Raw genomic sequence first — 72,089 nt, forward strand, 5'->3', positions numbered from 1 at the left:
TGTGTAATTGGAATCTTCTGTTGATGAAACGAAGGGAGGCATCTAGTTTAGTGCCCCTTTCTTTAACCCGACAATGCCAGCACACCTGACAGGAGTGGAAAAAGAAGGCATGAAAGGTAGCAGACAGGCTTTAAATACTCCAGTGAAGCAGATCTGGAGAAAAAGAAGCCAGACTGCAATCACTGTAGTGGCTGTTAACATCAAGAGCAACCTGATGACTCCTGGGCTCCTCTGGTCCCCACTAAAGAAGAGTTTTGCCTAATAATCACCTTCTACACCTGTCATTACAAAGGAAGAAAAAGGAAAATACCACTTTGAACATCAGAACAGTTATGTTGCTTAAGAATTATTGACTGGCATTTTTATTTATTGTGAAATGCTCAGGACATTAGAAAATAATCCCTAGTTACTAGAATAATTACAACTGGCCTTGCAAAGTGCTGCATCTCTTGGCACTCTGGTTTAATTTTCCTTGTAAGACATTTTGTCTCGCACTGCAGGATATGGCTTCTCTAACGCCGACAGGAGCAGCAGCGCTTGTGAGGCTTTGCTGGGGGCTGTGGCTGAGCCGCCGTTCTTGCAGTTGGAGGCATAAGCAGAGAAATAGTTCATCCTGTAAAGCTCTGCTTGGCTCTTGCAGCAACCGAGCTTGCTCATCAGCAGAAAGAAATCCCTTCGAAATGCTTTGGTGAAAATTGCGTAGAGAAATGGGTTTGCACAGGAGTTGACAGGGTAAAACAAGACCAGCAGGATCTTGGAGTTGGTCACTGTGATGAGAGGAACTTTAAAGGCAGCGGATATGGCAAAAAAGGAGATGGGGGCCATGCAGGTAAAGTCCGTGAATATCAGTATTGCCATTCTCTTGGCCACTTTGGTATCTTTATTGGCAGCTACCAGCTCTGGGTTCTGAACAGCGATGTAAATCTTAATGTAGCAAGCGCAAATGACAATGAAGGCAACAACATTCAGCACCAAGATCAGCAGTATGTAGGCTTGGGAAAGACCCGTCTCAATATCCATGGGCAAACAAATGCTGACCTTCATGTAACTGCTGACCCCTAAGAGAGGCAGCACTGCTATCACAATGGAGAATATCCAGCCCCCGAGCATGATGGGCATGGCGTGCCGCAGCCGCAGCTTCCGATCCAGCTGCATGGCGTAGGTGATGGTGTGCCACCGTTCCACGGTGATCACCGTGAGCGTGTACACCGACAGCTCGCTGGCAAACACCGTGAAGAAGCCGGCGGTGCTGCAGCCGCTGCCCGTCTGCCAGTCTATGGCGTGGTTGTAGTACTGACCGCTCGTCTGGGCGTCCACAGAGGCGATGAGCAGCAGGTAAAGTCCCATGCAGAAGTCGGCGAAGGAGAGGTTGCACATGAGGAAGCGAGGAACAGTGAGCTTATAATGGCTGGTTATGAGAACGAGGAGGACGGTGAAGTTACCGGCAATGGCAAGGATGTTTATAAACCAGATCAGGACCCTGAGAAAGCTGTATCCCAGGATGTCCTCGCAGGGATTAAATGCATCTGGTTCTGGAGTGCATGTGAATACTTTCGGCTGGCAAAAGTCATACTCAAAGTCAAAGCCGGTCATTTCGCCGTCTTCGAAAATGGCTGAGTAACTGTAAGGAGAGTTTTCTTCATCTGTGAAGGAATGTATGTTCTTTCCTGCTGACCACAGCAATGTGTTGTTAGAATCGTATCTGTAACCATCAAAAAAACACAACCCCCCCGAATAGAAGTGAATTATTTGTTTCATGCTGCTCGCAGTCTTTTGTAAAATACAACAGATAACAGTTGTTTTAAAACAGTGACTTCCTACACGTGTTTCTACAGAGTGTTTACAAATAATGAAGCCTTGTAAGGATGCTTTGTGTTTGGGTAGCAGCCTTGGAGAGCAGCAGAGGTCACAGTCATACCCATGGGAATGCTTTCTTATACAACTCACTTATTTGTAAGTACTTTATTGTGATTGCTTTGTAAGTGAGCCATCGTTCTCATGCTGTCAGTTGACTGTAGTCCAAACTACAGTTACACTTGAATTGATGGATTACAGGTTTGAAGCATATAGGTTTATCAGACAGTTATAGAAGCCACACTAAAATAACCTAAGATAACTGTGTGCAGTTACCTCCCTTAGGAAAGGCACTTAGCAAATGAATTCCTGAGACTATGTATGACTTGGGAAGTACTGAGGGATTTGATATTTGCAGTATTATAAAGCAAGGAGCAGAAGTGCATGTTAACTAAATAATTTTGATGGCTAGGAATTTATTAAATCTAGTCTGGACCCAGTGCCTAATTATAAACGTTTTAGGTGTTCAAAATAGACCTCCTTAATCTCTGGGTCATCAAGAGTGTGGTGATAAGGCCACCAAAGAAGAAATACTTTAAACGAAACACTGTCTTTTATGGCATTTCCCTGCCATAAAAGGTACCTATTTCACAACTTCCCAGTCATCCTGACTGTGAGTGTTTGGTGGGCAAACACTCAGTCAGCAGCGTGAGACATGGAAAGCATCTCTGAGGGACAACTCTAGAGAAAACTGGTAGCTTTGGGTTAACTTAAATACATGCTTATGCTTCCACATCTACTGAAGTATGTACATTAAATGATAGTTCTGGAGCAGGGTCTTAACTGGCAAATGAAGCAGAGCTGCTTTTCAGCTATTCCTGTTGAGCAAATAACTTCCAAATCTTGTCATCCTAACTCTTCGTATAAGAAAAACTGGCCAATGTCTTGCAATTACTTGCCTTGTTTAAACTGGAAGAGCAGGGAATACATTTGATTCTATTTATTAATAAAAAATGATTGTGATTTTCTGAGAGGCAGTGTAAACATGCTGCCATGAGCAAGCAGCTTTTTTTTTTTTTTTTTTTTTTAATAATAAGAACTTAGGACTTTCAGATGATTTCTGCTGTGGTTCTGCAGCCATTCAGACCATGAACCATGAGCTTACTTCCATCTGCTTAATATAATTAAGAATTGCTGGGATTGGGATTTACCAAAGCAAAAAGCTTCAGGACCCAATAGGCTGGGCAGACTGTTTAATGCACAGGAGGAGTGCAACAGATGCCATTCCAAAGCAAACAGATAGATAAAACCAAATGGCAAGTGTAGGAGGCCTCACCAACCAGCAAACAAGATAATGTCCAATGAAGTCATTACTCCAATGAATCAATCACATTTCAGCTGTATTTAGCAACTGAAATTTTGTGACCATAACCTTGTTTTTTCTAGACTTTACAATGCTTTGACGCCACATCAGGGCTGCTGGGAAGTCCCAAGGTCTCCCATTTAGCTGTAGAGGGGTGAATAATAGCAAATCCTTAAACTTCTCCCTTGAATACTGGGTTAGAGCCTGTGTAATCCAGCATGGTCAACACCACAGTTTTGATATTAGCCCTTCTCATTGTCACACTGAACACTCTCAGACAAAACTCTTATGATATGAAAAGACATGTTTAGACCGAGTAAACCACTGGCATGGGGTCATCACACTTCTAACTCAGGGACTCTATTTCTACCATGGAAAACTACTGATATACAGACTTCTAATTAGCCTTTCTATAGGCAAAAATAAAAATATTAACAGTAGCAGCTCTTATTTGAATCACACTAACAACTGCAATTATCTCAGGGCACGGAAAGTCTCCATGTAGGCCATTCACTTTTAAAAATATTTAATAACTGTTTTGAAAGCCTTTCAAGAATTCAGAAGAGAAACTGGAGTGAGTAAAGCTCATGATATCATGAAGGGTTTTTTTCCCTTTTCTTTTGAGCATCAAAATCACAAATCTTGGTTTAATGATAGTAAAATTACCACTGTGCAACTTGTAAGGGTGACTGAATTGGCAGCCAAAGACATGCTGTTTAAGAAAAACTCATGAACAGCAGCAGAGGGAAGTCTGTATTTGCTACTTCCAGCATCTGTATGCAGAGAGGTACTCACAGTATTTCGTTAGTTGGTTTCCTCATGGTATTTTCACACTCTTTGGAGAAGTTGTCAAAAATGGAAAGGAATGAATTTTGTCTGCAAGAAGGATGAAAAGAAAGTTAAGTTTCAAGCTGAATTTTGGCCAAAATCCTGTCTTCTCTGCAAGTGATCTTCACAGATATGTAAGGCAAATTAGAGTTTGGTGTCATGGCAGCACGAATATTCACGTAGACATCTGGAAGAAGAAAGGAGAAGGCTTCAAATACTGTGACAATAGGCAGGACCAAATGGAGGGCTGTAAGGATGGTCTTTCAGCTTGTTTGTTGTTTATGATGTATTCTTTTACAGTGAAATAACTCAAGCTGAAATTAAAAGGTATGTGTTGAAATATTGTATTGAAGTGGGCCAGATTTTCCACCAGTATGAATGGTAGCAGTCACACTGGCTTTTAGAGAAGTGACTGTTAACAGCTGGCCCAACACAGAATCACAGAATGGGCCTAGTTGGAAGGGACCACAGTGACTCTCCTGGTCCAACCTCCCTGCTCAAGCAGGGTCATCCTAGAACACATGGCACAGGATTGCATCTAGACAGTTCTTGAACCATTTCCAGTGAGGGAGACTCCACACCCTCTCTGGTCAATCTGTTCCAGTGCATGGTGCCCTGCATAGGAAAGAAGTTCTTCCTCATATTCAGGTGGAACTTCCTGTGCATCAGTTTCTGCCTGTTGCCTCTTGTTCTATTGCTCACCACCACTGGGAAGAGCCTGGCTCCATCCTCTTGACATCCTCCCTTCAGATACTTATAGACATTGAGAGGGTTGCCTCTGAGCTGTCTCTTCTTTAGGCTGAACAGGCCCAGCTCCCTCAGTCTTTCCTGGTAACAGAGATGTCCTTAATCATCCTTTTCACCCTCTGCTGGACCCACTCCAGGAGCTCCATGTACCCCCTGTACCGAAGAGCCCAGAACCGGACACAGCACTCCAGATGCACCTACTAGGGCTGAGTAGAGGGGCAGGATCACCCGCCTTGTCCTGCTGGCAATGCTTTTTCTAATGCACCTCAGGATCCCATTGGCCTCCTTGGCCACAAGGACACACTGCTGGCTCATAGACAGCCTGTTGTCCCTCAGAACCCCCGGGTCCTTCTCTGCAGAGCTGCTTTTCAGTAGGTCAGCCCCAGCCCCAAGCATGGGGTTATTCTTCCACAGGTGAATATTTTAAAAACTGTCTGGGATCTGGATGTAGACTTTAATGTTTGAAGTAAAGCAGTTTGAAAAGAACAAGTTGAAAGACGACATATTTGGCAAAATCTCTGATTTTGGGGCTTTGAAAGTATGGGCCAGGTACTCTATCAGTATGAATGAAAATGGCTTTGTCTCACCTCACTGCTGCAACAGCAGTAGAAAGAACCAGCAAAAACACTAAGCTCATTTGTGTACTCTTAAGAGAATCAGACACCTGGAAACTTATAGGACGTTCTATGTATAATGAGAGAAATAAGATACCAATCTAAGACCCTGCGTGATGGTTATAACAACAGGATGGCAACAGAAATGATTTTTTTCTTTTAATTTCTTGAAGACAGGGTGCACCTGCTTCCTCCTCTCCCCCTGCCACATATAAGCAAGTATAAGAAAGTCTAGGGAACTGAATGCTACCTTCCACCTCCCTTACATGGCTCAGGGAATAAGTACACCACAATTGAACCTCACAAATCTCAAAAATATTTAGTCTGAGGACTTTATTCTCCTATCTTGGCACCATATTTCACCGATTAGAGAGTGCAGTCTATAGGTGCTATATATATATTTTTGGGACATGGGGAGTAAGAACTGGTGGGTTGACTGTATGTAGAGTACATGGCAACAAGAAGGAGGTACAAGGAGATAGAAACAGGCTGCAGCTCTGTGACCATGATTATACAAAACCACACAGATTCTTCCCTGTGTAACCTGGCAAGGTCTTGGGAGGTCTCAGTCTCCAAGCCCTTGTGCTTGTGGGTGACTTTAACCTGCCGGATATCTGCTGGGAGCTTCATACTGCAGAGAAGAGGCAGTCAAGGAGGTTCCTGGAGTGTATAGAGGATAATTTCCTTCATCAACTGGTAAATGAGCCTACCAGGGGTAAGGCCCTGCTAGACCTACTGTTTACAAACAGAGAGGGGCTGGTGGATGATGTAGTGGTTGGAGGCCGCCTGGGGCATAGTGACCACGAAATAATAGAATTTTCAATCCTCAGGGATGTAAGGAGAGCCATCATTAAAACCTCTACTCTGGACTTCCGGAGGGCAGATTTTGGCCTATTCAAAAAACTAATTCAGGGCATACCCTGGGAAACAACCCTTAAAGGCAAGGGGGTCCAGGAGGGATGGACATGCTTCAAACAGGCAATTTTGAGCGCACAGGAACAGGCTATTCCAGTGTGCCGAAAGGCCAGCCGGAGGGGAAGACGGCCGGCTTGGTTAAATAGGGAGGTTCTGAAAGAAATCAGGGATAAAAAGAAAGTTTACAGACTGTGGAAAAAAGGGCTGGCTACTTATGAAGAATTTACGAAGAGAGCTAGGTCATGCAGGAAAAAAATTAGGGAAAGAAAAGTGGAATTTGAAGTTAATTTGGCTAATTCAGTTAGGGATAACAAAAAGTCCTTTTATAAATACATTAATAGCAAAAGGAGGGGCAAGGAAAACCTCAATTCTCTGTTGGACTTGGAGGGAAATATAGTTAACAAAGATGAGGAGAAGGCTGAGGTACTTAACACCTACTTTGCCTCAGTTTTTAGCAGTAAGACAGGTGGCCCTCAGGACAACTGGCCTCTAGAGCAGACAGACAGAGACAGAGAGCTGAATAGCCCTCCTGTATTCCAGGAGGATGTAGTTAGCGACTTACTGAGCCAGCTGGATCCTAACAAGTCTATAGGACCAGACGGGATCCATCCCAGGGTGATGAGGGAGCTGGCAGAAGAGCTTGCCAAACCGCTCTCCATCATCTTCCAACAGTCCTGGCTCTCTGGGAAGGTCCCAGATGATTGGAGGTTGGCGAATGTCACCCCAATCCACAAAAAAGGCTGCAAGCAGGACCCTGGCAACTACAGGCCTGTCAGCCTGACCTCAGTGCCTGGCAGGGTTATGGAGCAGATCATCCTGAGTGCAATCACACAGCGCCTTCAGGATGGACAAGGGATTAGACCCAGCCAGCATGGGTTTAGGAGGGGCAGGTCCTGTCTGACCAACCTGATCTCTTTTTACGATCAGGTGACCCGCCTGGTGGATGAGGGGAAGGCTGTGGATGTGGTCTATCTGGACTTCAGCAAGGCCTTTGACACTGCCTCCCATAATATACTCCTGGAAAAGCTGGTAGCCCATGGCTTGGACAAGTGTACCCTCTCCTGGATTAGGAGCTGGCTGGAGGGTCGGGCCCAGAGAGTGCTGGTGAATGGAGCTGCATCCAGCTGGCAGCCGGTCACCAGTGGCGTTCCCCAGGGGTCTGTGTTGGGTCCAGTCCTGTTTAACATCTTTATTGATGATTTAGATGAGGGGATTGAGTCCATCATCAGCAAATTTGCTGATGACACCAAATTGGGAGGGAGTGTCGATCAGCTGGAAGGCAGGAGGGCTCTGCAGAGGGATCTGGATAGACTTGAGAGATGGGCTGATTCCAATGGGATGAAGTTCAATAAAGCCAAGTGCCGGGTCCTGCACTTTGGCCACAACAACCCCCTGCAGCGCTACAGGCTGGGCACAGAGTGGCTGGAAAGCAGCCAGGCAGAAAGGGACCTGGGGGTACTAATTGACAGGAAGCTCAACATGAGCCAACAGTGTGCCCAGGTGGCCAAGAAGGCCAATGGGATCTTGTCCTGTATCAAAAATAGCGTGGCCAGCAGGAGCAGGGAAGTGATCCTTCCCCTGTACTCTGCGTTGGTGAGGCCACACCTTGAGTATTGTGTTCAGTTCTGGGCCCCTCAGTTCAGAAAGGATATTGAGGTGCTGGAGCGGGTCCAGAGAAGAGCAACAAGGCTGGTGAAGGGACTGGAGCATAAGTCCTATGGGGAGAGGCTGAGGGAGCTGGGGTTGTTTAGCCTGGAGAAGAGGAGGCTCAGAGGTGACCTCATCACCATCTATAACTACCTGAAGGGAAGTTCTAGCCGGGTGGGGGTTGGTCTCTTCTCTCAGGCACTCAGCAATAGGACAAGGGGGCACGGGCTTAAGCTCCGCCAGGGGAAATTTAAGTTGGATATCAGGAGAAAATTCTTTACAGAGAGAGTAATCAGGCATTGGAATGGGCTGCCCAGAGAGGTGGTGGATTCACCATCCCTGGAGATTTTTAAACGCAGATTGGACGTGGCACTGAGTGCCATGATCTAGTAAATGGACTGGATTTGGACCAAGGGTTGGACTCGATGATCTCGGAGGTCTTTTCCAACCCAATCGATTCTATGATTCTATGATTCTGTTGTCATCAATAGATGACAAGGAAAAACAGACAGAGATAGGCCTCTTATTCCTTTGTAGTAGCTGGTCATATAGGAGATAACAGCCTCTTGCTTGTACAGGGTTTTTCCAGCAGGCAGTGCTGTGCAGACAGGTAATGCATTAGCACTGCTCTGAACCCTGCTGATGCCACAGGGAGGGGAGCAGTCGTTTCCTGATGTGCATGGAGTTTCCCTGCCCCCACTTCACTAAGAAAGCAGTCACTTAATATAAGAAAGTGACTTTCTATAGCACCCCAGTTCTTACAGAGCATGGTCATGTTGCAAAATCAGGTACCCAAAAATTCATCAGAAATGTAGTTTTCTTTATCAGAACTTTTTTTTCTTTCTGTCCAAGAGTTGCTTCTGCATTTATTACACTCAGAGTCTTGATCTTGGACTGAATCAGAGTTCAGTAGCAACGGAAACCCTTGACAGTAGAATCTTTGCTCTATTCTTGCAGAATCAAGGACCCCTTAGTAAAATGAGGTAGGCAGAATAAGCATAGCATCACCCCTAATTTTAGCCTAAAGAATTGTATTCCACTCTGCCCTTGCAAGACAGTTCTGAAGTGAAGGCATGCAAGTGACACAGATCAGGCTGCTCACAACTGACTGCTCAGTACGTTTTTTCTGTAGCATTCGTTTGAGACAGATGAGAAACAAGGCATCCTCACAGCTCAAACTAAATTGATTTGGGGTAGCTTTGGCTACCAACAGAGGGTTGGTTTCTTTGAAACATAAATGCTGAAAAATTAGCTCCAGTTGTCTCAGATTGGCTGTTTCAAATTAGCTGATGCAAAGCTCTCTCTGTGCCATGATTTCCAATTGTGGGGAGAACAATACTGTCTAGTATCTGAAATGATTGGAACTAAACCAAGTAATATCTTTCTATAGACTTGTGTCAGGCCCTAATTTTAGTGGGTAATTGGAAGCCTGCCTTTTCTACTATGTCATCATATCACCTGTATTAATTAAGCTACATAGCTAAAGGCTACAGGGTTTCTTTTTTTTTTTTTCTTAAGGCAACATACTGTTGATCAAGATCTACCTTCTGCATGCCAGTAGGCTTTTTAATTGAGATACCAAGAAAAATATTTAAGCTTTAAGCAAACTTAGACTAATGTTCCTGCTGGCAGATCCAGGGCACAGGATGGGATCCATTTCTGCTCTAAAATAAACGGACATCATTTTCCTGGCTTTAGCAGAGATCTGTTGTTTCATGCAAGGCCCTGCTACACACCACAGCTTCGCTGCTACTGGAATAAAGATAATCAAACCTTGTGAGCTGAATAAAGAAGAATTGGCATTTTGGAGCTTCTGAAGTACCGCAGTACAATAATGTGCTATTTGGACTTACTTTTCTGTCCTCAGATTTCGAAAAGCACAGCAGTGGCTGGGATATGTTAGAACAGCTTCCAGGAGACTGCTGAATTTATCCAGTGGTGGCAGTCTCTTTAACGAGTAAGATGATGTTGCATTTAAGACTTGAATGGCCTCAAGCCCGTAACTAGGCAGGGACTCCAGCGCTGTTGAAGAAATATCCCTGTGGAACAAAGAGAGCATTCTCTTTTCTTTTCACACCTATAAAAATGCCACCAAAGCACCAAATGACAGTAGGCAACAGCAACTCAACTTTTCACAAAGGTCTAAATCTACAAAGCCGCTTCAGCACCTGATACCCAGTTCAGAAACACGATCGGTGAAACTACAGAGCAGTGGGGTAAGAGTATGCCTGTGGCTCAGGAGCCCCCAGCGAGGCAAGGAGCTCACTTTGTCCTGGAAAAACTGAAGCCCACCGCTCCAGGTGCTGTGCCCTGACCTCTCTCTTGAAATTCACTGTGCGTGGAGTGAGGGATGGCTCTTTAAGCCAGACACAGAGAGAGGAAAGTGGGAAAATGTGACTCTCCAGCCAGCTAACAGGTAGGACACCCTCCTGGCTCTCTGCTTGGCTCTGAAGGGCTGTTCTAGGTGTTTTAATTAAACGGCTACCAATTAAAGCCCCAAAAGAATCCATCATTCTTGCCAACACAAACTTAAGCAGCTTGGGTTGGAGTAACTTCAGAGGGGCTCTTTGTGTGAGGAAAGGCCATCAACAGGAATAAGGATTTTCAGAGTCAGGCCATTAAACAAGGGAAAAAAGGCTACAGTTGTGAAAATGATATTAGTAATGCTGTGTACCGTAAAGTACCAATGAAAGGAACAAAAAAGGCACGTGCAGCACTGAGTGCTATTTACAGAACAACATGCTGTGTTTTACTGCATGGAGTTACAGCCAGTGCAGCCCTCCAATAAGTACTTGATTAATAAATCATGAGGATGATAATAATGTGTTTTATTCAGCACAACCTTATAGCATGCAATCAGCTAGTTCACTTTTATAACTAAATTCTAAAATAATGCATTGTAAAAAATATCCATGCTACTGAAGAACAAGTTACCTTGCAATGTTAGAATATAAGACACAGGAAAAGGATCACGAGAATCTGACACAAATAAAGCAAAGCCCAAAATATCTAAGAGGTGGAGGTCAATCCCAACAGTAGAAATGGCTGATGGGTGTCTGTCATAGAGCAAACCGAGCCTTTTGCCCTGTAATTTCATGGCATCTCATTGACATGTTTTCACTTCATAAACAGAGGGTAAGAGATCAAATCTCTTTCCAGACTCAAAGCTTGTGTTTGTTGTGATGTCACAGCCCATGTGGCACAGCACAGTTCCCATGGGACACTCAGGTAACAGAGTGGATACTTACAGGACATCTGGCCCTGTGGCCCCTCTCAAAGCATCGTTGTGTATCCGCCTGAGGTTCTTATTGTCCTTCAGAATTCTGTGGATTCAAACATGAACTCTCTTTACATCTGTTTTTTAAAATATCCCTTTTTTGGTTTTCCTTCTCACACCTATTTCAATTCCTTCTCCCATCACATAGGTGGTTTTTGCAATACCTGTCTGGGGAGTACTTGTAATTCCCATGTGACCTCTCCCTCTGCTGATGCCATCAGATTGTTATCATCTACAGTTAAACCTGATAAATTCCAAATTTTCCTCACTTAAAGTAGGGACGACCAGGCTAGTTCTTTCATTGTGGTGGCAGTGTACAAAAATGCAGCAAAAGTTTTGCCCAAAACAAGAGGCTAGTCCCAGAGCATGTGAGAGGGATTTAAAAACTATTGATGTTTCCAGACATAAACTGTAGGTTCCTCAGTTTTGGCTGTGGTTTCAAGTTTTCCACTGTTACTGCTAAATTTCAGAATTTATGAAATTTTATTAAAAATTATGAGCTTTTCTCATAAAAACTGCTATACTCTAAGGGATGGTGTTTCAGACAAAGCAGTAAGAGCTGCAGGATTAACACTGAAAGATGTATTTTTCTCATGAGTATTGGGAAATACAAGACACAGTCAGTTAAGCTGAAGGAAGACCCTTTGACTGTGTTTGAATTATTATTTACTGAACTGTTTATTACTGAGGAGGGAAAACATACTCACAGTTGATTCAGCTTTGTCCCATTGAAGGCATGGCTGTGGATATCTTCAAATCCATTTTTATACAATTTGCTGGGGATTAAAAAAAGTGTGTAAGGAAAAAGGATTTGGTAAAGGCGAGATTATGGTATGTATTGCAAGTTTAAAACCTTAATGCTGCATTCATTTTAATGTTTAGAGGGTTTGCTTATAAAGAACAAAGGTAACTATAGCACAACTTACGCTGACTCTAAGAAAGTTGCAGTTTAAATTCCCTAAGCACCTTCCTGTTTAGCTGCTGAAGAGAACTTCTGCTGATGTTCAGATCCTCTCCCCTCTGAGGGGTTTGTCTGTGCCTACCTGCGGCTGAGATCCAGAAATAAGACATTACTCCAGGTAAGCTGTTTCTGGCACACAGACAACAATCTGGAGACAGAAGACCTGGATTTTGTGGTATCAGCAAGTGCAAATCCAGGGCTAGAGAAGTGTCAGGTGGAAAGCAACTCTAAAGCCTGGAGGGTGCTGCTGGATTTTAGATCCTCTGTGGACACACAAATCTTCCAGCAGCCCAAGAGGCAGCTTTGTAGAGAGGCAGGGGCAAGTTGTGCATCATCCAGCAGTCAGTGAGTTACCAGCTTCTCCAAAGTGCTGCTGCCAGGCTTGATTTGTGCAGTGGAAACCTTGCTGTCCCTTGCACTGCACAGGGACCCTTGATGCCTTTCTTTGTTCTTGATTCCCCACCCTGGGGCCAGATACTTAAAGGCTGGGCTCTCCTACACCTGAAGTCCAGCTCTTTTCCTTCACTGGGAGATCTAACCTATGGGTCTATCAATATGCATTTGTGATATTAAGTTCATGTTTCCAATACAAATTCAATATAGTCACTTGTATATAAATATTTTTTATTTATTATTAAGTCATAATAGAAAACTTGGCACAATTTATAAATTAAACAACATTTCTGTTATTGCTTTTCCACCTGCTTTTGGGAGAGCACAAAGTGGGCCTATGGAGCCTGCTCCCAAGAATAACTGAAGTGTGTGGAGCACCTGGCTACATTTGATAGGAGAAGGCACCTAAGCACACTGCTGAAATTAGTGATTCCCTTAAAAGCCACAACTGTATGTAGGATCGATTTCCCCATCCACATGAAACATTAACTATTGAAAAGGCTAATTTAGCTATTTGTAGTGCAAAGTATTACTGCAGGCTGACTTTATACCTTCATAGATTACTTGTGTTTCACCAGACCATGCTGTAACAAGAGGAATTACTTCAGCTAATTACAGCTAACTGCATGGGGTGGAGTTAACATGTAGCTCTACAATTAGGAAACCGCTGCTAAGACAATTCTTTTCTTCTTCTGATGAGCTCCTTATCACAAAAGGATGGGAGAAAAAAAATGATTGTTGGCTCTTCCCTGTCTTAGACTCACTCCCACTTAATACACTTTAGGGTTACAGTAAAAACTTTAAGCACCTTTCTCCATCTCTTTTATGTTCATTTTCCTGCACCATTAGCAGAATCATAATTTTGCTGAAGTTATTTTGAGAACTTGTTGGGAGGAAAGAGGGTCATAAGATGAAATGATGCACTAATCTAAGCAATTGCTCCTCTTTAGCATCGTGTAGGAGCAGCATTCAGTCACATTTATGCCCACTTCCTCTATTGGTTTCAGAAGGTATTGGTCAATACATAAAATCTGTGTTGAAATTACTGTCATGCTGACACATCAGCTTGATGAAGAGCCTGGTCCACCAACTGCAGTTCTTGCTGGTGTGCACAGCTCATTTGCAGGTGCAAATATTCGTGGAATTTTGTGCAGGGCTTTTGGTACGTGCTTGTCTCAAGGCAAAGCTCCCATTTTGGATGTGTACTGCAGTCTGGTCCACAAAGGTGCTTTACTGGGCTCCACACTGGTCTTTGTGGTTACAGCACGAAGTAGGTGGCCTGCTGCTGCCCTCTATTGCTCAGCGGGTCCTTCCTTGGGAGACCCAAATTTTGGCCACATCCTGAAAAGAGGCTCAGTCTGTGATTTTTTCCTATTTCAACACGACTTTATGGAAGTTTTTGTGAGGACAAGGGCACTGTGAAATTCATACATGGTTTGTGCTGTGCTGGCAGAGGACATCTCACCTTGGCTTTCTGCTGCTTTCTGTGTTCCTCAGGTGGGGCATCTCACAGCATCAAACCCACCCATCTCACAAGTAGCTGTAGCAATGGTTGGCTAAAAGGAAAGTCTTGGGTGTGGAGAGTTATAGGAATCAATGTAAGCTGAGTCAAAAAAATCAGGGTAAGAAGCAGCATCAGTACTTTGAACCAATTTTTTTTCTCTCTCTGTCCCTCTTCTTCAGAGGGATCCCGTGCAGCTGAAGCTCAGCAGTATTAAATCAGCTCTCTCAGTCTGCTTGGCCCCTGAAAACACTATTTCATGAAACTGCACCCCTGAGGGAAGAAGAGAGACTTTGGCCTCCAGTGCAGCTTTTGGAGTTTATATCCTGTTGACGGTATTTTTAAAAGCAACATTGCATCAAAGATGAAGATTTAGATCCCTTGTTCTATTTTCTTTCCTATGTGAAGTTATCTTCTGCATAAAACTTCGTTCTTCAGCTTGAAGAAGACCTCTATGTTTCTTAAGCATTTCAAATTTAACTCACAATAGAGATATATATTTTATGGGGCTTAATGTCAAAATTTTTATGAAGTCAACTTGCTTTTCTCAAGAGAAGTGTTATCCTCGCAGAAGGAACTGGAGCTAGGATTATTTTACTCACAGTGTCAGTGATTCATTGTTCATCCCCTGGAAAGCATTTTGTGGTATAATTGTCATACGCAAGTTATCACAGAGCTCCCTTTGGAAGAAAGAAAAAGAGGTATTTTTGTCAGCAATCCAGGAAGAAGATGGAAAAGACTCACAGCTGGGCTAGGTTGTGTCTCTACTTACAAAATAAAATGAGCTTCCAATGAGAAGATCTGTGTCAGGTCTGGGAATTGTCTTATTCCAGTGTTACAAATGCTCCTAGAGAAAAGCATAATTCCTGTTTATAGGAGAAAATATTACCAGAGTGGATGCAACAAGAAGTTGACCTAGTAGGTTTGAGTGTAACAGTGCATTAAAAGGTGACAAATATAATTTTTAATTAGGTTTCAAATGTGTTAGTAAGACCTACAAAAATTAAGTTTTGCAGAATTCTCAAGCAGTGCCCTGGAGAAGCACTTTCTCTCTACATTAAACACGAGAAACAGATTTGAGTTACCCCTTTTATATAGTGCCCTGTCAGTCTGAAAGCTTTATTCTAGAAATAAGCACTTACCAGAACTACTTTGCAGACTTCTGTTTTGTCCATCACTGCCCTGCCCTGCCCTGGCTTACTTTATTTTCTTGCCTATTGAAAGATATCACTATTGGTTAACTATACATTAAAGCTATTGTAAATGATGTATGTACTTCTAGTATACTATAATGCATGAAAAGCTTCTTTCTTCCTTACAGTCCTTTAAGTGATTTGTCTGCTTCAGAGAAAAGAATAAATAAAGCAAAAAGCAAAGGAATACAACTCTTTCTTACAAGTATTTTAGCCTTGAAAGATTTCTGAATGCTCCGTGCTCAATGTGCAGCAGATTTTTCGTGTTCAGGATCAATCTGTAATAAGGGAAAAATATTTCAGTGCTATAATCATTATAGATTTGGGAGGGTACTGAATTTTGCTTGTGATTTGCTTTCTCAGAAAACAGTCTGCAAATATGCTACTGGGTGCATTTTGAAGCACTGTTGGTAGTAAAAATGGCCCATAATTGTCGGGCAGTCAAAAAAAGACAGTGCCTGAATTCTTGCAGTTCACTGAGCTGAGATGATCTGGTTTGGATATCCTGGTCACTGGTGGAAGTGGACCATGGACTTCCTTAGAGCAGTTGTTCATAGTACCAGGTGCCTGCATGGATCTGCAGAAACTGGCAGCTGGAGTGAAGTGTATGAGAAATCCTGTTTGCCAGTGGCCGCTCAAAAACCAGGCAGATCTCTTTATCAAGGAGCACTTTCTGCACCTACGTTATCTGGTAAATCTATGTTTGCCTAAAGTCCAGTAACTATAGTTCAACTCCCTCCCTATGCATGACTTACAAAATTCAAAGGTTTTAGCACATGAAATTGCAAGAAAAGTTGGAAGTTCAAGAATGCCATTGAACCCACCTACCCAGAGCACTCATTGAATTTTGACTTGAGTGCAGCTTGGGACATCAAGCCCTTGCAATGTGAGGCTTGTAGAGCATTTGAGATTCAAAGAGGTTTTGTTGTTAGCCTCCTGAAGCTCTTTAATGGTCTTCCTTAGCTTTTTAGTCTTGGATGACAGACATATGTCAAGCTATCCATAAACTGTAGGTGAATGCATGGGGTCAGATCTTTTATTCCTTCCCTAAACCCACCATTGATTCTAGTGGAAGTTGGACCCAACCAGAGGTGGACAAATATGTATCTCTTGCTTATGTGAGTAACTGGCTTTGGTGACGTTCACATACAAGATTAAAAAAAAAAAAATGAAAAAAAAGAGATGGATTTGTCCCCAGTTACACAATTTTAAGCCACTCACTGGTCATGCTGTGCGAAAAAGGCAGTAATGAGATATTGAATCAGATTTATAGTTTCCAATTTCACTAAATATTTCAGAGCATTCTCCTAGTCATTGCTTTTAACTCTCTCTCTCATATGCCTGTGCTATGCAGGTCAAGTTTAAAATCAGTACATGTTCTGTTTGAGTAATATTTTAGTGCTCGAAAGAAGAGCTATGCATACTAAGCAGCTGAATTTAAATACTGTAGGACTTTGAAAACAGCATCTTCAAAAAGAAAGATTTTTCTCATCTGTTGCCATCTCGAATTGTTTCCCTGCTTAGAAAGCTTGACAATTCCAGTAGAAGTAGACATAGAGCTGCACTCCTGTCATCGAGCTCACTGAAAGCAGAGGGTTTTCCGGGCATGGATGTCTTTGCATGCTTTAGATCTCCAAGGCCAGGCCTTACAGAGCGCTCCCTATTTTATATGGTACTTTGGAGAGAAATGTTTCTCATCATAGATCTCAACTAAAGCCAACCAAAGTAATAGAGACAGATTTGGTCCAAGAATACTTCTCTGCAGACTGTTTACTCCTTGATGATCCTAAATCAGGACATGGATGCCTTTTTTTAACTGATGCTTACATTTCAGACAAGGTGGGAAGGCTGTCAAATGCACTCGCTTCTATTCTCTCCAGGGAGTCGCTCTGAGAGATTTCACTACAATGAAAACGGGAGACACAAAGCAACATATTAACAGAAAAGCCACCAGCAATGGGCTTTCCACTCTATTTGCTTTTTTTATACACAGTTGCTCAACCCCTCTTGTTTGGCAGCAGTGCCTCCACTCAGACATCGTGGGAGCCCATGCCAGTGGGGTTTGAGACAGACCAACATTTTGCTGCCTTGGCAAAAGGGAATGCCAACCCTTTGGAATAAGTGTCTCTGTAACAGCCAATCTCCATTTTCTCAGTAAATTGTAGGTAAGGTAGAGACTAAGGGCCAGAACTAATGTAAATAGAGTGAGCCCAAGCCTGTCAGCCTTTGGTCCTGCTTAGTGAATTTATTTCTGTGGGCAGCGATATAGATAATGTTCACGGTGCTCATATGCTATTATCAAGTCAGAATTATGGTCATCTAATCCACAGATGTAGAAATGCATAAATATGGATTCAGCACATTTTATGAGTAATTTTTGGATTTGAATGCCATTTTCATTACGTGCATGCAAACTGAAAGGAAGTGACTCTTTTTCATCATTACAGTGACCAACATGACTGTTTTTGTCAGCACTCTTGGATTTTGATGTACAGATGCTCCTATTCCCCATTTGTATTCAAGAGTAACCAATACTGAACACAGAGAAAAACAATCCACTTATTAAATGCTTGTTAAATGTCTGTTAGATTAAGATTTGTGGGGCTATGCAAAATTGAGCCTGAAAGTAAGTAGTACATATTGATGCATATATATGGGAAAGATTTTCAAAACAGTGTTTTTCTTGACAGAATTGACTAGAAGGGCACACAAAGCAAACCTAAGATTATACACTGTCAAGAAAAAAATGTTTTCTGAACAACTGGAATGCATCTACAAAATCAGTCAGTATTGTCACAGTTCTAAGAGTTAGCTTATTTCAATTACAATTATGAGAAAACAACTTCTTTTGCTGTTGATATAAAACTCCTTCAATCAGAATGAGTTCTGTATTTCACTTGTAGGGGCAAAGGAGGATGCACACTAGAAATCATATAGTAAATATGTTCGTATTTCTTACAGAAATATTAATGATTTTTTTCATCATCAAATTCAGTGAGAATGTTATTTTTGGTATTGCACTAGTTACTTATAAATGAAAGATGGATGTAGAATAAGTGGCTTGCTGGGCATCTGGTCCTCAGAGACTACAGGCTGAGAGGGAGCAAGTTCTGCCTGCTCACAGAACTTGAAGAACTTGGGTTTGGCGTCTGAAACTTGTGTCTTCCATAATATCCCCCCATCTGCCACTGGTTTTCCATTTACATATATTGGAATGACTTATGGCAGTGAGAATAATTTATCATCTCATTTGCAGGGGGTGATGTGCTGCCAAACAGATGATTTAGAGGTTTGTAATTTAAAAATATGCATTCTAAAAAGCAATACTAATTCAATACTAAATTCAATAAAATTATGAAGTGTTCTATAGATTTACTTCATAAAAAATACATTGATTTCTACGCTGTTCATTTGGACAGATTCATTAAAGGGACACAAAGAAATCAAATTAAATTTTCTTTGTGGAAGGGAAAGTGTCAATGAACAAGCCATTCTCTGAGGAGAATAGAACATGCATACATTTTGGGAAAGTTTAGCCTCAAGTCATACAGGTAGGAGAAATTTTGTAGGTTTAATTTGGTCTCCTGCGTGAAAATGGTAAAGTTCTCATTAATCATTCAGATGCAAGTGGATGCAACAATACAGTGCCACTGGATTCTACTACAACACTGTATTGCAGGGGAATACATGCAGCAGAGAAGTGCAAAAAGTGCACCTCGAAAAGAAAGCAGCAGCATTTGTACTGCTGCTTAGGTTCTGGGGGAGGTCATTCCCCTGTTCTTCATTGCATTGGTGTGTCATCAACTTTGTTCTTTATAGGCCATTCCATGAAGACAAAATAAAAAATAATAAATAAGGGAGTCTCAAACATGCCATCTTTCAGCTGGGGTAACAACAGAAAAAGGGGCAAGAGGGGTAACACGAGCCTTATGTCTGAGTCCTTGATGTTAAATAGATACAAAGCCAAGGGTCGGGAAGCAACAGAGACTCAGTGTGTAAAATTACAGCACTTGCAAACTGAAAGATCAAAGAAAAAGTGCAGTTCTGCTGATGCTCTGCCAAGCTTATATTTCACTGCAAAATGCCAAAGAAGTATCTTATTTGGGTATTATATAATGCCAAAGCTATCATTGCAGTGGTAATGTTTGATGATAGAAATCTATTCCCTCTGCTAATCAAAAGCTCCTCTCACCACTTATTAAGCTGTATCCAGTTCTCTCCGACAAGATTAATATTTCATTATGTGATCTGTTAAACAATTGTCAAAAATCCCACCTTTCCAAAGGACCTTTTATATAACATTTATAAGAACTAAACGCTATGTTTATCCTTCTCCAGTGGTTTGTTTTTTTTTTTCATCAATAGTATGTTTTCATCACATGTTTTCATATTATTATAAAAGAATGTTGTTTGGGATGGGGGTTTATGATAGAATTTTTAGCAAGAAATTAAGGAAAAACTTACGGAAAATATTGACAACTTACATGATGAAGGCATCCCTAAGTCCTTCAAAGGCATGTGATGGGATTACTTTTACAGGGAGATGAGTGAAGGATCTGAAATAAAGAAGAGACGGAGGAAAGGATTGTAAGGCATGGGGTTTCCTTGTTTATAGATTGTACCATTAGGGTAGGGAGAAAACCAATAAAGCATAATGCCACTTCATTTTTCCTGCAGTTCTCTTTACCTCTGGGGCCTGATCCATTTGTCATTGATCTCAGTTAAATGGAATTCAAAGGATATTGGGTCAGTTCCTCAACAGCATAAATTTGAGACTAATCACCATCAAATCAATAATAATCATAACCTACTAAGGAAATTTATAGCCTGATGAAAATGGGCTGCTACGTTCACAGTCAAAGGAAGCAATAGGCTATTTAAGGTTAGATCCTCAGAAGTGGGTTTCATGTAAAGTTTTCTCTATAAAACAGTATCTTTGCATTTGCTGGACCATGTTCTCTGCCCAGCAGTATCTCTGTAATGTTGCAGCATGGCATCCTGAATTCTCTGGCAAAGCTCTGGCTGTGTACAACGTGCAGAAGAGCTCCAAATGAGGCCTGATACAGTGTATTTTTTAATTTTTTTAATAAATTGTGTCAGTGTGGTTAGTTAATTCAAAGCGAGTGAATACTTTTCTTTTTAATTTTTAGTTACTCTGACTAGGAAGTTAATAATGATGTGGGAGACAGATTTGCATTTTACCACCCTAGTCCACATCTGAAACACAGTACTTCTACCAGCCAATTTATCTAGCAATGACCACACTTTCCCTGATAATGGCCATAGGAAAATATTTAACGTATTTCAAGATGTTATCTCTGTGCAAACAGATAATTGTTCCATTTTGCATTATAATTACAAATATCTAGTCAGAGACATTTGTTTCCCATCCTTAAAAATCCCCCACAAAGCTTTTTGACTGAAATGTTTCCGTGCTATTCATATAATTTGCTTTTTTTGTTGTTCTTGTCATAATCCTTTATATGAAGACATATGTTTACGTTGATCACTGTTTATGTTAAATGTTTATAGTTTTATATATGTATGTATGTATTTTTTTTATATGTACATATATGTCATACCCACACATTATAATGGCAGGCTGTCACACTCACATATGTCTGAGGGTTACAAATCTAGATGCACTAATGAGCCTGGCACTCACTTCCCACCTATGTTCCAAACAGTCTGTATGATTTCAGGCAAATAATTTAGTTCCCTTGCACCTTGTCTTCTTGTCAGTAAACTGGGAATAACAATGCTTCCCTACCTAAAAGGAGTGTTGTAAGGATATATATGTTTTTCACACTATTGTGATTGGGTCTAGATTGATGCTGGCATGTTTTGTTGTGTGTGAGATTTGGTTAAATCAGAAATGAAACTGTCATGCAGCTTGAAGAAGGTATTTTTCCGTGAAGGGAGAGACAGGTAGAGATAACCTGCAGTACGCTTGACACTCTGAGCTGAAAGGAAAAGAACTTCAGGAAGAAGTAAAAAGTAGAAGCTGAGAAATTCCTGCTCTATAACCCTGGCAGCAGGAAGCTCTCATAACTGCTCCATCAGCTCAGGCTCCTTGGAAAACAAAGCATACCTTTTGTGAAACTGCTTGCAAATGTATTATCATTTAAAAAAGAAATAGAAATGTGACTGAAAGTGCAAAAAATAAAAGCAAGCCTTGGCTTTTAATTACATCAGCCCATGAGCCTCCTACCTCCCTGTGATGTGCTGGTGAGCAGTGTGCTGGTTGTAACAGTGCATGGCTCGGGAGTGACCTGCTTCCCCAGAGTGCCAGTCCCCCTCCCTGCCTGCAGAAAACCTCTGGCAACAGTGATATGAGCTTAGCCACCTCAGCCATGTGGTTTAATTTAAGTGGGACGACCCAGCCCTTTTAATATGTAATGTAGGTTAAACTGCATGATGGCACTTAATCCATTCCGTATTTCAATTTCACTGGTTTTCATTTTTTAATTCTTGTGATTTCACCTTGATAGCTGAAACTATCTGCATTGACATTACCTCATCCCATTAAGCATCTCACAAAACAGAGCAGTAAGAGCTCTTTAGAAAATATTCATGGGGCAGTCTATCCCAAGGAAGCAGTGGCATAAAATCACTCTTGTAAATTTTTTGCTTCTGGGATATAGCAGAGGCAACTTGATTCAACCTGACAACAATTTTTATCCGCTAAAAGATAAGCCTCTGCTCCTGTGCCACCACATAGGCTCAAGCTCCAAGAGAAGCTTTTGAGAGCCCTAGATGCCCCAAAAGCTCAGGACTATTTCCAGTCCTGTTGAGCAGGAATCAAAGCCCAAGCCCACTCACACCACTGGAGGAAATCTCTGTGTTACAAAACTGGCCTTTTGCAAAAAGTGTTTAGTTGAACTGACAATAAATAATAATAAAAATAATTAAAAAACCTCACAAGTCCAATAGCAATAGGTATGAGTGACTTATTGTAGCTGGGTTGGCTGCTATATTTTAGTGTCTCCATTTTATAGGATTACTTGTATTTTTAATGCTCGAAAGGTGAACGCATAGGGTAGACTTGTTGGCAAGCATTTTATTTTGTGGTGACCTTAGACTTAACTTGGGAGGATTGTGAACACTGATTGAAACCACAGCTGGAAATGCACTGTTTTCCTAGGATTTTCATCAGCTTCTGGGGGGCAGTGTAAAGGGTTGGCATTGATTTTTAAAGCCCTGTATATTGGGCATTACCTACCTGAAATGCGAACTATGATATTGAATATATCACACAACCACTCAAAGAGTACCTTCTATGAGGTGATGATGGGTGACACAATACCTCCTATGAAAGACACTTTGGCCCTGAAACTGAATTCTTTTGACAATCCCAAAGAGCCAAATATGCCCCCAGTGCAGACATGGTAGAACTGCTGAGTTCTTTAGGCTTTTGCTACAAGTTTTGAATTTGATGTCTCGTAATTTGGTGCCTAATCATGTGCCATTCACCCTACTGCAGAAGCTCTGCATAGAGGGGCACACACAGGTACAGGAAAGTGAACATCACTATGAAAGGAAGTTTTTGAAGGGGCAAAAAGGTCTTAGGTATCCAATGCCCATTGCTGTAGAGCTGGAGTTGGGTGCCTTTCCACCTAAACTTTGCTTAAAAACCCAAAAGTACATATGAGATTTCAAAAGAAGGAAAATCTTATTTTGTTTCAAAATGTAATGGTGTATTAAAGATTATTTTTCTGCTGAGACTAAGAAGACGCATAGCAGCTATAGCCAAAATGGCATACAAAGGTGTCTGAATAATGGAAGTTCTATAGTGTTTGTGTAATGTCCAAATTAAAAACAGGAGCTTGAGAAAAGTAGGGTCAATTCAGAACTGTATAAAACAAATAATTCTGCAACCTGACAGAATTCTAATAATTTTGAAAGCCCTTTACAGCAATAATATGACATGGCAAGAAAAACCTGGGTAAAGAAAAATAGCTGAAATTTCCCTACAGGACATATACTTGGAATATAACAAATTATCAGAAGTACACTTGGAAGCACAGCTCATTACAGCACCAGGGCTTGAATTGCTCAGATGTAACTGGAGTTACATACTGGAGTTTATTTTCTTTACTGACCATACCTTTAAGAAGGACTTTTCTAAGGCCTGGTTTCTGTGTTACAGTTGCACCAGTGAAAGAACATGGGCACCCCAAGAACTGTGCTGGGAACAACCTGCAATAGCATTTTTTTCCAAAATTACTAGTGCACTTGCAAGCACCAAAGTGCACCCAGGGACATGTGACTATAAGGGGACAAAATCAACGTTCTCTTGTTTTGTCTCTCATACACAGAGCTGTGCAAGGGGAGAAGAGAGCTAGAAAGATTGGTAAAGTATAGAAAGAGAGGGAGTCAGTACTAACAAAGCTCAAAAAGCTGTATGAATAAGAGAGAGGGGAAGACAACAGCTAAATGGACACTAGCATGAAAATCAAAGGAAGAGATGAAAGGAAAGTAAAAGAGGTTGAACAAGAACTAAAAAAAAGAGCAAGAATACATGTACACCTGTAGGGTTAGTGACTACATTCACCTTTACAGCTTTGTAATTGCATGATGAACATAAGCTTTCTGTTAAAAAAAAAACCCAAATACAAAGAAATGGATATTTAATAATATAGTTTCAGGTTCAATATAAATCAGGTTAGATGTCACTTGGAAGTAGAAGGAGCTGGGTATGTCCATGAATGCAGACTGAAAGACGGTGATTTTTTTTTACCAAGTGTAAATATTTTCTTTGTAGGAGTATTGAGCAGAATTCTGGTTGAACTGTTTTCTGACTATAAAGTTGTTTTCTACAGCCAGCCTAATAGCTGGAATTTGTGTACAATCATCACGATTAAACGTGATTTTAAAGGTTGAAAGGAAAAAATTCTTCTCTTCTTTTTTATCCATTCCCTAGCCCTGTGGCTCTCGGTGAAACATAACTGGCAGCAGCCATAAACCCATTATCTGTCTTAACCTGATCACTGAGGTTGAGATGTGGTTTCTTCTTGGGGTGGCAGATGGAAAAAGGAGAAATAAAAGAGTAAACCAAAAAGGAAAATAAAATCATGTAAGTTTAGAGATTTTGATAACCTCTCTGGGCTGTGACCTGCATTGCCCTAATAAACATGTGAAATCCCTGCAAAAACTATCCTCCCTATTTGTTTCTGCTGCTGCAGGCAGTGGATTTGATCGATCCACTGCTGACTCTGCATGTGGTACAAATACTGGTGAAGAAAAGTGCTTGTTGTAATAACTATGGAAAGTGTATCCAGCTTCTACTAGGGGCTCTGCTTTCTCTGACACTAAGGTAACACAGGGAAATACAAATACAGGAAAACAAACTCAGGACAGAGATTTTTCTAAAATCTCTGACTTTGGAGGAATGGTTCACATGGCTCTGGATTAACACAATTTAGCTTTTCTTCCTCCTATCAACTCTTGAGCTAGGGAGAAAGGAAAGAGGAGATCAGGGCTAGTATCATCCCTGGGGAATTTCAAGAGCACGTTAAATTTACAAACAAATCAGATGAAAATGGAAAACACAGGCTTTGTTACCAAAAGGGGCACAATAAGAAAACTGCAGCTCAGTTAATCCACAGATAACCAATGGATCCTAGAAATGGCAACTGTCCTATCTGCTGCTCCTCTAATCCCATATTTTGACGCCATGATTGTTTAGATCAGTGCTGTAATTGAACCCATAAACAACAAAACAACACTTGAATACCTACAATTATTTGGTGTGGTCTATTAGACCATGAGCTTGGAGTATGGTGTGGGAGCAGGGAAAGGGAATGCCCGTGATTCCTTGTTGCTATAATGTAATACTAATTCCCAGAGAAGAATTAGGTAGAAAGATATGATGGACCACTCTGCAGGGATCAAAATAGCTGTCAAGACTCAGAGCAGCTTTTTAACTAACAGAGAGGGAAAAGAAATTAGTCAATAACTTGTCACTGAGCTGGACCTCAAAAAGAGGCAACGAGCACAGTGAGGAGGATTTTCATGCTTCAGTATAGGCAGGACAATTAATTGCACAAACTTTGGGAGAAGAGGTTGCAAGAAGTCCAACAGATTTGTGAAAGAAAAAACAAACCCCAGAACTGATGGAAGGTTTAAGACCTCTCAACCTTTTAATCAGATTTCTTAAAAGATAACCACGCCACTACAAAGCGCTGATTTTGAAATAGGAAAGGCAGCTTATGCCTCCTGCCACAGCGGGAGAACACAGAAAGCCCTGATACCCGCACCCCTTCCCTCTGTCACTGAGGGCAGTGGAGAGCGGGACATTTTGCCCACCGGGAAGAGGTCCCGAGAGGACGTGCGTCTCCTTCCTAAGGGGGGGGGGAACCCAAACTCCGCGTCTGGGTTTCGTTTGAAAGTTTGACAGTTTGAAAACTTCAGTCCCAAGCTCCCCACCTCCGCGGGGTGAGGGATGCTCCAAGCATCCCGCACGCCCGGCGGGAAAGGCACCGCTGTCCCTCCCGGTCCCCCCGCGGGTCCCGCGGTACTTACGCGCGGGCGGGCGCGGGCAGCGCCCCCTGCGGCGGGGTTGGGCAGCGCAGCGCGCCCTGGCTGCAGGCGCAGCGGGACGGGCAGAGCCCGCCCGCCGCGGGCAGCGGGAGCAGCGCCAGCGGGAGCACCGGGAGCAGCAGCAGCAGCAGCGGCGGCGGCGGCAGCAGCGCGGGCACCATGGCCGGCTGCCGCTCCTCTCTCGCCTCTGCCCGCCCGCAGCCCGCGGGACGCGCCCGCCGCCCCCGCCCTTCTCCCGCCCCCCGCCCCGGGGCGGGATCGCTGCCCTCCACCCTCCCTCCACCCCGGCCCCCAGGGCTGCCCGGGGAGCATCCTGCGGTGGCGTGTGCTTGCCGGTGAAGTTGGCAGCGAAGCCTACAGGTGGCCGGCAGAAGGTTTCCTCGGATTTTCAGAAGTTCTGTTTCCCGTTCCTACAGGAATGCTCCTCAACGCTCCCTATTCCTAGTGTGAAAGCTGGTGGTGTGGAGCTGTGGGCCCTGGAAACACTCATTCGTCTGGCTGTTAACTGCTTTGAGAGTTTGTGTCTGGGGGAATATGTGTTCCAGCTCCCTTAACGGGGGTAAATGCTTATTGTGCAGATATAGCAGCCTCATTAGAGGATGGAAATTGCTGGGATACAAATGTCCATGTCGAACGCTCTCTTAAGGTTCCGTGCACTGTCACTGTATTGCTGATGAAGGATTGTAATTTGCCTACTGAATGATGAGACAGGCATTTCAGAGTGTGTAACTTGTTACTTTATGATCAATTATACCCTTTGTGTGAAAGCAGTAATCATATTCTAAAGACTATTTATCTTCACAAAGGTCCATTCATTTTGTAAGGGACTGTTTTCATGTAACTATAATTATTGCTGTTGTTGTTGTTATTATTGTTTATTACTACAACTATAGCTTCTAGAAGCCATGGTTAGAAATACAGACCTTTTTTATGGTGAGTGATGGAGCAAGCCACCAAAAAAGATAATTGCGCTCCAGAATAGGCTTTGTAAAACAAGTATAAAGGTATGGGTATATCATCAAAAGCTATCCCTTTCTTCAAGTGTACCCAGGAAAAAATCAGAGTTGAGGGAATGGCACAACAAAACATGGGATTTGCTTGACACAATACTTCCAGCTGTTGCTTTAAAATCATGGTATCAAATAATATAGCCTTATACACCTTTCGTTCATTAGGAATAAGATGTCAGACAGGATTGAGGCATGAGACGTGTGTGACCCAGGGGCATCCCAGTATTCTCAGCAAGTACTGAGTGCTGGAGAGAGTTATCTGGTGTTAAGCAACTCCTCTGGACTGGCCTCAATAGCGTGACCTGTGTCCATCTGGATCAGGAACTGGAACTGAATCTTGCACAGGAGGGTAGGGTGGCAAAGCCCTGCTTTGTTGTCCCTTTCATGAGCCCTACCATCCACCCAACCTTCTTCCTTCAGCATCATCTGCTCCACTTTAACTGATAGTGATGTGGGCTTTTATTCTGACCTCGCAATGGTTATGAGGTGTGCTCCGTCACTTTATTCCGCTATGCTTGGGATACCCTTTTATCCACCAGTATATCACTGTTAATCTGATGGACGGTCTAATTCCAGCTAGCATGTGACTTTATATTGATCTGTTCTCCTCCTCTCCACCTCCTCATCACCTTTCAAATCAAGGAAAGTGATGGGGTTGTGAAACTGAGGGACCAACTGAACCATGTCAGCCGATAAATGTGTGATAACATCGTGCCCTTGTGAGGACCTGCGATTTCCTAGAAATCTGTCCATACGGTACTGCTGACCCTTTTCCGACACTCACTTACTGTTGAGCAGTAACAGGTTTCTGGGATCCTGCAACTTGGTTTCCTACAGGAGGAGCAATCAGTGAGGAAAAGTCTGGTTATATTTTTGCATTATTTCCATGTGCTTGTATACATTGATTTGGGAAGGAAACAGTCAGAGGGCAAGCAGGAAAGTCCCTTCTCCAGAATTCTTTTGCCAAGTCGCTAGTTCCCAAGGAGCAACTTGGTTTCTGAATTGTCTGCATGTGTACTTGATGTCAAGAAGCAAACTCCCTGCTGCCAGATAGCTTGTCTGTCCACAAGGTTGCCTATACTCCCAAAATCAGGCAAAACGGTGCATTGTCAAAAAAAAAAAAGAAAAAGAAAAAGAAAAAGAAAATTTCTTTGACAAGACATCTTGGAAGAGCATGGGGAGCAGCACTGCTGAGTGACACCTGCTGTCACTCTTTTCCTGGCAGGTGTCATGGGTTGCCCACATTATCTGCAACATTTGTGGGTTTGCAGGATTTCACTGATGCTCAGATGCCTTTGAGGATATTTTTAACAAGGGTGTTAGAGCAGTGCGTGGTGTTTGAGGACGTGACTACTTTTCTCAGCACAGTCCGTGCCAGGAGCACAGGAGTGGTGGCACTGCTCTGCCTGTGTCATGTTTGGGAGACATGGTGCTGTGAACAGCCCCTGTGGCCTTTGGGGCCATCATAACAGGTTGTGATGGTGAATTGTAGGGACAGAGTGAACTAGCTAAGATCTAGCCATTTTGGGTAAAGGGGGTTTTCTAGGCAGTGGTGGTTGCAGGGCATCATTCAGCCTGCCCTGTGTGCTGCAGTCGTATGAGAGCCGGCTAGCTCAAGCTTTTTTGGGTACAAGCTGCAGTCTAGTCTACACAGCACAGGCATTTATCTTTCCTCCCCTGAATGACTTTTGCCTTGAGCATTTTGACCTCTAAGAAACGTGCCAGTAGCTGTGAGGTGTTTTGTGACTTAAGACTCCCTGAGGGCTGAATTTGTGTGGATATAAAGACATATCAGATCTCTGAGCCTCCCCTTCCCTCTTTCAGCAAGTTTGGCACAGCATCGCAATTGGCCATGAAATTATAAATCAGTTTGTTATTTACGCATTTTTATGCTCATGTGTGTACAGAGTATATATATCTTGTGATCGAGTGCAAAAGCCATTTAATGATCTGTAACAATCATACACCCTTAATTGCATTCAGCCCATTGATTTGTATTCAGCCCATTAATTCATCTAAGGTCACGGGGAATCTTGTACACATAGGGAGAAGAAAATTTAACAACCTTCCTCTCCTGCCGAGTGTCCCTATCTCTAAACCCCGTGCCCCCTTAAATTTAGAAATGTTAGCCATATATAAAAAAATGTTTTGATGCCCTATCATCAAATTAGAATTATAAGCAAAAAAACCTGTATTTCTGATGGAAACACACAATTATTAGTCATGCTGTCTTGCACATCTGGTCCTGAGTTAATATCTATCCAAACTGAAGCAGTAATTATCCATAAGTAGAGGCATATAAACACATGGTGTTTAACCTAAATTAACAGATTCAGGAGTAACTGCAGCTCATACATGGAGGAACCTTATATGGCTTTGTAACTGCACATACAAAGAGTCTTATACCTACATTCATACCTCGCTATATAATCATGATGAATGGCAACACATATATTTAACACTTCGGGGAACCATCTCTGCCCTGTCAGTACTTAAGCAGGAGCTTAACTTTGATGGGTTAAAGTTTCACTGAAGTCACAGGGAATCAAAGATATGCCTGATGTTACTCTTCTGCTCAAGTGCTGGCAGAGGCAGGGATTACTTTACACGTGTTGGAGTGCTTTCCTGAATCCTTGCCTCAAGGCCGCTGTGCAGAAGTGTACGTGAGCCCTTCTGCACACAGAAATGGCAGGAGTGATAACAGCTGCCGGGGCTGCAGCTGTGGGTTGTAGGTTTGCTCTGCACAGGCGAAAAATGCAAACAGGAAAACCCCGCAGTCCTTACTCTGTTGGATCTTCCACTGATCTGAAATGTGGGGTTGATGGAGCAAGGACTGAGAGATCTGGCTTGGAGGAGCTGGTACAAGGTTTCTCATTCAGGGCTGCAACCTGGTGACCTGCTTTCCTTTAGGATAACTCAGAACCTGCAGTCATTGTAGTCCCAGTTTAGGCCAGTTCTAATTTACTATCTTTCCTTCTCTTTCCCCATTTATTAACCTTAACATGCCTTTTTACAGTTCCTCAGAGAAGCAGTGCCAGTGGAATACTCATGTGTAGAAAAAAATTGCTTTTGAGATACAGAACACAGCTAATTACGGTGCTACAATTAGCTGAATGCCCTTAACAGAGTCCAAGGGGGGAAATCATGCTGAGGCATCTGCTGTAACATATGCTTTTCTAGTTTCCAGAAGATAACAGTGGGCATGTACACTGCCATGGATTGTGCTTTCTGCCTGAAGAGCAGAGCAGCCCGCAGATGCTCCAGGATTTCTTCCACCCGAACTCCGTAAGAAATGTCTGATGCTGCATACATCTGTCATGAGGAATTATGCTTTTTTTTGGCTTCAGACTCCTTCATGCAGACAGACTTACAATGATGCACTGGAAATTCAGATCCCATCGTTCCCGAGTGCACACTTCATCCTAAGGGTAGGTGTCATACCAAGGGCAGACCAGAAGTGTCAGGCAGTGTGGCATCACAGGAGTTTGTGCTCAGCTCTGAGGTGTTTCTCATTGTTCACTGAATTACCACATAAACCAGATGAACTGCTGCTTTCTGAGTGAGGTTTTTTTTCACTGTGGTATTGGAAAGATGAAGTGCTTTTCTGTGTACTGTTTAGTGAACTAAATCTAAAGTGGCTCATTATTTTCTATCCTATAAATTAACTTAGCCTTGTCCAAAACATCCCAGAATAGTTGATATAGCCCTGCTAGTATACTGTTCAACATGCTGAGCTCTGTTAATTACAGCTGAATTAGAGATTGATCCACCTTAGTCAAGTACTGCTTCAGATTTACCACAAACCTTCAGCTCCTTTCCATTGCTTTATTTTTTTATCATCACATTTTTAACATTTCACTGTCTTTTGCCTTAACCAATCCCAGAACTCCAAAAAGAAATGCATTTGTAAAGACACTCTTAAAAATATGTCACTATAGTTGCAAAGCAGCAAGTAGTAAGTAACTTTGGACCACATCCATCCTCCTGTGTACTGATTCATAGGAGAGTTTGTTTAAGGAAAGTGTGTCTCTGTTATTTAGCCAATTACTTAATGATCAATTCTTCCTTCCCGGTTCATCTGGCAGCCTTACACTATGATCTGTGGCAGGTGCTGACAAAAAAAAAATAATTAAATTTTTGGGAAGGGCTTTGGCCAGGTCATATAAACCTGTGATTTACCTCCTGCAAGGCCTGAAGAAAGGCCGCTGAGAGGGAAGGAAGCCTGTGGCTCCTCCATAAGCAGTTGGAAAAGACTCTGGCTCTGGTCGGGTCTCTGTACATTTCTAACTGTGCCCCAGCACTTTACTGTGTGTGCTTTCAATGAAGTGCTAGAGCTGTTAGTTCTTCATGAATGTGATGTCATATGGTTACTGCTCGTGCCTTTATGAATTAGAGGACTGTGACCATCTTGTGAGCATTTACATCCTTATGTGGGGGCTGTGAGTGCAATGGGGAGTTAACCCTGGGGTCTCAGCCATGGCACCAGTGCTGCAGTGGAGGGCAAGTTAGGGGAGCCAAGGGAGTGAGATTTTTCTCACTTGGGCCATAGTACTAGTTCACTGACTGATCCACCAGTTAAGTCTTATTTGTAACTCTGTGTGAGCGCACACTTGCAGGTGTGAAGTGAGGCTAGTGGGGCACCTCGTTTGCAGGAATGTCTGAGTGCCTGAAAGGGGCACAGAACTGAAAAGGCAGGCTGTGAATTTATACATGTAAAGTTACACAGCAAAGCCTAAAGGCTGGGTAAGCTTTGAAGTAGGATGAGTTGTAAGCTTTATTCACTAGATGACAAAACCCCTGGTCTTTGATCCAGTAATCCGTATGTCAGTTGGATGATAAATCCAATAATTAAGTGGAGTGTAGTTTTTCTCTCCCCCTTCCGAAGACTTTCTTTCACATTCTTATTTATTTTTTGTCTGTTATCTCAAAATGTCAAAAGAGGGTGGTACAGCCATTTGCAATCAGGTCTGAGCCATTCACAATGAGGTCTGAGCCTGATTCCACTGTCATTTTTAGTATGTATTACGCACTGATTTAAAGACTATTTTAAAATAAATTAAAGCCATCATGAGAAATGCAGGAAGCCCTGCATTTCTGAATTGTGTTTGATGCTTACCTCATTGAATTCAGGAAGAAGGGATTATTAAAGACATAAAAGCTGTCTCTGTATCAAGAGCTTAAAAACACTCGAAGGGAAACAAAATCTGTTGTGCTTGTCTGCTGTAATTTAAGAGCTAAATTCTGCTCACGTTTATAATGGCATAAATTTGAATTTGATTGAACTGTGGATTAACATTGCTGCAAATGAGACCAAAATGTGACTTCTGAGGTTCATAAGGTAAGAAGCAGTTTTGCACCCAATCTTGTTAATTTTTTCTATGTGTATGCTCTTACCAACTCTGTGCTGTGGCATGTCACCCTGGACAAAAATACCCGTGGCACATTTGATCTCTTTTTAGTGGTCCTAGTCAGAATGGGTGTGCTTTATTCTAACAGTAGTTGTGGCCAGATTAGTAAAATTCCACTGAGTTTCTACCCTTTGCCATTTCCATGATATTTGGATACTGCATGAGAAAAAAATGGCATGCTGCCTAGATCCTGAGATTTTTGGTTCAAGTATTTCATGGACTTTTGGGTTCAAAAGGGCTGCAATTACGCTGAGCTTCACTTGCTACATAATGCAGGCCAGCCTGTGTGATTCTGACAATGCAGAGATGGATAGGGGAGAGTCTAAAAGACTGACTGTAGTAATTTCAATAATTAAATATTGGCTTAATAGTTAATACAAGTTCATTACATAAAAATAATAGCTCACAATCTGTTGATAAAAAATCATAACTGCCCATACTATATTGATTTAGAAGATACTAATTTTTTAGTAAATATTATGAAGTGGTTTGGAAAGTAGTTAATATTTGTTTTTTCTGAGGGTTCATTAAAGTAGATGTTCTTGAATTAGACAAATATATGTCGTTTTAGAAGGGGAAATTATTCCAAGTCTTACTGTTCATTTCAAAAAGAAATAGTGCTAGCCATCTTCAACATGTTCACTTTCTTACCTCTTCCACTGACACCCAATAGGGTTACATTATTTCAAGGCCAATATTTCCAAGGGTGATCCTCTCCAAGGGTGCAGGACGTTGTGTAATTGACCATCAGCCAGAAAATGCATTAATAATGATAAAGCATGGGAGAATGATTTCTGCTTGCCCTCATACGACTTACAAAGTATACAGCTTTTCTTTTTTTTTCCCAAGTCAATGTCAAATTAATGGAGTTAGTCAGCTGTTTAGGTAATGAGCTAGAGCACATGTTGTGTTTTTGGAGGAGATGTGTGTGTTGTATTGTGAGGCCAAAATCCAGAAAGGGGAAAGTTTTCAACCATCTTGACAAGCAGATTATCTCCCTGAATATACAGTGCCTAGTAGCCTTAAAGAAAGACCATTTTGTAAAACCTTTTAATGATTGCTGGCAGAAATACAAGAGAAATGAAAGACATGTATGAACTGAGATCGGAACCAAGTTCTAAATGACAAGCACTTTTGGTTTATTTGTGATTAACCTCATATGTCTCTTTTTCCTTTTTCCTTTTTTCTCTTTCAGTAGTGCTTTTCTGCTGTGTGTAAGGAGTTACTGTAATGCTTGGGAACAGGAGGAGACTGAACCCAATTCTTCACGTCTTACCTGGGCTCAGCTGTGACGTGTGTTTGCAAAAGTCAATAATATCACCTGAGATTGAGGAACAGGGGCTGACACAAAAATTTGCTGCCTAGCTTTACCTATCGAACCACTGCAGCAGCAGCACCTGTCTCCAAAGTTTGGCCTGTAAGCTTCTTGTAAAGCTCATGGAAGGAATTAGACACCTCCAAAAAAGTGATCCCAAATCATGCAAATTGTATAAAGAGCCACCCAGAGTAAGCCAGGGAGCTCTGAGCAGAGGCATGAATATGAAGCCCAGTTCCCATTAGAGCTGTGTTCCTGGAGGCAAACAGCTGCATCTGTTCAGAATCCAGAATTGCAAATCCCATACCTATCACTTGGGAGGAGGAAACTCTTGAAAACTCATTCTTGTCTTTTGAAGAGCTTCCACAAGGGGAAAAAATGCTGCCTCCTGTAAGGGAAATGGGAGCATGAGTTTTGTGCCTTCCCTATTCTAAGGGGATTTTGGATTTGTGCCTTCCACCTTCCAGATGAGTGGTGCAGCTCTTGGTTGGGGCTTGAGCACCTCTAAACTGCTGCCTTGCAAAAAGGAGGGTAAGAGGTAATTTTTCTTGTGTTCTTTAGTTTGCTATGACTTTTACCTGCTCTTATTTTTTCTTTATGATTTCTAATTCAGATTAGCTGAGAGGTCTTTGCTGGTGTGGCATTATTGCCTTTCTCTGTATGTATTACTATTGCTAACGTCCTCCTGAGATGTGCATTCCACTGGAACACTTTTCTACATTTTTTTTTTGTGTGTGTGTGTCCATGAAATTCCAGGTATTTATTGATTTTCCACTTAAATCCCTGTACTCTGTTCTCCAGCTGATTTCACTGTTTCCTTTAGTTTCTCAGCTTGCCTTCTTGAAATTCAGGGCTTTTGGTATTGACTTTTTTTCCTTCCTCTGGGTTAGCACCAAATGAGAGCTTGATCACTTGCTCCAGATCTATGTTCAGTAAATCACCCTCACATAATTTCCTTCCCTAATTAGCAGGGAGGTAGTGTGCTGGGTAGATGCTCTGTGTGTGTCCAAAGGGGTTTCAATTCTCAACTTTGTGGAAGGCAATGGCAAAACTTTCCTGGTACTGGCTTTCTGTAGCTGTAGAGTAATGGTAATGGTTACTTAATTAGCTCTTCGCTGGCATGGGTAATATTCCCAAAATATTTGTGTTTACTAGATATCTGTTAGAAAGCTGGGGCAAACTCCTTGATGCTGATATTTGAAGGGGGTGATGGGAATGCGAGCCTCGACACACCCTTGAGGGCTGTGGGAGATAACACCTCTAACACCCAACTTCCAGGCACAGCAGGTGCCACAGGGTCATAAGGCACTTGACTAGTTGTTTTCTTACCAGGCTACACTGTTACTAGTTCTTCCACTGAGTTTAGCAGACTGTGGATGAAAGAAAGTTTTTTTTAGGGTCATCAGGGCCAGAGTCTTCTTTAAATACCAGCCAAAATAGGATAAAGGCAAGTTCTTTATCCTCTCATCACCAAAGGCCAATGAAGTGAGGAAGGGCCATAGTTTACATCTTGGTGCAGCACTTCTGATTATTTATTTATTTGGTTGGTTTTGGAATCACTGTGTACTTTTATATGTTAATTTAGGAAGTCCTGCTGCCCTTCTTGAGCTCCCCTCTCCCATGAAAACCCAGAGTGGACTTTGGCTGGAGTACGGAATGGGGGAAAACCCGGACTGTATTTGACTGGAGTACAGAATGGGAGAAAAACCAGACTGGATTTTTCCAGAGTACAGAATGGGTGAAAACCAGGACTAGATTTCCAAAAAAAAACCAAACCACCAAAACTAAAAAAAAAATGAAGGGTTGGACTTGATGATGTCAGAGGTCCTTTCCAACCTGGCTGATTCTATGATTTCATGATTCTATGTAAAACCTCTCAGCTGTGCATTCCCTGATGAGCTCCAGATCCTCTCCCTTGACCTCCTCCGAATTGTTAGAAATTACTGTTCCCTCCAAAGGCAATACTTGCATTTGTGCCAGCAAAGCTTGCCTTGGCACACCTCAGCTCACTCCAGTCCCATTGCCCCTACCCTGGCCCTGCCAGCCCAAGGTGCCCAGAGTAGCAGGTCTCTGAGGCTGCTGGGGCTCTTCCAGTACATTCACTGCCTGGCTGGTTGCCAGCAGGTGCTGCTACCCCACACTCTGGCATGCAGATGTGGGTTTTCCTCCCTACTTCCAGCCCCCACACAGCATCCTTTCTTACTCCTTTCTGTGCTGGTGGTTTCCCCCACTCACCTACCTTACTCTACCTTCACATGCCAGCCCAAAAAACCGAAGGCCTCACCAGCTGTAGGTCTGATGCTGTCCTGCTGTGCCTCTTGCTGGCTCACCTATGCACAGATGAACCATGTGTTAGTGTGAAGGGGAACTGGAAAGGGCTCTGGCTTAGGCAGCCAGCAGTTGCTGCATGCCCAGATCACACAGCAAACACCCTTTGGCTCAGTTCTCCTGCCTCCACCTTGTTCCTTTTGGCTCAGAATAAATGTGGGACTGTACACATGGACGCATGGCTGCCACAGGAGAGTGTTTTCCAGATAAAATGAAGCATGGTAGGATTAATATCAGAATGACTTTTCATGGAGCTTCCCCTAACCTCCCTTTTTCTCATTTTTCTCAGGTGTGCTGTGTCCCTTTCCCAAGGGCAGGCTGGCTGCAGGATCCTAATCTTTCATTGCTGTCCTGAGGGCAGTCCTTGGTGTAGCTGCTGAGTATGGGGCTGGGTGATATCAGTGTGGGATGTCAGTTGCTTTAAGCCTCTGCTTTTCCTTCTTTTTGTTAAACAGGGACAGGGTGCACTGCTCGTGAGTTATCATGTAATTGCTGCAGCTCCACAGATGAAATTTGTTCAGCACATCTCTTTTTTGTGAAAAATATAGAGGTCAAGATAGTCCCTTTTAACACCTTTCCTCATTACTTTTTGAGTTGCATGTTGTTTAGATAAGTGACTGAGAAAATGAATAAAAAAAAAGAATAGTCACTTAAAAAAATGTTTTGTTGCTTTGTTCTTTACTAAATAAATAAATAATTGATCAATTGACCAAATCCTAAAAGAAGGAGAAAGCATTCAATACTCCTTATGTATCCATGACAACTTTTCACAGATTTGCATTCTGCTGAAGTAAGTAAGGGGCTCAGAATGAAAATAAAAGCAAATATTTTAGTTTGTGATGGATAAAAACTAAAGGAGAAGAGTGAATATAATTCTATACTGTTTAAATTTATGTGTATTTGTGAAGAGTTAAGTCCTATAACAACAAGAAATGATTGCCTTTTTCCATTCGTCCCCGATGTCTGGGCTGTCTTTCAGTTATTGAAATTGCATGGATGTGAGCAATCTCATGAGAAACAAGTTGAACACTAATAGGACTGAAGTATTAATCCCATCGAGTCTGAGGAGAAGAACGTTGTAGGTACAGCTATTTGTGGGTTTGTGGATCCATGGAGTAATAGCTCCTGACTTGCAAAGATCTGCTAAAGAAGTAATTACTTGCCACGTGAGATGGGTGTATCTCTCATAATTAATCTTTCATCCTTCCAGATGGAACAGTCAAATCCAAATTTTATAACCAGGTCCATTTGTCTAAGTTCAGTTACTCCAAGGTCACATAGCTGTGACAGGGTGGTATTTGCCCCAGAGTGTAGACATATATCATCTTTAGATGTGATTTTACTTCTATATAATAACTGATTCAATTTAGATATGCAAAAGAAACCTGTTTGAATTATGGGTGGTCCAGGAAACTTCCTTTTGAGCAGTCAAATTTTTGAGAGAGCACTAGTTTAATCAAGAGGCTTGGTGCCAACCCAAATCTAACCATATTGTCCTCATGCCAAAGTCAAGGCAGATGGCTTGTGTGAAATGGCTTTCAAGAATGGAAAAGAACAGCAGGAAATTTTCTCTGGTTTGGAAAGGCACAGTTTTTATTCAGAAATGGGATTCCAGAAGAGAAACATGAGCTGCTTTGGGAGAGGAAGATAGGTTTGAGGCTCTCCTGTCCACTCTGCCTAATGCCTTGGGATGTCACGGGAGAGCTGCACCTCAACACAGGGAATTCAAATGTGGTATTATTTCACTTGTTCCACATACCAAAGATGCAAAGGGAAGACTCCTCTGTCATCTCTCAAATTCAGATGGGGTGGATCTAACCTGATCCATTTCCCAAAGGACCATTTCATGGAAGAGCATCATTAGTGTAGAGGACAGGTCATTGTACATGGCAGTACAGGCAAAATTCTGGGATGACTGAAGGTTGTAAATCCTCATGCACTCAGTCATGGTCTGACTGTGGTGATGACTGTTGAGAGGCATAGTTCATTCTCACTGAAATCAAAAGCACTGCATAGGCCAAGACATACCTGAAATGGAGAAATCTTTGAAGTCCTGTAACAGTTTTAGTCCATCAAATGAAAATTAGGTATAAGTTCGATACTTAATTTCCCCTTTTCTTTGCTCTTTAACACTGAAGCTGTACACAAATGTACATACTCTGTGCTTGGAGCCAAGTCTTTAGATATGTTTAACTTTTCAAAGAGTGAGAAATGCACAGAGCAGAAATGTGAAGACATAATGTAAAATGCAAATAACTAACTTCTAATAACCTGCACCATTTGCTGTCTCTGCATTGTATTTGTGATCCTGTTGTCATTCAAATTGACACTCACAAGACTGACAGTAAGGATTCCATTTCCACGGCTCTAACATCAAGGTGTTCCTGAAAACAGAACTTCCAAGTGTGGATCTACTGTTTCCACAATGCTACTGGGATAAATCCAACATCATCAATACCTAAATAGATGAGAAAACAGTAGCAAACTTTTACATAGTGCTTTTACATTCAGTACTTCTCGTACTTTCCAGTACTTTAAACATCCCTCTTCATAGGATGGTGTTACTGAAAATTAAGAGCTGAGGCATGTAGAAGGCAAGCCATTCATCAATGGCACCTGGGGAGTTCAAGTTATATTTTAATTGCTGATCCTTCCTTCTTTTACAGAGGTAAACAGTGACTTCTTTGTGAGCTGGTACTCTGGGTACTCAGCTCTCAACCTGCAGGCCCAGATATGATGCAACAAGGAGCACATCCACTGCTGAAATTGTTGCAGTTCATTCAAGTCTCCAGAGTAGTCCATTGATTCATCTGGTTCTCAAGTACTCAACTTTCCAGTTTGCTTTTTGGATTAAGAACCTGGTGTTTAGATAATCTCTAATAATTTCCTGCCCAGTAGGCCAGGTGCTTAATTGTCTACTCAATGACATTGATATCGGTGTTTCTGCACAAGCAAAACATCCACTGATGCAAAGGAAACATGCCCAAATAAGTTTAAAGGATCAGCTAACTGATTGTTTATCCACAGTACTAATTTCTTAGGAACTGTCCTCTGTCGGTACATCTGCACATTCTGTAAGAACTAATTCTGCACCTCAGCATCCTCAGCTCTCTTAAGTGAGTTTGCTTCACGCTTTCCTACTTCAGAGTTAAAACACAAATGTGATCACTCTCCTATGCTCTGGTGTCATGTTACTAAGACATGCAGTAAGAAAAACCCTATAGAGTGATCTCGTGAGACAACATATATGATGTATATAAATTTAAATGCACTTAAATCCATTCTATTTTCTGCTAAAGGGGAAGTGATTTTTTGTGTCTCCTTGACTTACTTGATTTTTTTTTTTTTTCCTTCAGATCCTGTCATAATAGAAAAGTTGGAAGGCATAAGTTTAACACGTTTGTCTTTTTAGATTTTTTTTTTTTTGTTTTACATAGAGACCCCACAGTGTAACATGCCTTAATTAATGGAAAGCAGGAACGGATTGCATAAACTCCCAATGAATATTGTCTTAGCAAATTAAATCTGATTTAATGCTTTAAGCCAAAAACATATTTGCATAGCTAATGAAACTGATTAACTTGGAATTAATTTGCAATGTTTAGTCATAAAGCTTAAAACTAAAGTGATGTTAGTAATGTGTTGATTATTATTAGTACTCAAGATAATCAGACTTGCTGGATGATTAAATGTAAACACATAGTAAAAAAATTGGTTCAGGTTAATAAACAATTTCAAATGGGAAAATGCCCCATGATGATGAAGTGGAACTGAGGAGTGTTAATTGTACAAGCAGAAGTTAAGAAAACACGAGTTCCCTCTTGTCTACTGGAAGCAGGTGAAAAGCTACTTCTTTTTAGCTTCCCTTTGATTTGATAATGATTTCTTTGTGATCTGTGTTACAATTGTGCCTGGGAACAGTCAGTATAGGCCATGGACCCGACGTACCCAAGTGCTGTACAAACAGATCTTGGTGAGTTCATGGAAGCATGGACGGGAAGGACTGGGTGGAGGAGGTGGTTTGTGGGTCAGTGCCTGTGTGCACAGACAGCAGGGACGTTGGTTCACCAACAACTTCATTGTAACTGTGACATATTTTTGCTTAGTTCTGCAGGCATTATAGTGAAGTTTTGGGATAGGCTTGCAATGAGTACCATGTAATGGCTTTCAGGGATCTAAAGGAAACAGCACTTTAAGATAAGGTGTCTGTTGGAGAAAAAATGGAAGTGTGTGCTTAAAAATGAAGTGGTTGTGGTGCTAAGAGATGATACCACTGATTTGTAAGGATGTAGAGTTTGCTAGTCACTAACTTAAAGAGGTAGTATGTAAATAACCTCAGTGTAAGAAGGAAAGGACATGGAAAGCAAAGAGGAGCAGTTAGAACTTGGTAGGTTATAGAATCACAGGATCATAGAATCATCAAGGTTTGAAGAGACCTTTAAGGTCATTCAGTCCCACCATCCACCCGGCATTACTACTGTAAACCCCTATACCACTATATCACACAGCGCCAGATCCGGACACCTCCTGAATACCTCCAGGGGTGGTGACTCCACACACCCTGGGCAACCTATTCCAATGGTTGCCCACCCTAACAGTGAAAAAAATTTTTTTTCTAATATCTAATCTGAATCTCCCTTGTCTCAGCTTAAAGCCATTTCCTCTTGTCCTCTCACTGCAGGCACGGCAGAAGAGACGGGCCCCCACCTCACCACACCCTCCATTCACGTGGTTGTAGAGAGCGATGAGGTCCCCCTTCAGCCTCCTCCAGACTAAACAAACCCAGCTCCCTCAGCCATTCCTCATAAGACATGTTTTCTACACCCTTCATGAGCCTTATTGCCCTTCTCTGGACATGTTCCAGCACCTCAATATCATTTTTAAAGTGAGGGGCCCATATACAGGCATCTGATGAAGTACCTGTTCTTATGCTGTTGTCTGGAGGCTCAATCAGTCTCTAGAGAAGCTGAGGACAGCTAAGGGATCATCTAATTTACAGTATTTTTGGGAGGGGGTTATGAGGTTTCTCTGAAGTGTGGAGTCACTGCAGCTGTTTGGCAGTGTTCTGAGCTTAGCCATTGCATCCTGGTGGATGGTGCTGGGGGTGATGGGGCAAGGCTCCCTATCCTAGTGCCATCCAGGGACTCCCAGAGACACATGTACCCTTCTGCTCTGGTGCAGTAGGCTGGACTGTGTCCGTGGGCATGGGGTAACAAGGCAGAGGTGGAAAAAAGAATCTGTCTCTTAGGCTTCTGGGAGTCTGAGTTTAACCTCAACTTGCAAATTGAATTTTTATCTCCAAATAAATACATTTCATGGCATGTGAAAAGGTTGCAATTCTGGCTGTAGATCTGACCTTTAGGTTCTTACTTTACAGTGCTGTTTACTACATAAAATTGCCTATTTTAAAAGGAAGATTTTTGTGCTTTGAATTTTCGTAGTGTGACAGTCAGATCAGAGTTGACAAGACAATTTCTTCACTTGGTTACACTAATGTAAATACCAATTAAATGAATGTAAAAATTTGTTTTCATACAGCTGTGAGCAGAATTTGACCCAAAGAATCTTCCTTTGACCCCACATTGGCACACTTATGTTTTGTCTATAAATTAGGAAAAGAAGTGTAAATCAAACCAATGTTTTATCCATCAAGAAGAAAGAATTGCTTTTCTGTGTGAATTTTATCAGACTGTTTCTGAGGATGGAGAGTCCACAGAGCTTATAAAGAAGAAAGACAACACTGGGGAATGGCAGGTGTCCTCTTCTGGGTCTGATAAACATGCCAGCTTTGGCCAGCTGACTGTTTTGGCTGATGTGCTGGAGTCTACAACTCGTACTGGTCAGACAATGTAAAAGATCATGTGAACTTTCCTCATCCACTTGGCTGTCAAGTCTGTAGTAAGCTTTACCTATGTGGCCAAAGGAAAAACAATGGTCAAACAATCTTTCTTGCTTCAGAAGGTACTGTGGAAACTTGTAGCAGAAGGGTGATAACAAGCATGTGGCGATGAAGACATGGTAGTTGTTTGCAGCAGAGAAACAGATGGAAAGTGAAAAACTACCTGTTTCATGTACCATTGCATCGCCTCATTATGTCTCCTTTATACTTCAGTGCTGGGTCTCATCCTTCCATGGCTCTTGTCTTCACTCTCTGAAGTTGTGTGTGGAATGGATTTTTTTTCCTTCTTTTTATTTTACTCTCCTCCCTTCATATCACTAGATTTTGGTTCAGATCATTTTGACCTAAATCTCTCCTTTGACTCCTTAACACGAAGTTTTGCAATGCCTGTGGGTTATAATCCTATCTCTGTTATGGCTGGTGAAGTCTCTTGATAGCCACAAGAAAAAGGCTAAATTTAACTAAACTGAGCAACCATTCCTGCACAGCATCACAGTGCACTGCCACTCTTTGCAATACCTCAGGAGGCCTTCGCTATAGGATAGCATTTCTCCATAATTTCCCTATTTCCCCATAATTCACTAGTATTCCAGGTTGCCAGTAGATAAACAGCATAAACATGGGTTTTCTAGGCTGAACAGTTATATTGTGCAGCTCTGTCATCTCTGTAACTTCGCAGGCACTCTGGTCCCATCCATAACATACAGATACACTTCTTGCTCCATATATCATCCTTTAGAGGTGACAGCACTATCTTCCCAGATAATGTGAATGCATTCATGGGATGTTTCAGGAACTGATGTCTGTTTGCTGCGGTTTTTTATGTAAGTGAAGAGTGACTTGTAGCTGAGTAAGGAGAAGGAGGCACATTCTGGTGTGAAGGCAGATGACCCAGATTGTGTGGGCATGTCACATGGCTCTGCCAGATGCTTCAGTGTGGTCATCTTCAAATCTGTCATCTGAATTCTTCTTCTTTGTCAAATAGTGGTAATACTTCTTCCTTTGTGCCATCAGCTTCAGGATTTTTATGTTGTGATTTTAAAGGAGCTACCACGATGATGCCCTAGCCTCTGCTTGTCCTGCTGTAATAAAATAATTTGTCTTTCATACATCATCCATAAATCCCACCAGCTTCTGTATGTCCAGGGACTTCACCTGTGGGCAATGGGGAGGGTTGGGGGTAAAGGGGTGCCAGCAGACACCTGTGAGCCATGGAGCGGTGCCATGTGTGGTAACCTTGTTCCATACAAAGATATCGTGTTTGTATTATTGTTCAAATGCTGTCACTATATATAAATCGCATGTGCACACATGTATGTAGCTCCCAAGAGGTATTCAAGTTTACTTTTCTGGTAAAAATTGAAAGGAATCATAATGAAAACAATCTAATTCAGGGCAGAATCAGATCCACTGTGAGGTTCAAGATATTGTCATATTCAAGATAATGCCGTACAGTGATAATACTATTAGAAAAAACCTCCTCAATTGCCTCCATTACTGCATAAAATATCTAACTTTACACTGTGTATAATGCATGAGAATAATGTTTATAGCACAAGGATTTTTTGCTTATAATATAATAGTGTTCTTGGTCAGCATCTCTTGATGTTTTACAACCAAATTGTAAGTCCATTTAAATGATTTATTACACCCCAGCCTGGTTAGTAAGCACAGGTAAACAAGTTCTCTGTAAAGATTTAAACTGGAAGGACAGTCACTATAAAGTCTATCTGAAATTCATTGCACTTCACAGATGGAACAGATAAAAAAAAGTCCTTAACTGCAGGCAGCAGGGAAAGAAAATCCTAAATTATCAAGATGCAATGAAACCCTATTGCAGGATGCCATACAAACGTCTTAGAAAACAATTTTTATTGGTTCTTTAAAAGAGTAGATTAAAACTCCTCTTGGTGGCCAGCTTTTTTGAAAATTCCCACTTGGCCTGTCCCCAGCAGGCCAGCTTCTGGAGCCAGGGTGATTACGTTTGGGTGGACAGTAAATGGGGACTGACTGTAATGACTTTTTGTGCTGCCAAAATCTGCCAGAGATCTGCAGACTGTGTGTTCTGATAGTCCTAAGCAGTTAAAAATTGCATGTAGCTTTACTGCGAAGCACTCCACCCTGAAAAAAGAGTAAATGTCAGGATTTTTACTTTTGTTTTCTATTATTTGGCTTTTAGGGATTGCTTTCTCCCTGCTATCCCAACTCCTCTCTGTGACCATGAGCATTAGAGGCTTATTTTGCAAATGGTGAGTTGAAAAACTCATCACCTATTGAAAGATTTGCCATTTAGTCAATCAAGATGACAACACGAAATTGAGAAGGAACAACAACAACCACAGTCGCTGGCTATGAGCGTGGACTAGAAAATTTAAAGCAAGTGATAGTTTTCAGAGCTGTGATATGCCAACAGAAAAGAACAGAAAAGCAGGGCAGAGCAGGCAGAGAGGCTCAGAGCTGGAGGGAAGAAGCATCTGTGAAATGGCTGTCAAAGCCACAAGTTTTCAAAAGAAATTTTTGTAGCTCTCCAGACTTCCAGTCAGTAAAGCTGTGCCAGTTAATGCTCATTCAAGATCTTAGTCGTCCTCCTTAATTAGGGCTGCCTTTGTTTAATGAGGAGCATCTCTTACTGCAGCAGTAACTTGCTCTTGGTGCAAATTTGTTGTGGTAGCCTGGAGTGACTCACCTGAGACAATGAAGTTGGTGTCTAAAATCAGTGCCGTATCTGACTCAGACCTGTTGACTTCATCCTCCAGTTTTGTTGCAAGGCAGATTTTGAGGGACAGGGATATGGAATAACACGCTTAACACAATCGGGCTTAAAAAAAAAAGAAAATCTCTTTGTCCTTTAATCCTGAATAATTTGTGTTTATACTGTTTTGCACTGAAGGATTTTACTATTAAGCAGCAAAATCACCCCAGTACCATTGTTCTTGTGGGGAATTGCAGTAGCCTGCCTAGTTGTATTATGTTTAAAGGAGAAACTTTTCTTCACAGGCTGAATTTAAGTTATCTTCCAACTTTGAATTTTCTCTGGCAATATAGGAACCGAAGTGCCACCTGCTATCAGTTTTCTCTCATCCATTGTACAAACACACATTGAGTCCTTCTTTTGTAAAGGCTTTTCTCTGACTTAGTAACTGCTTATGCAGGGAGGAAATGAGAGGCTGAAATCTTTTCTTGCTTTGTGACCCCATCCCTTGCCTAAAAAGAAAGAGAAATGTTTTGCTATATCTCTTTCATCCTTCTTCTTGCCTTACCAAGACAATAGATGGGCATGTTTTGTTGAGTTCTGAGCAGATTTTACCCATAAAATGTATATAATGCTCAAAGACATCATGTAAGCAACTATACTGACAACAGTGTTCAATGGTGTCTCAATTCTAATTGTCAGCTGGTTGTGTATTGACTTTGTACAAATAAACAGAGGGCTCTTCTCAAAATCTGCCTGTCAGTCACCTATAGTGTGCTGCTCCCTCTGCTGCAGTGGTCCTTATGTGAACATAAATGATGTGTAGGAATATGTAGACTGAATTCCTGTCCCATTTGTTTTCCTTATCTATCTGAAGGTACATATAATAATGTATGTGTTAGAAGTGATTTTCTTTGCTTGGATGCAGAGCAGAGCTTGCCCTCATCCATCTGTGCACCACAGCAGGTCAGAGGTGGCCTTTACGTGAGCCGGTAGAATGCCCATGCTCAGAAAACAAGCAAAAAATAGCATAAAAAGATGAAATAGCATTAAAAGATAAAGACTTGGAAGTAGAAGTGTCAGTAGCTGGAATTTTTCTCCCTGGTTTGCTTTTGGCTGTTTGGCACATCTGCAGCTTTCTTGCAAGTCAAGTGTATTATTGTAAAAAACAGGGATAGGCAGAGAGAGGTCTACCTTAAATTTGACTCCTTACACCCGAGTCATAAAAGACTTCCTGTAGTGCCAGTTTGCAGTAAAGTTGTTTTACGTGGCCAAATGTAAAGGGATCTTTTTGATGTAACTGACTGTTTAGGTCTGTGTATGATATGTGTGAGAAAAGGCCTTGAGCACAGAAAAGGTAAAAATGACTAATAATTAAAAATCACAATCTATAGAAATTTGCAATTTTCACTTAAAACAAATAGGATTTTCATTTCAAACTTTTATTATTCATAACAAAATAGATAGATTTATACCCTCACTATACCAATCATAACCCTCCACACACACCTTACTAATACCCTCTTACCTGAAACCCATGGCACATAGAAACACTGCACCATTTTGAAGTCTGCAGTAGGCACATGCATCTGCTTGGCTGTGCTTGCTTCCAAGGGAATGTGCTGCAGGGACAGTGAGAAAGTTATGGTTTTACTGCTGCAGGCAAACACAATTTGTGAAGGGCGCAAAAATTAGCTGGCAAAGAAGCTGAGACACTATTTCTTTCCTTACTGAGAGAAGGCATACAGAATTTCATGCTTGTGTTTGTATGCTTCATGGATGTGGAGGTTCTGTTTGCTAAAATTTAAAAATTATAAGGCAGTAGTTGGCAGCTGATGTGGTTGGATCTTTTTTTACAAAGTTGTTGATTTTCTTATTGTGGTAGAAGTTACATTTTCATCCCACGATCGTTAGTTTTTGGTAGTCCAGATCTTTGGCATTGTGGAGGTTGGATGTTTTTCAGCAAGAGAAGGAGGCTGATGACTGCTGCAGTGACTGGTCAGAGAGGAATGTAAATTGTTGATAAAAATATTCCTGACCTGCTGAGAGAGCAAGGTGCTTCCCTGTGCTGGCTTCACAGTGGTCCAGGTCCTGCCCAAGGACCGCAGCCTGCAACCCTCCTCTCCCTCCATTTGGTAGGATGGAGGACGGCAGGGCTGTTTGCTTCCTGGATGATGGTTTTGGTAAACACACAGAGGGCACCTGTTTCCAAGCTACTCTCTGCATTACTTTCGCTGTTTCCTTCCTATACACTACCCTTTTCTTCCAGGGTAGCATCCAAGTACTTTGCCAAAAGGGTCTCATATGTACAGACTTACATATTTTGTCCTTTTTGGTCAGCTGAAGCATGCATGGGCAAGGCTGACTTGCCACTTGTACAGAAAATATATAGAATTGACTGCTGCAGGAATTGCCTAAAGTCAGATTAAAGAAAAAGAATAAATCCTGCATACTCGATGCCTAGAATGGGATGGTCATTTCCACATGCTGGAATTGGATTGGGAAAGCAACAGTTCATATTTCAATCTGTAAAGTGATGTGCTTTGGCATCAAATCTAGGGCAGTGGAATACAAGTTTAAAATAGTACATCAGGTTTGTGCTTATTTCACGCCAGCGTTCCTTTGAGGATATCCAGAGCACAGTTCTTGCTCAATAACAAAAGTGTAGCAAGAGAACCTGGTCCCTTACAAATGGTACTTATTTTTCTTTTGAGCATTTTACTATTTCTACTGCTAAGGACAGGATAGATGATGAAAGAATTCAGCAAACCTTATTTCTCATTGATGTCTTTTCTAAGTAATCACAGCATTTCAGTTTGATTTACTGTAATTTTTTTCTCCCATGAAAAGATTATAAACTAGAGAGCATATTGACTGGAAGAAAATAGCTGCTAATCTTCTGAAACTAATGTTTAATCAGTGATGGAAAGAAAGAAAGTAACTAAAAAGCTTTATTCAGCTAATTAAATAAAGCTGGTTATTCTGCTGGAAACAGTTAATGAACCCCAAGTAATATAATTATTTTCAGAATATTAAAGCAGGAAAAAAGTGATTACTTACTTAAGACTAAATAATTACAATGTATTCTTCACTATAAGAGGTTATAGATGCCAAAGACTAAATAACTACTATGCTTCTGATTCTCCATAAAAGGATATTTTGCAGGAGTTATTACATTCGATATCTAGCTTGTACTGAATTTTTTTTCTCTAAGATAATCTCCTATGATCTCTAAGGGAATTTGCCTCCCTTGGTGACTCTTATTATTCTCATTTTTAGGGACTTACTGTATTTGATTGCCCTTAAAATCAGCTGTGATTGTATTAACTGTGCAGAAGGGATGAAGCACAACGATTCTGATCACGGCAGCAACAGCTCTGAGCTGAGCCCTGCGCTCTGCTCTGCTGCTGAAACACCTCTGGGGTAGCAGAGTTCGGCCTCCTGGGCTGAAATCCTTCCTCTCAGCTGGAGTTCAGCTTGTCTCTGAAATGTTTCATGTCTCTTCTCTTTCGAGATTACAGACAAAGGAGAATTTCTCTTAGAAAGGCAGGCTGCAGCCTAATTATCCCTGCAAGTGCTGGGAGCTTCCATTTTGGGAGCAGAGTCTGCTTAATGCTGAGAGCTTCAGAAAAATCCTACCTGGCTTTGTCTTAATAATCACTGTAATTTTTTTCCTCTTAGCATCTGAAAGCTAGCACGTGAGGTGGTTGAGGAAACAAAATACCAAAACCCCTGAGCTGGGAGGGAACCTCATGCAGAGCTGCTATCCCGGCCAGCTCCAGACAAATGGCTTTTATTTATGAGGCACATCCCCGAGGAAGGGGCAGTTCAGAACAGCCTGTCCTGGGAGGCATCCCTAAAGGAAAGCATTCCCATATCTGCTCTGCTCCCCTGCTGGTGCTGGCATTGTTGCACCCGTTGCTGTCGTCCTTGTTGACTTAAGAGTCACCTCTGCTCCCAGTGTGGAGGCAGGTAAAGCCCAGTCCCTGCAACACCCTAGTGATGAGTTTGTTTGAATTGTGAAGGCTCTCTGGTGAGGTGGGAAGGCACTCTGGTCCTCCAGTTGCCCCCTGTTCATCTCTGCAGGGATCAGGCTCAGTCTGGGGGTGAAAAAGCCCAGAAAGCTGTGCACATTTGGAGGCAATGAGACTGGATTTCCACCTGCCTCCCTAAGCCTGACTCAGCTCCCTTTCTCATCCAAGGACATCAGATGAAAACCGCAAAGAGCAAAACATATCCTCTTGTTTTCACTCCTTTCACTTATCTGAGTTATATTCAGTGCCCCATACCGCACACGCTCTTACCGAGTGCTCCTTTCACTTTGTCAGGAGCAACCACCCTAAATGTGGATCCAGCTCATATGATCGTGGAAATAAACATCTCAGCCATTTAAAATAATATCTCACACTTGAGAGAGACATGCTGAGGACACAGAGAAACAATAGATTTAATTAGGCTTTTAAAATGTGACACATCTATTATATGTTCTGTTACGGCTTTTAAAAAGTCTCCGTTTCTGTATAGTAAATCTTGCTATAGTACTACCGTTTAATTAAATGGGAGTCAGCACTGGGAACAATTAAAACGAGTTTATGCACTTTCAGGGAAACCCTATAGCAAGATGTGCAAAATAGCATACAATAAAATGAAAAATTAAACCCTTGGTGGGTTTGAGCTGCTGCATATAAGAAATTTGATAAAAAGCATTTTAAGAAAGTAGGCAATTTTGCAGTGTAGCAAGTAGTCTGTTCTGCCTCAAAGGTACCAGCTCATGTCCCTTGGATTTTTGCCATTGGCAAAAGACTCCAGATGGATGGATGTATCAATACTAATACGTGAAATTCATCCCCCAAAAAACCACTTTCTTTAAAGCCCTGACTAGGAGTGGATGTCACCTAGCAGAAAGCATGCATAAATAGGTGAAAAAGATATCTTTATTCTGAATAGTCTCTGAGCAGTTTCAATCAAGGGTTTCTCTGCTTTTGGGATTTAGTGAAGGCCAATTTGATTTTAGGATATATTTGTATGGTAACATACGTAAGCAAACAGTGACGCTTTCTTAACTAGAACACGATATATACATTTTATTGCATATTAAAACCCATCCTAACATTGCATTCAGCACAGAGTTTTTACTGAGTTTCCCTCTTTCTGCCTCAGTATAAATAAGCAGCCTTGAAACGAACATCAAAACTAAATGACATTGAATATAATGAAACAACATTGAGTCTAATGAAGCAGAATTGCTATGTAAACAGGGATGCTTTTATCTCATTGGAATTTTTATGTCCTTGTATGTCTCTCTGCTACATTTTTGTAACCTGATTCTTATGAAATGTCTGATAGCTCTATGATTGTTAACAGAGACCAAGACAGCACTGTAATGTGTTCTTAGTTGAGCAGTGTGGAAGTAATATCAAGTTTGCTGCTTTACAAGCAAAATGTTCATTGTCCTCACCTTATTAAAGGCAATTGGGTGTAAAACTTGGTAAACTCCAAATGTGAATAGGTCTCCTAAGAAGAATGGTTGCAGACAGTCAAGGGTTGGGTGAAAGTGTTACTTGGAAGGTCCCTGCCTGTGAGCATTCCAGCCCTTTCCTTGTCTTTTAATGCCTTTGTCCAGATACTGGCAGTAATAACCCAAGCAATAAAAGCAAACCTCATAAAACTTTGAGCTGAGGACCATGCATTTCGCTTTCTTGCTGCAGCATAAGCCTTACCAGGACACCAGCTGACCTTCCTCTGCCTGGGAAGTGTGAAACACCCAAGCACTGCCTGTGCACCCATTCTTCATCACCTCAGGAGGTTGCAGGAGCTCTGAGAAAGTTTATGGTTCTTCCATTGTAAATTAAAATACTAGGAAAGACCTTACTCACATATACTTTTTATTATCACCTTATTTTGATTCTGTACTTGTAAGTCATGCACTTTAATATATTTGTCTTGTAGCTGAACACCTTCCTCACTGATATGAGCTTTTGCCCCTTTGGAAAGCAGCTCAAAATTCAGCCTTTCAAGTTAATGTGCTTCAGCTCCTCATACAGGATTTGGGCTGAGCAGCATCATATGAATAAATGCTGCTACTCAGCAGTATTAACATGGAAGTATTTCTAGTACACAAGGCCCTTTCTAGTTCTCCACAGACTACTTGAACTTAAAAAAATATGATGGCAAAGTAAATTAATGTTTTTTTTCCTGAAATATAGTCACTGGAAGAAGGAGAGGAAACCACTGTGTTATCTATCACCATAAACTCTCCTGTTCTAATAGCTTCTTCATTTAAAATACCATCAATGCTGTGAAATCTTGCAGCTGTGGTGCTGTTCTTAAACCTCCTGCTCCTGAAAGTTTGTATGTGGTTTTGTTTTTTTTATCCCTGAGAATTTCTTTTTCTTTAAAAATTCATTCTAGATCTTCAACCCGTTGCATTTCTCTGTGTGATGCCTTTTAATGGGTGCAGTGCACAGAAGAACTATAGAGTAAGATTTTCCATATCAGTACGTTTATAAAACCTGAGGACTTGAGTCTTAAAATGCATTCCTCTTCCATGGGTTGTTAAGTCTGTAATTAGAAATTTAGGGGAATGGCTAGCTGGCCCAACTTCCAAATATTGAAAAACCTCAGAGTAACGTAGCACATAGCTGAGATCACATAAAGTTTGGGTGTAAGGAATGAAGCTTCTGACATCTCGTTTTCATTATGAAGATGGTAACAAGAATGGAAAATGTCACAAGAATAATTCACATAAGTTTGGTCTTTAGTAGCATAATTATCTAGTCCATCTTGCTTTGGGCTCCCCTTTACCTACGTAACTTTTGGAAAAAGGTGGGTTTGGCTTTTAGTGGCTTAATAAATACAAGTAATAGCTTGTGATTTGTTTAATATTTTGAACTGAAAGGTCAAGGGTAGGAAGATTAAAAAGTCATTGGGGGAAATGTTCTCAGTAAAAGCCATCTCCTGCTGGATGTAACACAGTTTCTTAAGTAAGCATAAAGTCATGTTAAGAAGGCTCTGAGCCCAAATTAAAACAGAAAGGAGAATAATGTTAGTGAATAAACACCACCAGCCATAGAAGGGTAAGTGAAATGAAAAACCAGGCAGGAAAATCATCCTCAGTATTCCCCACAGGGTCTCTGTGGCACTGACTATGATTTTTTTGTTGGATTTTTGAGCATATGTAGAAAATCTGTCTGAAAGTCAGTGAGTCCGAAGTAATGATTGAAGTGCTCTTGAGCCTAATCTTTCAAGTCTGGCTTTTGCTAATTAATTCAGAGCTTTTCATGACCTCTCCAGGTAAATGATTGCTTATGCAGCAAGTAACTAGTACCCCTTTTTGTGTGTATGGACCCTGGGACAGAGAATTTGGCTCATATAACCCCATTCTGAGCAAACACCCCACTACAGTGAAGCATGTCAAGCTTACTGCAAAATTCTCTCTCAGTGAGGGCAATGTAATAATGTGTTTAAAGACATATGTAGTTTAATGTAACAATTTGTGTGTGTGCTGTTTTGTCATCAAGCACTGCTATCTTCTTTTCTTCTTGCCCAAAATCTGGTTTCTCTTGCATGTGTTACAGAATACCAGAGTGGGCTGAAGTTTGCATGGCCAGCCAAAGAGATGTGCTGCTGGGATCATCCATTCCAACTAAAAATGTGTTATGAGACTGACTTCATGCCCTTCCTCTCATGTATGGGGATTTCTGTACATGAGATATATTTTCTGTCTGTGCTTTGACCCTTTAAGCCTTCTCTCCCACTCCTCAATGCCTGCACCGCAGGCGAGGAAGTCACGGTACCACCAGCGCATTGCTGGCTGGAGCTCTGCTTGCAAAGCCCCAGATGAGACTGAATCAAGGGATGTTTTATGAAAAGCTACCTGCTGCCAGACAATTGTCTTAAATTCCAGCATCTTCACACATCCCATCTCCTCTCATCTCCCAGGTGTGAGGAACCCCCTTTCCTTCTCTTTTGCACGGGAGGAGAAATTCAAGGGCTCTCTGTCCCGACTTTTTTCCCTGCTCTGAAGGTGCTCAGTTACAGAGGGTTCTACCTTGCCCTAGTTCTCTCCGCAGCAGTGCTGCAGAATGAGTGATGGAGAAAAGCAGCTCCAATGATTCAAGGCTGCTTGCAGAAGTGGTTGAAATTGAGTTGTCTATGCACTGTGAGAACTGGAGACCTGAGACAGATGAGTCCTTTGCTTCCCTCAGGGGCACTGGGGGGTTTTCACATTTTCCTGGAGCCTCAGGCAGGTGCCTTCCTTGCTTTCTTCCAAAATAGGCTCTTTCCATCACAGAAAATGGAATCATGTCTGCAAAGATCTTGAAATATGCTGTTAATTTTGCTTATTTCTTTGGAATGACAATGTGGAAGTGTTTTCTCTAGAATGTCTTCTTTTTATTAAAGCAAACAGGCTGAGCAGACACATGATGGGAGTGTCTAGCTGTGTGTTTGGTAGGAAGGAGGTAAATATCATTTTGGTGAAAAGATGTGAGGAATATGATCTGGAACATAACTAGGAGTTTATTGTGCGTTTGAGGGTATTGGCATTTTTGTAATATAAGCCTGTTGTAGCTCTGGTGAAATGGAAGCACAACCCAGCTGTACAAGGCTGAGAGCTCAGGAAAAAGAGTTGTCTTCACCACTGCCACAGGTTACACTGGGTCCCGTCAGCTGGTCCCGTGGGCAGCTGAATGACACTGATGGCTACACACAACTGTTTTGTACTGAAGGTGTGATTAATACCAAGTGTCGTATTTTCTCTCAACATTAAAGGTGGAAATGTACCTGTAATTATCATCATCTAAGTTAAAAATATTATCACAACAGTGCTAGGTCATTCTGACCTTCTGAAGTGGAAAGAGAAAACACAGTTAAGTACTTCTTTTATAGTTTCTTAACAGCACCTATTTTTCCTGGGATGTTCTGAGCAGTTAAAACCAGCTCTCACACAGAGTAGGATCATGTTCTTCTTATTTAGTTGCAGAAAACCTTTACCATATACTATGGCAAATCACATAATCAATCTTCATGTTAATCATTCTCTGCTGGAGGCTATTTACTACAAAAACTTCTGAAATTTTCTTACTAGCTGGGGAGTGGAGAGTCACAGCCAAAAGAGTGATTAATTTATGTTTTCTAAAAAATAAAAGTAAAATTTAATACTTTGAAATAAGTTTGAGTATTTCAGATTAGATGGGTAAAGGCTGAACTAAGAGACACTCAGAAATTGTCTTCTTCAGGAGGGCTTCTCCTTTAATCCCCCCAGATCTAATTCTAGCTAGCCTTTCTTTGCTTCCATGCTGCCATTTAAATTATGGGCTTATGATGATTTGTATTCATTTTGTTGCAGTGGTTTCATTAGTGTTATCTCTGACTTAAACCAGCACCTGTGGTTGTGCCACCCGCATGGTAGCAGAGGGATTGAAGGAGTGGGGTACATCAATGCCTAGCTTGTAGGAAACCTGCTGTACGTGCAAAATGTCTCAGGGGTTGAGTGATGTTCTGCGCTCTTTTTGAAGCACTGAGGAGGAACACCTCGGGGTGTGTGAGAGCCTTAGACCTCTCACTGTGCTGTGTGGCCATTCTGACTGTGCTTACACAGCAGTTGAAGAAAGTATATTGAGCTTCATGCCAGTTTGGCTTTGAGGGAGTGGGAAGAAAGCAGCAGTGATTCAGAAAAGCAAGAAAAGAGGAAAAAAGAAAGAAATAGCAGGCATGTGAAGCTATTAGATGCCTGGAACTTGTGGTAGGTCCCTTCAGAAAGGAAATGGACAGATACAACACAGCAGAACAGGGGTCCAAGTTGTTCTGTAAGGGAAACATAGAAATTTGCTTTTAAATATGTGTCTGGTATAGAGCCACAGCATGTCTCACCCTCTGCTGCACTGTATGTTTGATTTGCTTTCCAAAATCAAACAGCTTAAGGTTTGAGTCACCCTCCATTAAGTTGAACAAAACGAAAATGCCAGCACTTTTGGAACATGTTGGCGTGGGCCTTAAATTGGAAAACAAACATAGCATCAAGCTGCCCTTCTCAATATGAATGGAGAGAAAGAAGCTATTTAGTGAAGTGTGGAATTTGGAGGACTGGGGAAAAGTCCTCCAAAGTCTGTGTTGGGGAAAAACATCAGACAACAGAAAACTTCAGTCTTTGTTGAATGAGATCTGCTTCTCGACTAATTTCTGATGTTACTGTTCTTATTTGTTTCTTATTTATCTTGTTCAGTACTCAAAAGCTGATTCACAGGAGGAGGTCTGATAACTAAAAGCAGAATAATCTGGGACATCAGTGAGAATAATGCAGCCCACAGTGAGCGGGCATGGGTTTCAGCCTCTCTTACTGTCGGAGGGCATCTTGTCTGGTGGGAGATGGAACAAAGGTGCGAGAGGACTTGTCCTAATGTGTTACAGAGTGCAGCCGGGAGCAGAGAACTGTTATGGCAGGAGCTACACCTGCAGTCTCACCACTACCCATTATTGGATTCCCTCCTCTGCACCTCCTCTGCAGATCGCTGCAGCAGAGCGTGCAGGCAGTAGGAGGTCTGGCCTTCAAAAGGCATATGGGAGGCTAAGGCTACAGGAAAATTATATTAGATTGTGTGCCTGAAGGCATCTGGTCAGAAAAGCACCAGAGGCTACATGTGAGCCCAGAGCTCTGTGGGGAAAGAGTGAGTGGGAAGACATGCAGTGCTGGGTTTTGCAAACAGGATGAGGTACCTCACATAATCCCTAGTGCAAAACACAGTCACTACTGTTTCAGCAGGGTTGTGATTTTCAGCTTAACGAATTTAAGACCCACGGAGATTGACTCTGAAAGTACCTATCAGTTCTCTCCTGTGCAAACAACAGTGCAGGCAGTGCCTGAGTTGCGTTGTGGTCACACTTGGTGCACCTCTCTGAGTGCCCCCATTGTGACCAGAGCACCTAACAGGTGTGAGATGACCATGTTTGCTTTAAACGGTGGTACAAGGCAGGAGCTCCTGTAGGTCTCAGAGGGATGCTAACAGGACAAATCATCCCTCCTTGGGTTCAGACAGACCCCTTCTCAGGTGAGGTGGGCAGCAGCTTGTACTTTAGCTTTTTCTTGTGACCACAAGGAGTGGAGGAGCTATGGCTAAGGCTGTCAGGAGAAGCAAAACACAAGAGCAAATTGGTTTTATTTGCCCAGTATTGCAATCATCAGGATGGTTACTGTCTTCTGATAAAAGTCACAGAGTCCTCCTTGATTGCACAGCTGTAAGAGCAAGGTTCCATTATATTTTCAGGCAGGTGGAGGGTGGCCTGCTGGCAGGTGCTGTGGTGACTGTTGCTGCATGATGGTTCCAAAAACTTACAGCACACTGGCTGTAGAGGCTCCTTTGAATGTCTTCCCTCACTTCCCTTGTGACATTCATCACCAAGAAATATGATGGTTACCTGATCGCTACTGTGACATGTTACCCCTAACCCAGTGACAAAGGCATAGAGGTAAACAGGCAGATTATCCTTTTAAAATAAATACTGGGTCCTACCTTCACTTCTGCAACATAAAGAGGAACAGTGATGGAGTCACTGCAGTCTGATGGAGTCATGGACACAAGAGTAGATTTCTACTCTGATTAATGATTTCTATCACTTAAAAAAGGGCATTTTAATGTTTTAAATACCCATTTTATAATGATCAGAGTTTTCAGGTTGTACCGTAGGGCTGATTAATGTGCACCTCAGGTGTGCCAGAGGCTCACGTTTATTACACACACCATGCACCCATTAATCGGTGGTGCAGTGCAGTCTGTCATGCCATATTGCTTAATTACATTGTCTCCCCCCGCCCAGGGCTTATGTGTATTGTGCAAAGCCATAAATACTCCAAGACCCCATTTCCACTGAAATCAATAAGGAGTTTTGCCATTGAACTGGGATGAGAGCAAGTCTTTGCTGTTAAACTAAAATAATGCAGCTAGCAGGGACTTTCAATTGGGAAGAGGGGCAGCAAAGGGCACGTGAATTATGACAGATCAAACTCAAGGGTGATCTGAAAAAATTACAGGAGAAACTAGAAGATTTTAAAGGAAGCATAAGTGTAGGAAAGATAGAAGGCAAAATGAAAATGACAAGAGGTAAAAATAAATAAGAGACTTCAAGTGGATAAAGAATAAGAAGTGAATGAAGCAACAGGGATTCTGCAAAATGGAAAGGGTAATTTTGCAACAGAAGTGGTAGATGTTGTTGAATAAATAAATGAATTTTGTGTCTGTTTTCATAGAGGAGTATGGGAAAAATTCAGTGTATCAGAAACAAGAATGTTCCTGGGACAGGGCGAGGGACATTCATGTGGAGCAAGGGGGGAAGAACAAGAGTAAGCCCACCACTGAGACACAAGTGCTGACACCACGTCTCCTTTTCTGGTTCTCCTGGGAATTTTCTCTGTGATATGTAATTGGCCTGCTTATCTCTCTGTTTCAGCCAGGGTACTGGTGGTCTCTTGGGACAAGGTCTGTTCTTTTGTCCAGGGGTTTAGTCAGAGGCAGGCCCTGTCTGAGTATCTGCAGGACTGCAGTTACTGTTCACCACCAAGAGACTGCCAGATAACTATAATTTCTGCACTGCTAGAATAACTGAAAAGGCAGGAAATTTGGATGAAAGAAAATAATTTAATTTTTGGCAGCTATACTTTTTGCTTTCATCCTGTAGAATAATTTCCCATCATAGATATTTGACAGTGTTTAAGTCAGTCCAGCCCTAGATGTTTATCTACTGTCCATCATGGGAATCTGTTTGACTGTATAATAGCAAAAGGTCTGCTGAGAATTGTTTTGATGGGTTAAATTAGCACTTGGTCAGTTTACAAACACAGTGGATGGCAGGATTCAGAAATACATTGGTCATTTATCTTTTTCTTGTTATGAATACACCTTAAGTGCAGCAGAATAAAAAAGAATGCATCAGATCTGAATGGGTATAGCAATTTAACTCAAGGAAACTGCAATCCTAAACCTCAGGGTGTATTTTGTACCAGCCAAGGACTGCTAAATGTTGTCATATTCCTTTTTGCCATGTAGTTGGAACTAGAGGGAAACATGAAAATGTGAGGCAACCTTAAAGAATTTAGCTGAGAACAATATGATGTAATAGCTGCAGAGTTCAAATATTCATATCTAGATTAAAGAAATAAAAATATCCCTAAAGCTTATATTTTAATATAGCAAGTTCCAAAAATTATTTTGACAAGCACACAAACTGAATATCTCTGATTCTGTATAAATCAAAGGTAAATAACTAAGCAGGCAATCCTGGAAGTGTTTCAAGAGAATAAATGAACGTTTGTTGGGAGGAAATAAAAAGAAAGAGAAAAAAACCCTCAAACAAACCCCCCCAAACCAGAACCTAAAAAAACAAACAAAAAATTCCCCCCAAAAAACCCCAAAACCCAGAAAAAAAAATTCCAAGCCTCACAGGATCCTGCCTGCTGTTGGAATGAAAACACAGTGCAAGAATGTTAACGGAAGACGAGCCCAGGAATCATTCAGCTTTAAAAACTTGTTGCCAGAATATTTTAGGACCACATTACTCTCTTCTTTTTTCATCGGTGTTAAAATAATGTAAGAAATTTCATGTACAAGCCAACCCTCTCTTACCATGGCTGAACAGCAGGCAATTCTGGCCCATGCCAGGGAAAGAAGCCATGGTGAGTGTAATGTGCCCAAGATGCTGCAACTGCTGCCAGACAGGGTGGGATTGAGTACCCTGAGGGAGCTTGGCTGATTGCAGGATGGGGACACTGCTGGATAGAGACATCAGCTCTAGAGATGGAAAAGCTCTTGATGTGAGATAAAAGGACGAAGGAAGCTGGTACCACCACATCCCTGCAGGTTGGAGAGGCAAATTCAGGCATTATGGACACTTGGACATATATCCATAGTATGGTGATAAGGCTATTATCATTTTTTTCTCCATTGAGTTTTTCTTTCACTCTGGATAAAGAAGTATTAAACCAAACCATGCCGTTTATCTGTCTAAAAAAGCTATTTTGACAAAGACCTGCTTACAGCACTGGGATTACATTTTCTTTTTTTTTTTTCTTTCCAATAATAAATCTTTTATAAAATTAAGGCATTGACATTACATCTCTGTTAGGGTAATTTACTCCCCACAGTAATTTTGACTTAGTTTGTTCTACATGGAGTGATATTTTAATCATCCTTTCAGTGCTTATTGATGAGGGTTTGCTGCAAAAGATGAAAAGATTAGTTTAAAATTATCCCTTGTGAATTTAAAACAATAACAAGGAAGTGAACACAGTCTAAAACAAATTAAGAAATGTAATAGACTTAATAAAAGGCTGATATTTTCTTCGATGTACAAAATGACTGCAAGACTTGCTGTGGTGGGGCTGCACATACTTTTATCAAACTATGTTTTATTTTATTTTTTTAATTGAAGATGCACAAATCTTCACCTCTCTAAAGGTAAATGATGAATGAGATAAACGGTTTGTATTTTGTCCAACCTTGACTCAGACATCATGTAAAAATTGTGCCTTGTTCCTATACTCATCACCTGGGAATAATTTGCACTTCTTCACGCAGCAGCAACACACTGGTTTCAAAGCTTTCTCCTCATCAACTCTTGGCTCTTCCTCAATGTGTAAGGGGGTAGATTCCTTCAAAGATTAATTAACTGCCAGGTCAGAGGGAGTGGAATTTCTTCCTCAGATGCTAGGATCCCTGCAATGCTGCAAGGATGCCAAAGGGCATCCTTAAAGGCCGAAATTACAGCTTCAAAGAATGACCTCTCTTTTTTTTTTTTTAAACTAAGAATGACAGAGTCTCCACAGTCTCCAGTATTGATGTTAAGTGGTAATCAACCAGATGAAAAAAAATCAAGGTTCCAAAGTCCTTTGATGGCTGAACTGTCTCAGAGGTTTGAGACTTCAGCCAGCCTTCACCCAGGGAGAGACCTAGTAACCACATGCTGAAAGACAAAAAATCACAGGGCATTTTTGCTAGTCTTTCCCAGGCATTGAAGAAATTGTGGTTTTTAGGAAAATTTTTTAGGAAAATTTAGGAAAATTTCAGCTAAAAAGCTTTTTCCATGATGGGAACTGAATAGCTGTATGGATCTGGTTCTTCAAGAACACTGGTGACCGAAGAACCTGAGAATTTGAGTGTGGACATGGACAGATTCCTTCTTGCATCATGTCCCTTAATCCCTGGGTGGAGATGGAGGTTTTGCATGGGTTCTAGAATGAAAGGAGTTAAACCTCTTTCATCTTAAATTGCGGCTGCATATTGCAGTGCCTTGCTAAATAGCTGACTGAAATCCATGTATCTGTGTGCACCTATACCTATATAAATTTATACAAACTTGGCATAAACTGTTCTGAGTCGGCTGGGTCACTCTTGCTTTGCCAAGTTACAAATGCCAGCACTTTGACCTGTTGCACAGTTTGTGAGCTTTGCTGAATTTTTCAGCACTGCTTGAGATTTAAGGCCCTAATTAAGTGTAAAATGTGATTAGCTACAGTGAAGTGACTTTTTATCTGGCTGATACACCTTTCTTTCAATTTAGTTGATGAGTGTGCAGTGCTAGCCTGGTCATGGGCATTGCTGTTGTGATCTGAGGAAAGCAGCTGGTGGGACTTCTGATGCTGATATAAAATTACTCGCTATTGCCTATTGACCATATGTTTGCTGTTATACGCTGAACATGGATGTGGAGAGGCATGGTCTTCAGACAGTGAATGGTGAGAGGTGAGAGGTGTCACTCCTCACACTCACAATAGCAGCTGGATGTTTTGGCTGAGGAAGGATGCTTGTCAGTGGAGGAGTGGGAGCTGGGAGGAGTGGCAGTGTCTTCAGTGCTCCCCGTTCAATCTTCAGCAGAAAACATTTTACCCTGCCCTCTGCGACTGGTTTCAAGAATGAATCTTTGCGTTGGTTTAATTATATCTATTTACCTTGTGTGTGCACTAGAAAGCTTAGTTAAATGTTTATGTGTATGCTTGAGGGGCTCGTATGGAAAGTAGTGCAGAAACATCATCATGGCTGGGCTTCGCGAACGAAGATTTGGGAAGGCTCTATCCACATTTGTTACAAGCACGCTGGTGGCTAATGAGGCCAATATGTGACAGATATAACCGGTTGCAAAAGGCACAGTAGAAAGACTCCTTAGATGGTGTATTCTGCAAGACACGATTCTTTCTGCATTGTCTTTTCTCCTCGAGAGTGATCCTGCGTGCGTTCTCAATGGAAGCAGCAGCGTTATAGATGGTGTTTCTCCAGGCCTCCCGATTGGAGGCCAGAGTAGACCAGTTATGATGATCAATCCGGCCGAGGCTGAGATGTTGTTTCAGGGAGTCCTTGTATCTCCTCTTCGGGGCTCCTCTCTGCGGCAGCCGGTGGCAAGTTCACCATAAAGCAAGATCTTAGGGAGGCAGTGGTCCTTCATCCTGGAGATGTGCCCTGCCCATCGCAGCTGTGTTCTCATCAACATGGCCTCAATACTTGTGACTGCTGCTTGTTCTAGAACAGATGTATTGGTCACATAATCTGACCAGTGGATGTTTAGGATTGTGCGGAGGCAGCGTTGATGGAAGCGTTCTAGGAGACGCAGGTGGTGGCGGTAGATGACCCATGATTCAGATCCGTATAAGAGAGTAGACAGCACTATGGCTCTGTAAACACTGATCTTGGTACTTTTCTTCAAGTGTTTATTACGCCATACTCTTTTATGGAGTTTTCCAAAAGCCTTTGCTAACCTGTTGTTTAACTCCCCGTCAATCTTACCCTCCGAGGAGATGAGGCAACCTAGGTAATTAAACTGCTGGACTGATTTGAGCTCTGATTGGCCAATGGTGATATGGGGATGATGGAAGACTTCCTGAGGTTCAGGTTGATAGAGAACTTCTGTCTTCTTTAAGCTGACTTCCAGCCCAAAGTGCTCAGCAGCGTCTGCAAAGCAGGATGTTAAACGCTGCAGAGCTGCTTCTGTGCGGGCAACAAGGGCGGCGTCATCAGCATAAAGCAGCTCCCGGACAAGATGGTTTAAGGTCTTAGTGTGGGCCTTCAGTCACCTTAGGTTGAATAGGCTTCCATCAGTACTGTATTGAATATCTATTTACCTTTTGTGGGCACTACAAGGCTTAGTTAAATGTTTATGTGTATGCTTGAGGGGCTCATATGGAAAGTAGTGCAGAAGAGTTGCATGTTAATCCTATTGATTCACATTATCGTGCCCTAGTATGATTAGTTTAATCATTTGAGGGCTCAAGGTCCATTCCATTGGATTGAATGACAATACTGGTGCTTGTTAAATGGCTAAACAGCATGCAAGTGTAATGTTTAGCAATCTTGGTCTCTACAACAACACTGTAGTTACCCAAAGCTTTCCCTCCATGAGCTTTTCCGTAGTAATGAATAGCAAGAAAATATTTGCCAGATATACTGTGCACTACTTCGATTTAATTATGTCTTCTCTGGTTTGAACAGAAGGCATCTAAAACGTACTTGTATACTTCTGTGGAAGTCTTAAATGGAAGGAATTGGTTTTACCTGATTTGCATAGCCTGTCGAGGACGGACCTCAGTGTACATATGTTGACAGCAATAAGATGATCATTATCCAGCCCATGCCTCCTATATAGGTAGAGAGGTATGCCTGGATCAGCTGTGCTACTGCTAGGGTGCCCTGAGGGTTTAATTCCCAAACTTTCATTTCCTTCCTCTATTTTCAGCTGCTATTAACTTTAAAAGCGTATTTTTGCATGAGGAAAGATTATGCACAGCAGTGACAACTTATTACTCGTCTGAGTTTGCCGATTGGCTGAAACTCAAAAGTCTTCACTAGTTGGGCTAAAACATTAAAAATGTCTTTTGATAAATGATCTGAAGGGAAAATCAAGCAGATGGCTTTTAGGCCCATCTCACAACGCAACTTTGCAGAGAAATAATAGTTTCAGTAATGGGTTGTAGAGTTTTATTTAAATCACTATACTATTTAGTGGAAAGGGGTAAATCATGTAAGGTTTTTTTGGGGTGTTTTTTTTTTCCCTTCTGTTTTTTCAGATTTCTCTCCTTGAAATGAACTGAAGCACAATTTGAAGTGCTGGGAAGTTGTTCTTTCTTCACTTTTTGTGGTTGGTCCATCGGTTTTCTGCTATTGTCTCTTATTTTGTATGGGTGATGCCCTCTGACTTTCCACAGCCTGCTTCCTGATAGACTCACTGTGTCATGGGAGCAGGATTTATGCGCGTCAAGCTGCTGCCTACAGCTAGACATCTCCTCTGTTATAGTGGGTTTATAGGGTGAATTACAGTTTCTGGGAGGCTTTGTGGAAAACTGCAGAGAAGTTAGAATGAGTGTTTCTAACCTGCTCATTTGGCCTCCAGGATGGATTAGGTAGATACAGGCTGGGATAGGCAGCTCCTCTCTGTGTGTGCTGGGAGGGCAGGGCTCCCTTCTGCAGAGCACCAAGGTGGCCAGTGTTTGTGTGTAGGCATAAATATCAGTCCCATGGTTCAGGTTTAAAGGCAGAGGTGCAACTGTGGTGTAACTGTGAATTTGTGTTTATTGTATAAGACAGAGACCAAGCTTCTGGAAGGTCAGGAACTACTTTTTGGAGTGCAGATGAAGAGATGTGTTAGAAGAGCAATATTTTTGACATGTATTTTATCACTCAGTCCCTAAGGAGCAAAGCCCTTTAAGCTGTTTCCAACTGAACACTCAAGAAATCAAATGGGAAAGGTCTTTATTTACTTCTGAACACCTAAGACAAAAATATGCTGGACTTGTGTGCATGTTCATTTTCCTAGTGATGACACCTTCTTCCTTGAAACACGCACTCAGTTCTGTACTCTCTATTAGATATTAGCAAAATCTTTGGAATAAATATTGGATGTAATTGTCCAGATGCTCCAACTTTGGCTTTTAGGAGAAAATTGGGACACATTTGATATGGGTAATTTTTTTTGTTTTGTTCAAGTCAAAAAATGAGAAGGAAAGGTGTCTTTACTCTGACATGGTACTGATTCAGTGTGGGCTGAAAGACAGACATTGGGTATGCCCCATGCTCCAGCAGAGGAAATGTCTGGTATGATGTCTTTTTTACTTCTTTGTTACTGTCTTTTCATAAATCAATGCAGCAACCTGTCAAGAACTGGATGTGAAAACACTGAAGTGGCTTACCCTGTATAAGAGAGCTGGGACTGTAGTGTTGCAAAGAGTCTGAAATCAAAAAGACTGAAAATAGGGGCTCCGAGCTGTCAGCAATTTGTTGTCTTAGGGACATTAACTCTTCTGCAGACCCCAGGGGCAGGGGCACAATTTCTTGCAGGAGCCAGTCCTGCATCTGCTGGACCACAGTGCCTCTCCCCGGCTGCCGCGGCGGAGGCAGATGAATCTGTGCTAAACAAAACATGGAGGAGAAAGAAAGAAAATGAAACCTGGAGGAACGTAGTGTGACAAGTAGAGGGTCAGTCAAAGCTGTCTTTGTTGTCCAAATTATGCTGGCAGAAGGAGTAAAGATAAGGGGATTTTGGCTAAGTCTTGTAATATTACAATGTGAAATAAAATGTTAGTTGCCTCTCATCTCTGCTCTGCCAAGAACAGAGGGAAAAATACTCCAGTAAAAGAGGTACAGGTTGTGAAACAGTGAACATGCCCTCCTGTGCTAACATGATATGCTAAGATGTGGTCTAAACACCCCTGTTAGTCCTCGGTAAAAGCAGTTTTCTCCTGAGAGGGGTCAGCTTAAAATACAAGGTCTTGATCTTTAATTCTAATCCCTCTGGGCAGACCTTTCTGTCAGCCTGAACCCCTTTGATTTCAATAACCCTTTGTGGTTCTAAACACACCAGTCCAGCTGGGAGTTTAGGTTCCTATTACACACTGGTATGATAGCTTTTCATGCATTTTGAAAAAAAAAACCCTGAAACCCTTAACATCAAATGGTATGGGTTCTTTTTTTGTTTGTTTGTTTTTGTTTGGTTGAGTTTTTTGTTTTTGTCTTTGTTTTCATTTTCTGCTCTCCTTTGTGTAGTTCTTGGTTCCAGTCTTTCTGGTTCTTTCTCAGGTGATTGCAGACACTGACATTTTATTTTTGGATCATGTAATGAAAATAATTACGCAGGGTGCTAAATTAAACTTCACAGGTAATTTCAGACTGGAGACTCCAGCCAGTGTCTCTTCTTTTGAGGATACAGTTCCACTTGACCCATGAGGGCATCTCATTTTGTGTCTGTAAAGGATGGCAGCTTGGCCAGATAGAGAGCATCCAATGACACTTAGCACCTGTAAATATCCCTTGCAATGTAGGTTGGTTCTGTAGCACCATCACCCGTTTTGCCTTCAAAGACAGATAAAAAGTCCTTGGGAATGATAACTCCAGTGAGGAGCAAACTTTGGAGATAAATGGTACATTGACTTTGCCATTTGCATTTACTGTGCAGCTTGAGATGACTTTTAATTATTCAAAAGAGGCAGAATGTTAGTCACATCTATCTTTGTTCCTCTCCCTAAAGCAAATCCTCTATGTAAATCTTCCTGTGGCCACTATACCAATATTTCCCTGGTATAGCTCCTCTGATTCTCACCTCATTTTTTTTCTTTCTTTGGAATTTTTTGTTAGATGTTTGAGATGCAACAGAATTCAGCTACATTGAGGTGTTTTCTTATCAGCTGTCTCAGATCAGATTGATCAGATCTATTCATGTAGTGAACAAGGAGAAGAACGTGAACACTTTCCAGTGCTACAGACACATATTTAGAAAAATTATATAACAGTTAAATAGCCTCATTAACATGAATATTGAGAAAACTCCATCATATTTGTTCATGTTAGGAAAAACTGGGTGTTCAGTGTCTCGGTCTACACACATGTACCTGGCAAGGGGGTTGGGAGGGAAGGTAATTCCTCAGTGTGTTTAGAGACATGATCTCTATGTTTCTTCCCTTTGGCATCCACTGCTGCCATCACCATGGGCACCTTCTTTCTCCTTTTCTTTAAAAGACAAGAGATTTTATTCATTGCAATCTTAGCCAGTTTTTTGGGAAATGCTCTGTGAGAAATATGCAAAGCAGTAGGGAACTGAGTGTTCGTGCTGTCAGATTACAAATGTTTTTGGCCAATAGGTTTAAACACAGAATGGCATTTGCTTTTAGGGGCTTTGAAGGAAATAACGGAAACCCTGCAACCCTAACCTACAACTCCTTTGTATCAGTTTTTCCTTCTGTAAAGTGGTGACTACAACCCCTTCATATTTTGATTGCTCAGAAATGAGGTGTTTTATCTTGCACACGCTCCAAGTAGAAAATGGTTTCAAATTTTAATTTAGTATCTGTGAAAAATCCTGGGGAAAAAAAAGGGAAAAAACAGAAGAAACAAAAAAAAAAATCACCGTTTCTTAACAGGAGTTTTAAACACAGCAAACCATGTGGTGGTGCTAAAGTTACAAAAGATGAATCCTCACAGAACCACTCTGACAAAATATGTAGAATGTGGCCAGATGAGACATGACAACAAGTACAAATTATAGCAGTGGCAAACCAGTAAACATGGAAATCTGAGTAAATCAGTCATTTCAAATCTATTTGCCAAACTGTGTTTATCCTCTGCAAAACCTCATGATCTCCATAGGAAGCACTTCAGAGCAATCTCTGCAGGGCATTTTCTGGGTGGAGTAAGGATCAAGATATTTCACAGCAGCCTTTTTGCAGACAATACAGCTCATCTTTCAGCCTAATTTAAATGAACAATGATGATACCTGCATTTTTTATTTTTCAACTTGAGTACCCCCTTCCCACTTTGAAATTGTTACACAAGAAGACATTGAATACTGAGGATAGAAAGATTAAACACTTATGGTTTAACAGTTAAAAACTGATTGCATTATTTTGTTTGTGTGTTTATATCTCATCCCTAAACCACATGGATATCTTGGTATTTTGCCACAAAAAGAGCATTTTGTACAGATGTCAGGTTGGTTTTTTTCCCTGTGGCTTCACCAGTACACTCCCATCAATTTCAATGCGGTCCCTCTTGCATGTGACAGTGCAGAATGTGTCCTGCAATCTGCAATCTTTTCTTTCTTTTTCTTCCTGGCCCACATTCCTCAAATTTAGAAAGTGCTTCATTTAGTGGTGAGCCCTATGAAAGACCAAGACTAGATTTTTTAAGTTTTCTTTTTTTCTTTTTCCCTCTTCCCCCCCCCCCCCCCCCCCCCCCCCCCCCCCCTCCAGATCTCTTTTAATCACATAAGTGTAGCCCTGGATTTGTGAGCTGGTTACAGAGGTCCTCAGTGATGAAAGCAGACATGGGCCAGTTAGCCTTTTAAAATATATTCTGTAACTAGGGCAGAATAATTGCATTCAAAATCCATGTTTAACATTCATTTACAGGCTTACAATGAGGCACACTGTATGTGCCATTCCCTAATTTGTACCACTCCGGGAACATTCGCCTTGTCTCAGCACTTAACGTTGGGTTTTGTAGATAGAAGTTGAAGATCTGAGCGCAGACCTGTTTCCCCCTCAGACATCCTGCATAACCTTGGGCCAATTACTAAACTTCAGTGTATTAGTTTTTCCTTCTGTAAAGTGGTGACTACAATACTTGTCACAGAGGTACCTCAGGCTGAGCCGATCGAGATGTGGATGGAATATATCTTGGCCTTAACATGGTATTCACTTTTCAGTAGACTCACCAGAAATCTTCCTTTTTAATGTCCTTCTTCCCTCTGACTTCTTTCTTTTTGGGACAAGCAATTAATGTCTCATTTGCTCCTCCAAGATGGAGCATGAAGGAAGATTGTACTGGGTCAGACTGATGTCCATTTGGCCCTCATTCACCCTCTGCCATCTCCTATGCAATATATGATTTCATGAACTCCTGCCACATCCCTTCTCAACCTTTCCAGACAAATGGCACTACTCCAATGCCATTGATCTGTGCTGGGGAGCAGTTCTGTGGCTGTGGTCAGCCTTGCTGAACTTCTCTGAGGCTTTGCTATGGACTTTTCCTGATAGATGGCCTAGATATGTATGTAGTGTACAAGATGTAAGGGGATCAAATATTTTTTTATTCTGTTCTTTCTATTGAGCTAATTATAATGAACATTGAACTACATTTTGATCAATTATCTGTGAGTGCATCCTCAGCACGTTTGCTGAGGACACGAAGCTGAGTGGTGTGGTTGATATGTCTGATGGATGGGATACCATCCAGAGGGACCTGGACAAGATTGAGAAATAGGCCCGTGGGAGCCTCATGAGGTTCAACAAGGACAAGTGCAAGGTCCTGCACTTGAGTTGGGGCAAATCCTGGTACCAATACAAGCTGGGGATGTGGGGATTGAGAGAAGCCCTGCCAAGAAGGACTTGGGGGTACTGGTGGATGAAAAGCTGGACAGGAGCTGGCAATGTGCACTGCACTCACAGCCCAGAAAGCAAACTGTATCCTGGGCTGCATCAAAAGAAGTGTGGCCTGCTGGTCAAGGAAGGTTATTCTGCCCCTCTACTCCATCCTTGTGAGACCTCACATGAAGTGCTGAGGCCAGCACTGGGGGCTGCAACAGAAGCAGGACATGGACTTGTTGGGGTGAGTCCAGAGGAGGGTCATGAAAAGATCAGGATGGAGCACCTCTCCTGTGATGAAAGGCTGAGGGAATATGGATGGTTTAGCCTGGAGGGGAGAAAGCTCTAGGGAGACCTTATTGCAGTCTTTTAGTACTTAAAAGGGGCTTACAAGAAAGATGGGGGCAAACATTTTAGTAGAGCCTGCTGTGATAGGACAAGGACATGGTTTTAAACTAAAAGAGGGTATATTTAGACTAGATATAAGAAAGAAAGTTTTGACAATGAGTGTGCTGAACCACTGGAATAGGGGTGGTAGCTGCCCCATGCCTGGGAACATTCAGGGTTGGATGAGGCTCTAAACAACCTGGTCTAGTTGAAGATGTCCCTGCTCATTGCATAGGGGTTGGACTAGATGGCCTTTAAAGGTCCCTTCCAACCCAAACCATTCTCTAATCTACCAAGAATCCAAGATATTAATAGTAATGGGGGGTAAGCTCAGCTCAGAGACCATAATTTTATAAGCCAGGCTAGGATTGTGGGATTTTTTTAGCCATATATTTCACTCCAGTATCTAGACTGCATTTCATCTGTCATTTTATTGCTTAGTCGCTGAGTCTGGTAAGGTCTTTTGAAAGGATCTTCACAGATGGTTCAACCTTACTGCACTGAATACTTTTCTTTCATAAGTTATCACCAAGTTTCTTCAGAAAACTTTACCAATCCATTGCCTTTCCACTGATCTCTCCTTCCTTCACCACTTCCCACAGCACTTATGAATATGTTGGACAGCACAGACCCAGCACAACCCAGCTCCCAGGAGAGCTCTTCTAGTGACTTCTCACCCATGCATGAGCTGACCTTTAACTGGTACCTGGGTTTCCTGTACCTTAATCAATTAATAATTCAAACCAGGGGTTTCATTCTTATGCAATTACAGCTTAGTTTCTGTAAAAGCCTGTGGAGTGGGACTTGGTTAAAATTCATTAGGAAGGTAGATTATAACAGTGGATCACCCCTGTCCATGTACTTGTCCCCTTCAAAGAGCTTCAGTGGCAGTTTGAGACTTGGTACTACTGAAGTTTTAATAGATGATGTTACACAAATATCAAGTATTAATACTGTTGTAGCAGCCTTAACAGAGGCTCTTTGTTTTCCTTCTTTGTGTTAGTGCCTTTTTTCTGCCTTTGAGGACTAGAGCAGAAGTGTAGATATCGCTTCATCTGTCTTCTGGACACTTGGCTGCCTCTGTCTCATATTTGCTTCTGCAATCTCAGCCTCCACACTTTGCAAGTTGCCCCACATCCTGTACATCTCCCAACCTAGCGACAGGCTCCAAACCTCACTGCAAGAGGGAAAAAGGCCACACTGGGAAAAAAAGTTGTATTGGGGTTTGCTTGTTTTAAACAAAAGGGGAGAACTCACCTGAGATTACTGGCTACCCTTATCTTCTACTTAGTGAATCATGAGGTGTGATGTCATCACCAGGTTGTACTCCAAAATAGTGTTTTGGATACTGATCAGCTCTGAAACAGCAACAATGTTTCAGAATATGGTGCACAAACCCACTGCAGGTTAGTGATGTCTTCCTAATACAATACTCCAAGATATTGCAGCTATTTTATCTCAAGGCAGGATCTATCTGAAGGAAGAAGTGGAAAAGGGAACAAGACTTTTTGAAACTAAATAATGCCCTGCTGAAGCTTGATCCCAAGATATAGTGAAATCTTCTGGATTTGTGACCTCAACAAATCCTCTAGATCATGAGGTCTGATGGAAAATCTTAGAATATTTGAAATTTTATATCAAGCTCATGAAGATGATTATTATTGAAGAAAATGTGCTTATATATACTTTCTGTGTACATATTGGAGATTTTTTTCTATATAAAAAATTATGAAGAAGGGAGAACCTTCAATGTACCAAAGCACTGATTTCTTAGAGGGCTGCTTTGTTCAGTTTCCTAGCTAACCTGCTGTGCTATGACCAACATCAAGAAACCTGTCTGTGGAGAATTTTTGAGTCAAAGAACTCATAAAAAGCTGAACTGAAAAGCCTAAACATGATTCTGTTTGATCCCTTTATTAAAGACCATATCCTAGATGCCCAGGTTCCCTACCTTTCATCTGACGCACAGTAACAATTCCTGGTATTTTCCTGAGGAGAAATGAAATCATCACTGGAGCCAGATCAGACCTTTCATAGCTCCTTATCAATGTCCCATTTTCAAGTTTCCATTAAATTAATTTCCTTGAAGATAACTTTTAGAAATTTAGACCATTTCTGCTGGCAAATGATGCCATGCCCCAGTCTAGTGGGAAACTTTCAGAGTGGTATGATTCACTGACATTATACTCCAGATTTCCACCCCCTGGTTTCTGTATGGTACCTTCAACCAGCGTTTTCCAACAGCAGAGACCAAACCTCCCCAGACCTCGATGTGAGCAACAAGCAGCAGAAACACACAATCACACAGCAGCATATTGCCTCACACAAAACCTTAAACGAGAGGTTTATTGCAAAAAACATTTGTTCATTTTTTTTTTTTTACTTTTTTTTAAAATGAGGATTTAATTCCTCATTTATTTTTTTCCCTCAGGAAGCAACTGTTTCACAGACACATCATTATTTCCCTCACCCTTGCTATGGGAATGGTTTTCTACAAATATGGACCTCAGTGTCCCTGCCTTGCTGAGATAGCCTCTTTAAAACCAGGAGCTGCATGAGTAAGTAAAACAAATTGAAGTCATAAAATGGAGTCCATTTCTGGTGAGCGCCAGTCGCTGTATCAGCACCTGCTGACTGCTCCAATGCAAATTTTTATTGCGTTCCCATCCATTGCTAGTGTTTGGCTACGGCGGCATAATCCTCCCGGTCCCGAGCCACGATGAACCTCCTGTGCTCCCTTGCTCCCAGCAGACCCAAAAAGCAGTTCTGCTTCTATTGTCTGGCTGACAGCACTCCATGATTTCTGCACTGCACTGTATATTCAAACAAACACTGACTTGCAAGCCCACTTTTTTTTTTTTCAGCCACAAATACGTATTAATAAAGCGGAGTTTGTTGTTGCTGAATATAGCAATGACATTTGTCTCGTGTTTGTCGCTTTGATTGGAAAAAGCCCTGGCACTCTGAAATGCGTCTCAGGCTGTGCCGAGCAAGATGTGTGCTCGGCTTTGTGCCGGGGCACGGCGACAGAAGAAAGAAACAATTAGCTCAACGCTGCCAATGTAATAGCTTTTGCTTATTCTTCAGCAAAAGCATAAGGGCCAAGTCTCCAAACACTGAAGTCAAGGGAAGGATTCCTGTTGTTTCACTCAGCTTTGGATCAAAGCCACTGTGCAAAGGCATGATTTTTCAGTAGGTTAAAGAGAGTATACCTTTTTCTTTTTTTTAAATAAATCTAAAGAATAAGAACATGGATATGCTATTTCTAGCCCATCTATGCTGAAATAATGAGAGTGGAGAAGTCTAGAGAAAATTCAGATGAAGACATTTGGAAAAATTTGAAAAACTCATCCAAACCCACACTTTTAGGGTGACTGAAACTATTCATGTGTATGTGGTGAATTTGAGAAACAGGCTGGGCAAAGGAAATAGCACGGGGGCATTTGTCTACAAAAAATTGTTAGAAAAATAGCATTTGATTTAGAAATGTCGCATAATCAATTTAAAAATAACAAAGCAACATTGGCTTGACCCAAATACACTATAGTAAATGCTCCCCCTCCCCCAAATGATCCTTTTGCCTCCTTCTCCAATTTCCTAACTTAGCCATCAAAGGAAGGCGGGAGTCTAATTGCCCAGCTGTGATTGTAAGGAAACGATTCAAACACTGCAGTCGCTGTTGCCTCCTTTGTGGCTGAGCCAGAGAAGTGAGCCATGTGCACTCCCATTAACTGGTAGACTAATCATTTTTTGCTGCTTGTTATGGAGAGCTGTGCACACGGATGTCTCTGCTTAGTGGGATGAAGTTCTGAGAGTGCTTTTTGGTTCCTGTGGCTTTCATCCTTGGTGCCAGGGTTTTCAGCTCTCAATGGGAAGAATTAAGGTGCTTCCTTTTCTGGCTTCCCGAAAGGCAGATTGTTTATTACACCTGGATGCAAATTAAGCTGT

General features: G+C 41.7%; 1 protein-coding gene and 1 long non-coding RNA gene across 2 annotated transcripts; one reads left to right on the forward strand and one right to left on the reverse strand.

Annotated features, from left to right (window-relative positions):
• Positions 1–330: 330 nt before the first annotated feature.
• LHCGR (luteinizing hormone/choriogonadotropin receptor) lies at positions 331–25,936 on the reverse strand. Its single transcript, XM_027710819.2, is given in 12 exon segments — positions 331–497; positions 499–1,702; positions 3,953–4,033; positions 9,762–9,947; positions 11,157–11,231; positions 11,893–11,961; positions 14,643–14,720; positions 14,813–14,887; positions 15,437–15,511; positions 17,061–17,135; positions 19,718–19,789; positions 25,758–25,936. Coding segments are annotated over 12 exon segments (2,286 nt in total). The 3' UTR covers positions 331–380.
• Positions 11,167–14,838, forward strand: LOC113982524. The gene is made up of 3 exons (XR_003538787.2): positions 11,167–11,196; positions 12,164–12,264; positions 14,223–14,838. It is a non-coding gene; the product is annotated as an uncharacterized LOC113982524 (long non-coding RNA).
• Positions 25,937–72,089: the final 46,153 nt, after the last annotated feature.

Source organism: Pipra filicauda, unplaced genomic scaffold (genome assembly GCF_003945595.2).
Source record: "Pipra filicauda isolate LSUMZ 115617 unplaced genomic scaffold, ASM394559v2 scaffold143_size2779998_pilon, whole genome shotgun sequence".
NCBI classification, from domain to species: Eukaryota; Metazoa; Chordata; class Aves; order Passeriformes; family Pipridae; genus Pipra; species Pipra filicauda.